This window comes from Prionailurus bengalensis, chromosome B4, assembly GCF_016509475.1.
Source record: "Prionailurus bengalensis isolate Pbe53 chromosome B4, Fcat_Pben_1.1_paternal_pri, whole genome shotgun sequence".
NCBI lineage: Eukaryota > Metazoa > Chordata > Mammalia > Carnivora > Felidae > Prionailurus > Prionailurus bengalensis.
In genome coordinates this window covers 132,710,159-132,773,550 of record NC_057358.1, presented here as the reverse complement: position 1 = coordinate 132,773,550, position 63,392 = coordinate 132,710,159, and the positions used below count along the sequence as shown (strand labels likewise).

Below are 63,392 nucleotides of genomic sequence, written 5' to 3'. Positions count from 1 at the left end.
GCTCAATAAACAGACCCTTAGTCCCCAGAGCCCCATCACGGCTTGGGTTAGACATCAAGGTTTCCTGGAAATAACATGGAGTTGCAGTGGGAAGAACCTACCAAGTCTGGCTCTTCCCACGACCCGTAGTCCTTATGGCCTCTCTCCGTGTGTCCCGGTACCTCCATTGGATCTAGGATCAGATTGGACAAGGATATCTGCAGCGGCTTTGCGGCTCTAATGTCTGGTCATTCTGTGATGACAGGACACAGATCTGGGCAGAGGAAACGCGTGGTAGGTGTGAGGGCCCGTTCTTACAAATATCACCTAGCCAAATGTCCATCGTAGGCTCTGTTTACTGAGGGTTAATTCTGTGCTGGCACAGAATGGAGCGCTAAGGGCTTTACACGTTGCCCAATTTAATATAGCAACCTCATAAGGTAGCTGCTATGATTCTAGAAAACTTCCAGAGGAAAACAAGAGAAATTTTTGTGACTTTGGGTTGGGCAAAGAGTTCTCAGATGTAACGCCAAGAGCATGATCCATAAACGAAAACAGTCAATTAATTGAACTTCATCAAAATTAAGAACTGCTCTTCAAAAGTCATTGCTACAAGAATACGTGAGGGCAAACCACAGTCTGGGAGAAAATCTTTACAAATAGCGTACATCTGATAAGGAATTTGCATCCCAAGTGTATAAAGAATTCTAAAGAGTCAATAATAAGAAAACAATCTGCTCTTTGCAAAACGGGCAAAAGATTTGAACAGATAACGTAGCACCGAGAAAGATATACAGGTGGCAGCTAGGGACATGAAAAGATGCTTAACGTCATCAGTCATTAGGGAAATGCAAATTAAAACCAGGATGGGATACTTCCACGCACGCCTTAACATGGTTAAAAAATTTTCATTTGACAATATCAAGTGCTAATGAGGATTTAGAACAGGTGGAGCTCTTGTACCTTGCTGGTGAAAATACAAAATGGTACGGCCACGTAGGAAAACAGGTGAGCAGTTTGTTATAAAGGTAGCTTATACATTTACCGTATGATCCCGTAATCCCTCTCCTAGGTATTTACCCCAAAGTTATTTTCGTACAAGACCCTGCACAACAACCCAAAGGTCCCTCAACTGGAGAACGTATAGACTGCGGAGTACTGCGTGCCGTGGACTACTACACGGCCATGAAAATGACTCAACAATTGACACATTCAACGACCTGGGTTATACTAAGTGAAAGAGGCCAGGCTCAAAAGGCTACAGGCTGCATGGTTCCCTTTCTGTGCCCTTCTTGCAAAAGCAAAACTATAGGGACAGAAAACAGATCAATGGTCGCTGGGGACTAGAAGTGCAGCTAGGGGGCACATTTTAGGATTTACTAGTAAGGGGGGGAGGGAGAATTGGGGGATGATGGATTTATTTTATAATTTGTGGTGATAGTGATACAATTGACTATATGTCCATAAAAAGGGTGATTTTCATTGTATGTAAATTATACACAAGTTTTGGGGTGCCTGGGTGGCGCAGTCGGTTGAGCGTCTGACTTCAGCCAGGTCACGATCTCGCGGTCCGTGAGTTCGAGCCCCGCGTCGGGCTCTGGGCTGATGGCTCGGAGCCTGGAGCCTGTTTCCGATTCTGTGTCTCCCTCTCTCTCTGCTCCTTCCCCGTTCATGCTCTGTCTCTCTCTGTCCCCAAAATAAATAAATGTTGAAAAAAAATTGTTTAAATTATACACAATTTTTTATTAAAATTTTTAAAAATATTTATTTATTTTTGAGACAGAGAGAGACAGAGCTTGAGCGGGGAGGGGCAGAGAGAGAGGGGGAGAATCGGAAGCAGGCTCCCGGCTTCAAGCTGTCGGCACAGAGCCTGACATGGGGCTCGAACCCACAAACCCGAGTTGAAGTCGGGTGCGTAACTGACCGAGCCACCCAGGTGCCCCTACACAAATTTTTTTTTTTTTTAATGGAGAATAAATCTGTGTGAGTGTGATGGGCCAAATCAGTAAATAACATTCACTCGCTTATTCTTCCAATAAATCTTTATTGGAAGCCCACCTTACACAAGACTTTGTGTTAGACATGGGGCACATCGGGGTGAAGAATTTAGAGACTGTTCCTAATCCTTCCAGCTTAAAGATTTCATCACACCAGTGAATTTAAATCTCAGAAGGGGTGGTGCTTAGGAACCGGAGCGTCAGACTCAGATATTCTTGGACGGAAGTCCTGGCTCCCTCCAACAGTCACTGAGTCACCTTGGCCAAACAGCTTCACCTCTCTGGGCCCGTTTCCTCGTATGAAAATGGAAATAAGCAAAATACTTTGGTATAAATAAACCTGAGGATTATTGTCAGGATTCAATGAGTGCACGCACAAAATATACCCAGCATAGTGCTGGATATATATAAAGAATGAGCTTCGGAACCATTTTTTTAATTAAAATTTTTTTTTAGTGTTTATTTATTTTGAGACGGAGAGAGAGAGCAAGCGGGGCAGGGGCAGAGAGGGAAGGAGACACAGAATCTGCAGCAGGCTCCAGGCTCCGAGGTGTCAGCACAGAGCCCGATGCGGGGCTTGAACTCACAGAGCCGTGAGATCACCGCCTGAGCCGAGGTCGGACGCCCAACCGACTGAGCCATCCAGGCGCCCCACAGGCATTTTCTTAGAAGCAGGAAGTTATAAATGACGGGTAGGTTTCCAGGGTCACTCATGAATCTCTAACTCAATACCTATCATTGCGCGTTACGGAAACATCCTCCCTTTCCTCTTCCACTGCTTGTGTTTGTGATCCCTGTGAACGGCAAGGCCAAAGGAGGAAGTCAGGCTGTTCTCCGCGTGTCAAGATTTTGCAAATCCAGAGCTTCCTGATCTCGCCCTGCCCTGGAATTTGAGCTCCCGGTCCAGCCGGAGCTGCAACTCGCCTTGGCTCCTTCTCTCCTGCCCCCTTGAGGCCGCTTTGGTGTGGAAGGTGTCAGGTCTGTTTTCTGCGGGAGTGTGGAGCTGCCTGGGCAGAGGGGCGACGCCGTTCGTTGGCTTGGAGCGGATGAACCACAGCAGAATTGTGGCCTTAAAAATCTGCTTCAGGTATCTTTCTGGAGAGCTGCTTGGCGGAGTGTTTCAGCTGACGTGGCAATCCCATTCTTTTCTCAAGGGCGGGATGAAGGAAGTACCCACAGACCTAGTTAGCTCCGAGCCTACGTACTAAATTCATCTAGTCATTTGTTCAACACATATGTGACACCACTGTGTGCCAAGTCGCTGAAAACCCTTGGGATCCAACAGCATGTGGTCTCTCACCTGAAGGATCTCGTTGTCCAGGGGAAAACATAACCTAGGGTGGCAGATGAACTACGGCCACAAATTCTGTGATCCTCTTCCCATGGCAAGCAGGTGCCTATGTCTCCTCCCCTTCAATACGGGCAGGCCTGTGATGGTTCATCAATTGATCCGTAGAATGACATTTTGCCATTTTCCTAGCCCAGGCCTTAAGAAAACATAAGTGTTCACTTTTCCCATCTCCTGGAACACAGCCCTACGCTGTCATGTAAGAGTCTATGTTGGTGGGGATGCAAGCTGGTGCAGCCATTCTGGAAAACAGTATGGACGTTCCTCAAAAAATTAAAAATACAACTACCCTACGACCCAGCAATTGCACGACTAGGCATTTATCCACGGGATACAGGGATGCTGTTTCGAAGGGACACATGCACCCCCATTTTTTTTTAATTTTTAAAATTTATTTCTTTTTGAGACAGAGAGAGACAGAGCATGAACGGGGGAGGGTCAGAGAGAGGGAGACACAGAATCTGAAGCAGGCTCCAGGCTCCGAGCTGTCAGCCCAGAGCCCGACGCGGGGCTCGAACCCACAGACCGGGAGATCGTGACCCGAGCCGAAGTCAGACGCTCAACCGACTGAGCCACCCAGGCGCCCCTGCACCCCCATGTTTATAGCAGCACTATCAACAATAGCCAAAGTCTGGAAAGACCCCAAATGTCCCTCGGTGGATGAATGGAAAAAGAAGGTGTGGTATATATATACAATGGAGTATCACTCGGCAATCAAAAAGAATGAAATCTTGCTGTTTGCAACTACGTGGATGGAACGGGAGGGTATGATGCGAAGTGAAATGAGTCAGAGAAAGACAAACATCCTATGACTTCACTCCTATGAGGACTTTAAGAGACAAAACAGATGCACATAAGGGAAGGGAAACAAAAATAATATAAAAACAGGGAGGGGGACAACACAGAAGAGACTCCTAAATGTGGACAACAAACTGAGGGTTCCGGGAGGGGTCGTGGGAGGGGGGAGGGGCTCCATGGGGAAGGGGCACCAAGGAATCGACTCCTGAAATCACCGTTGCACTAGATGCTAACTAATTTGGATGCAAATTCAAAAAATAAAAAATAAAATAAGTTAATAAAAAAAAAAAAGATCTATGTTGGGACCACCAAGACCTCATATACCTACTCGGGGCAAGAGCCCCAGCTGAGCCCAGCCTTCTAGCCATCGCCACCACTGTCCCAAACCCTCCAGACTGACCCATGGCCTCAGCGCTACCAAGGGACCTCCGTCAGTGCCACCTGGGAAAAAGGAATCAATGCCCAAGTTCCTGAAGCAAAACATCACAACGTATAATAAAATGGCTGTCGTTTGGGGCCGCTAAGTTTTGGAGTGATTTGCTGTACCGCCACAGATGATGCCCATAACAAGTCAGGAAACACTTCTCCACCATACACAGAGCCGTGGTGGCCAAAATAACAAGACGGGAAAATGTAACCGACCCATCCAGGCTCAAAAATAAACAACCCCGTGCGGTAGGAGTAGGAAATGGGGAAAGGGTCGAAGCCGCGGGCTCTTGGACTCTGGATCCACACAGCCACTGAAGGTTTGGCTTTTGTAGAGTGATAGAGTCCGAGATGCTCCACAAGAGACAGAACCTGAGCCACCCCTGTCGCTGGGACAGGACGCAAAAGCTATAACTGCAAAGATCCCTCCCTGGGACTCTGATTTAGAGACAGTGGTGGATCCAGGGAGGGAGGATAAAGATTTATGGGGCGCCCGGGTGGCTTAGTCGGTTACGCGTCCGACTTCGGCTCAGGTCATGATCTCACGATTCGTGAGTTCGAGCCCTGCATCGGGCTTCATGCTGACAGCTCAGAGCCTGGAGCCTGCTTTGGATTCTGTGTCTCCCTCTGTCTCTGCCCCTCCCCTGCTTGCACTCTGTCTCTCTCTCTCTCTCTCAAAAATAAATAAACATTAAAAAATTAAAAAAAAAAAAAAAAAGAAAAAGATTTAGCTTGCCCCCAGAATGCCAAAGCAAGCCCTCCACTGGCTTTTCAGCTGAGGCTTCGGGGTCCCCTATACGTCCATCGAAGGAGCCCTAAAATATGAGATCTGCTTCTGGATTGTGCTCCTGGAAGCCTGGTAGAGGCAAGTTTCCTGGGCACAGAGGAAAACGGAAAGCGTAGGAAAAAGAAAACAAAACCCTTCCACTCCCAATAAGGCTGCAAACCAAAAATCCAGAAGCCTGATTGAAACCCTATAGGCAACAATTTCACCACTCACGAGCAGAAAATGAAGTCACTGCAGATGGGATGATTTATGGACAGTGAAAGACTTTATCTTTTTTTATTTTATTTTATTTTCTTAAGTTTATTTATTTTGAGAGTGAGAGAGAGGGTTGGGGTGGGGGGAAGAGAGAAAGGGAGAGAGAGAATCCCAAGCAAGCTCTACAGTGTGGAGCCCAGTCTGGGGCTCGAACTCAACCAACCATGAGATCATGACCTGAGCCCAAACTGAGTCAGACGTTTAACTGACTGAGCCACCCAGGTGCCCCCAGAGACTTGATCTTTAAGTGTTTGGAATCCTCAAAGGAAAAAATCTTTAGAAAGAAAGAAAAAGAAAGAAAGAAAAAGAAAGAAAGAAAAGAAAGAAAGAAAGAAAGAAAGAAAGAAAGAAAGAAAGAAAGAAAGAAAAGAAAAGAAAGAAAAGAAACCAGCAACATGGATGGCCAAAAACCTAAAGTGATAGAAAAAAAAGAACAAAACAGAACAGGAATGAACCAAAAAGACAAAAGAGAAGGAAGGCTTGAACCCAGAGGGATGAACAGGCCCTGAAGTCAGAGCTTCCCTAACATAGCTCTGCTCCTTGGTGCGCTGAAGTTTTATTTATTTTTTTATTAAAAAATTTTGTTTAATGTTTATTTATTATTGAGAGACAGAGAGACACAGAGCGTGAGCAGGGGAGGGACAGAGAGAGAGGGAGACACAGAATCTGAAGCAGGCTCCAGGCTCCGAGCTGTCAGCACAGAGCCCGACGTGGGGCTAGAACCTACAAACGGCAAGATCATGACCCGAGCCGAAGTCGGATGCTCAACCGACTGAGCCACCCAGGCACCCCAAAGCTCAATATTGTAAAGGTCTCAAGTTTTCCCAAGTTGATGTATAGAGTCAATGCAATTCCTGTCCACAAATCAACAGGATTTTCAGTGGAACTTGATAAGCTGATTCTAAAATTCTTTTTATTATTATTACTATTTTTTTTAATTTTTTTTCTTTTTTATTTATTTATTTTTTTTTAAAATTTTTTTTTTCAACGTTTATTTATTTTTGGGACAGAGAGAGACAGAGCATGAACGGGGGAGGGGCAGAGAGAGAGGGAGACACAGAATTGGAAACAGGCTCCAGGCTCCGAGCCATCAGCCCAGAGCCTGACGCGGGGCTCGAACTCACGGACCGCGAGATTGTGACCTGGCTGAAGTCAGACGCTTAACCGACTGCGCCACCCAGGCGCCCCTATTATTACTATTTTTAAGTTTTTATTTAAATTCCAGTTGGTTAACATAGTATAATATTAGCTTCAGGCGTATAGAATTTAGTGTTTCCACGCCTACATACGACACCCGGTGCTCATCAGAAGTGCTCTCCTTACTCCCTATCACCTGTTTCACCCATCACCCACCTCTCCGGTAATCATCAGTTTGTTCTCTATAGTTAAGAGTCTGTTTCTAGGTTTTCCTCTCTCCCCCCACCCTGCTCATGTCTGTTTTGTTCCTTAAATTCTGCATATGAGTGAAATCATATGGCCTTTGTCTTCTGTGACTGCCTTATTTCGCTTAGGAGCCGATTCTAACATTCTTATGGAGAAACAAAGGGCCAAGAATTGCCAATCCGATTTCGAGGAAGAAGAGGAAGTTCTATCAGACAGAAGATGTAAAGGTTTGTTATAAAGCTGCAGTAAATCGGATGATAGACAAACAGAACAACGGAACAGAATGCAGAGCCCAGAAATCGAATGGCGAACATTTGGAAATGTGATATACAGAAGTGACCGTGCAAACGGAAGAAGAGCCCATTTAGTACACGAGCAGTGCTGGGGAAAGAGATGAGGTTGGGTTCCTACCTCACACCGTTCACACAAATTAATGCCATATGCCGGTTGGAAGTTGAAGTCAGCTGCGCTCCGGATTCATTCACTCACCTGCCTCTCCAAATTAGCAGGAGGCAGAAGGCCAGCTAGGAGACTGGTTCAAGGTGAAACCATGATTACCTGGGGGCAGTGTCAGCCAGAGGGAGTGCTTGCAGCTGTCTTGTGGACCCTGGAGCTTTCTGCCCGCCCCCCCCATTTCCTCTGCTCATCTTCCCCTCTATGTAAATTTCCTTGGGACTAACACACCCCAGGAACTGGCCTTTTTCTTCGCTCAACACACACAACCAGATTGAATAACTGAGATCCCTGTACAGAGGGGAAAGGAGCTCAGGGGCTGAAACAACTAGATAGCTGAGCCGTACAACTCCCTGAACACGCAGGTACCATTTGAAGCAGGGGTATTAGGACAAACAAACCAAGCACTTGAAATAAGCATTTGAAATAAGACGTGGAGACAAGGGAAGAAACTAGCAACATCAAAGAGGAACAAAAAGGAGGGAAAGCGAATCAAGCAGAAGAAATGAAAAATATAAATGTCGAAAGAAAGGTGGAGAAAACGGGAGCGTGGATACAGCTAAAAGACGAGTTCGTGAGGTGGGTGCTCCGAGCGAATACATGCCTTGGTACAGCTCATCGATGGCTGCGGTGCCCAGTTGTTTGGTCAAACACTAATCTAGATGTGGCTGTGGAAGCACTCTGTGGACGTGATCAACGTGTACAATGTGTTTGCTGCGTGAAGGCGATGACCTTCAAGAATTGGGTGGGCCTCACCTGGTCAGTTGAAGGCCTTAAGCAGAGGCTTCCCCAAATGGAGACAGTTTGGACTCCAGACTACCACATCAACTCCTTCCTGAATTTCCAGTCTGTCGTGCCTGCCCTGCAGATTTTGGACCCGAGCCTACAACGTCATCAACTCTCGCCTGAGTTTCAGTCTTGCTGGCCTACCCTACAGATTTCAGACTTGCCAACTCCCACAGTCACATGACCTAATTCCTTAAAATAAATCAAATATCTACACACACACACAGACACACACCCCATAGGTTCTGTTTCTCCGGACCCTGACTGACACAGTGAGAAATGGAATCTCACCACCGCAGAGGTTCCTCCACCCTCCTACTTTATGTTATGGTCACATGTGTCACCCCCGCATGCACGGGAAACCCCAGCTGTGGGAGTTGCAATAAACGGAGGGGGGCTGAAATGGAGAGGTTGAGGAGGGACAGGGCAAAAGTGGAGGCTGGAGAGGCCTGATTGGCCTGTTTTCTCATGATTGCGCTCACATGGGACATGTGGACCTTAGCAGATCACAGATGATGCCATGAACTTCAGGAGGGACCCCATGCCAGGTTGTCCCACCATGAATGTTGCCACTTGCTGAAAAGTGGTCGCCCCACCGTTGAAGTACACTTTCCCTTCGGAATGAGTAAGGAATCTGTACGTAATGCTTCGCATGACTATACTGTTTTCTTTTTCTTCTTCTTTTTTTTTAATGTTTATTTACTTGTGAGAGAGAGACAGAGACAGAGTGCAAGCAGGGGAGGGGCAGAGAGAGAGAGGGAGACACAGCAGTGAAGCAGGTTCAGGCTCCGAGCTGTCAGCACAGAACCTGACATGGGACTCGAACTCACGGACCGCGAGATCACGATCTGAGATGAAGTCGGACGCCTAACGGAGTGAGCCGCCCAGGCGCCCCTATACTGTTCTCTTTCTTCTTCTTTTTTTTTTTTTTAGTTTATTTATTTATTTTAAGGGGGAGAGAGGGAGAGAGCTGGAGGGAGAGAGAGAGGGGGAGAGAGAATCCCAAGCAGGCTCTGCAGGGTCAGCATGGAGCCCGATTGTAGGGCTCAAACCCACAAACCGTGAGATCATGACCCGAGCCGAAATCAGGAGTCGGGAGCTCAACCGACTGAGTCACCCAGACACCCCATGACTCTACTGTTCTCTGTGTTTCACCCAATGCTTTTAACATCTCTTGGAGATGCTTGCCTGACTCAATTAGGGATGACGAGGGGGTGATTTTCTACTTTTATTCTGTATTCAGTAGTGGGACAGTTATCTGGTGGTTTGTTTTTTTTAGCAACATAGCAGTTAGGTCTTAGTTGGTCGGATTAGAAACACAACCCACTTAGAATTCCACCTAAGTGGAAGGGACCTGGGACCATCCAGTAAAGAGATTCTGGTCCAACCCTCTCATTTCCCAAAAGAAGGGACTCAGACCCAGAGATGGGAAGGGATTTGCTCAACGCCTCCCAATCAGAGCTGTGTGCAGAAAAGACTTTTATAATTACTTGCATTTTCAGTTTAAGTCATTTGCCCCAACTTTCCCTAGCTGAGTGGTGCTTAAGGGGGGGTGTGCCCGTCAGAATTACCTGGAGTTTTTTTACCACATGGCTGTGCCTCCCCTGCCCCAGCTTCTGATTCAGCAGGCCCCAGGGCGGTATCTATATTTTGAAGAAGTCCAGATGATTCCTGTTTTGTTTCTTCTCAGCAGTTCTCTTTGATTTTTATTTTTAAAAATTGCGCAAGTAATTAACAATGAGTACATTCTCGTGAAGCACACAGCAGGCTATACGGGACCATCTGGGAAAGCCGCCTTCACACCCACCCCTTAGGCCCAGCGCGCTCCTCAAAAGTAGCCACAGTTTGGGGCGCCTGGGTGGCGCAGTCGGTTAAGCGTCCGACTTCAGCCAGGTCACGATCTCGCGGTCCCGGAGTTCGAGCCCCGCGTCGGGCTCTGAGCTGATGGCTCAGAGCCTGGAGCCTGTTTCCGATTCTGCGTCTCCCTCTCTCTCTGCCCCTCCCCCGTTCATGCTCTGTCTCTCTCTGTCCCCAAAATAAATAAACGTTCAAAAAAAAAATTTTTTTTTTAAATAAAAAAAAAAGAAAGTAGCCACAGTTTAAGCCACCTTCTGGTTGGCTGTCTATGAATTTACTCACTTTGCATGCGTGGACATGTATCTCATTTTTAAATAAGTAGGATTGTAGCATTTGTGTTGTTCCCATGACTTGCTTTTTCCCCTTGACGATGTGTCTTGAAAGTCTTTTCATGTCACTCTATATAGAGCTACCTAATTCTGGCTAACAGACTGCAAACTATTTCACTGTACAGAAATATCATTGAAGGAAACTAGAATATGACACCCCAAAATATGCCTCTTTGACATAAGAATTATTTTGAGCCGAAGGCAATTAAAAAGTAGCAAACGCAGGAAGAGCTCTCTCCCCCTTCTTCCTTTCTAGGGTTTAAACTTTTCCTTTACTGGAGACCGCTCTGGACTGTTATGAGCCCAATGGCAGCACCAGAGGAATCTGAAGATAAACCACATTCCATTAGATCCCCCTCCCCCCCATATATTCCCTCTCCCACCATTTGCCACCCTTGGAAGCCTAACCTTTGCCCTGTCATTCTCTACACACGTGTTTATTCTTTGTTGAAGATGCCAGATAAGCCCAAGTTTTAATCGCCTCTTTGAGCTACCCACCCCTGGGTTTTCCCCACGTATACAGGAGATGTAGAGTGTTAACACAACTCTGTTTGCTTTTCTCTTGTTAATTTGTCACTTATTACAGAGCCCCAGCTGAGAACCTAGAAGGGTAGATGGAAGGAGGCACGATCATTTTCTTTCCCTACAAGCAGAGGTTCCCACGTGTGGTGTGCATCAGCCTCCCAGGGCGAGCTCAGAAAGAACGTAGAGGCTCCGGGTGGTGACCGGTGGGGCCTGGGCATCTGTGTTTCTACCATGTTCCCCACCTGATGCCGCTGCCCACGGCTCTAGATAGAAGGTGTGACAGTTTCAGATAAAGTTTGTTGAAGCAACTATTCAGGTTACGATGGTTGGTCTCCATTCCGGCTGTGAATCACTCAGACCGGGGGATTTGTGTGGCTGTATCTTTCAGGAAGTCGTGCATGAGGCAGCAAAGAAGTTTCTTGCGGCTGATGTTTGTTCAGGTGTCTTTAGCTTAACGTAACCCTAATGCCACCGGAGCGCACTTTGGATCCTTGCAACGGCATGGTTGACGAAGCCAAGACGTGTACTCTCTGGCCCCTTCCAGAAAGCCTTTGCGGACCCCGGGTTGATCGCCCGCACTTTGGTCCCTGCCTCCGGGAGCTTGAATCTGTCGTCAACACTTTCGAGTGTATCTCTTTCCACGGCTCTGGTTCTCCGTGTACTGACGTGCGGATACGCACAGCACCAGGAATGGTTGGGTAAAGAGGCGTAACATTTGGAAACACAGAGAACAGTGCCAGGCACCTAGTGCGTACTCTGTGAGCGTTAGTTGTTTACAATGTCCTTCCCTGAAAAGCAAACCTTACTTTTGACACAGCCTAATACAATCATTTCCTCCCCCTCATGATTTGTGTTTCTGGGGCCTTATTTAAGACTTTCGGCATCCATAGGTCACAGGGATTTTTCTCCCACATTTAAAAATGACCTTTATAGTCTTTTTTTTTAAGGTTTATTCATTTATTTTGAGATAGAGAGAGAAAGCGCATGCGAGTGGCGAAGGGGCAGAGAGAGAGAGGGTGAGGGAGAATCCCAAGAAGACTCTGCCCTGCCAGCACATCGTGACTGATGTGCATTTATTGTTTTTCAGGGGATTCTGTGCCCAAGAACCACACCAGGGTAACCCTAGGTCCTGAGAAGCCTACCCGGCAGAAATCACCCAGCCCAGGAGCCTATAGGGCAGGCCACAGAAACCTTCTCGCCTCTGAGGAGAGCTGCCTCCTTCTAGAAGACGTGCCTCACCTCCTCTTCCACCGTCAACCCTCTCCCACCTCTCCAGGTACCTTGAATGAACACCAGATGGATTCACCCCCAAATCCCCCACCCCCAGGGCAGAACTGGGCACACATCACCAATCTGGAAGAGATTGGTTGGCTGGGCGACTGTTGAAACCTACCAACTCGACCCTCATGTGGAGTTCTTCAATCCTGTGGTTCTCAATCTTGGCTACATTTTAGAATCATCTGGAGAACTTTTCCAAATGCCTCACGCCTGGGTTTCGCTCCCAGAAATTGCAATTTGTTGCGTTATAAAACAAAAATTCAACGGAGTAGCTTTGGAGATCTAATTGGTTTAAAAAGATTTTTTTTTTTTTTTTTTTAGCATTTCTTCATTTTTTGAGAGGTGAAGAGAGACAGTATGAGCGGGGAAAGGACAGAGAGAGAGAGAGAGAGAGGGAGACACAGAGTCCGAAGCAGGCTCCAGGCTCCGAGCCGTCGGCCCAGAGCCCGACGCGGGGCTCGAACTCATGAACCGTGAGATCGTGACCTGAGCCGAAGTCGGTCGCTTGAGCGGCTGAGCCACCCAGGCGCCCCGAGCCTTGCTATTTAAAGGGTGCCCCAAAGAGCAGCAGCGGACCTAGTCTTCATGAATCAGACCCACATTCTAACAAGCCTGGTGATTGGTTTGCATACTAAAGTTTGAGAAGTCCTGGTGTAAGGGATTCTGAAGATTGAGAGAATGGATGTTATAATTTTACAACGAATTATATGTAATGAGCATAACTGATGACAGAAAAGCTCTCTAAAGTCCTGAGACACGAGGGAAGCCACTTTAGATTTCCTTCTTACCATTTGCAACTACGTGGATGGAACGGGAGGGTATTATGCGAAGTGAAATTAGTCAGAGAAGGACTAATTAAATTAAAAAAAAAAAGGATCTACTTCTAAGTCAGCATGACTGTATATAAACTTTGTTCAAACCAGAAGCCTGATTTATGACCTGCCACACATGTATCGTGCAGCTGCTTTGTGAATGAGTGCCTGAAGGAAAACCATCTTGTCCTTTAAAAAAAAAAATGTTTAGGGGCGCCTGGGTGGCGCAGTCGGTTAAGCATCCGACTTCAGCCAGGTCACGATCTCGCGGTCCGTGAGTTCGAGCCCCGCGTCGGGCTCTGGGCTGATGGCTCGGAGCCTGGAGCCTGTTTCCGATTCTGTGTCTCCCTCTCTCTCTGCCCCTCCCCCCTTCATGCTCTGTCTCTCTCTATCCCAAAAATAAATAAAAAACGTTGAAAAAAAACAATAAAAAAATGTTTATTTATTTATTTTCAGAGAGAGAGAGAGAGAGAGCATGAGGGGGTGAGGGGCAGAGAGAGAGGGAAGGAGAGAGAGAGAATCCTGAGCAGGCTCCACACGCAGCGTAGAGCCCAATGTGGGGCTCGATCTCACGACCTCGAAATCACGACCTCGAAATCACGACCTGAGCTGTTATGGAGTCAAACGCTTAACCGACTGAGCCACCCAGGCACCCCATTTGAGATATCTATCAATGCTCCCACTCCCTGCATTCCTTTCTGATAAAACTTGTGATTCCTACCTATCTGCTAACCTATAATCTTTTGAGTTTTTACAAGATGTAAAAAAAAGTACGTAACCCTGTTCATTCTCTGAAACACGTTCTTCCCTCTGAAGACCCTGTTTCCCAGGCAGCTGTCCTAACTGGGGCTTGAATAAAATTCTCTTTCTTACTTTTAGAGATTCTAAATTTGTTTCCTTGTACATCGACTAACAGAATCTGGTGTGTAACAGGCAATCAGTCCTACGTATTCACTGAATGAATGAATGAATGACCCCTTGATTCAGATGTGATTCTTTCTACTTCACACCCGAGGAAACAAAGACTCGGGTGGCTATTAGGTCAGCTGGTCAAACGAGGAAAATGCTGGGGGTTCTGGGGGGAGGGGCTTCTCACCTTCATGTTTCCCCAGGGAAGAGAAATACATTTTGGTTAGAGGGACCCAGGAGGTCCAAACCTGAGGCTCCACTGATAATATTTACATATCCCCCAAACAAACAGGCTCACCGCACATTCATCCGAAGTATTTACGAAACCTGCCTATGTGCTCGGTGCTGTGCAAGACAGAGAGGCACCCTCTTTAAAGCAGCTGACAGTGACCATTTAAAATCTGCAAAGAGGGGGTCACCTGGCTGGCTCAGCTGGGAGAGCGCGTGACGCTTGGTCTCCAGGTTTTGAGTTCAAGCCCCAGGTTGGGCCTAAAGCTTACTAAACAAACAAACAAACAAACAAACACATAAATAAAATCCACCTTGGGGGATAAGGTCGAGGAGGGGAGGGAGACCAGATTGTACCATCAGGTGATTGGAAGAGGCTTCCCAAGAAGTAATGTATAAGGTACCATCGGAAGAGTGGAAGAAAAATTTAATTCCAAAAATTTATTTTGGAATAAGCAAACGCGATCGCTGGCTGTCCTTTTTTTTGCTGACATGCTCAAAGCTTCGGGGGATTATCTAGTTTGATGTAGTTTAAAAGGTTCTTCTTTGCTGTGAAACTGTTTTATGGCTCTGTGGATTGTAGATAAAGTGCAGCTATGAAAATAACCCTTATCTATTCGTATGCAAATAAATCCGGTCCAGTGGAAGGACACCCTCCCCCCCCGCCCGGAGAAAGTCAATTTTACATCTGTTTGTAAATTCATTTCGACATTTCTTTACTCCATATGAATGTGTGGTTCCGCATCTTTTCCTTTGAACCAGCTGTGGCATCTGTCTAGTTCTCTCATTAATTAATGCACTAAATAAAATCTTTGATATATGTTCGTTTTATACCTGCACAAGAGTCGCGATTTTATCATCTCTTAACATTTATGCTTTAACGAGAGTGAGTGGAAGTCAGCCCGTGTTCCGGGCAGGGAGAGCAGCAGCTTCAAAGGCTCTGCTGCAGGGAGGGCGGCAGGTGGAATGGGGGGCGGGGCCTGAATGGGGCCCCTCCCCCCGGAGGACTCAGGGATGCGCCGGGACCCAGCCCGGCCTCATACTATGGGAAGCCAGTGGAGGGTCTTAATCAGTGGAATCACTTGATCTGATTCACAGCGTGAGATCTTACCCCGCCGCCTGCAGGGCGGAGGATGGATTTTTAGGAGCAAGGGGAGGACAAAAAAGGATGCTCCTGGAGGCCGGTGCAGTAATCCAGGCAGGAGGGGACAGTTGCCTGGATTTAACATTGAGGGTTGGGAGGCAAGCAGGCTCTGTAAACAGCAAACAAGCAGGAATAGCACAGGCAGAAGTCTAAAAGGGGACACTGGCATCTGATGTCATTCATAGGATCATATATGCATATATACGTATATATGAATAGATACGTATATACACACACGTATATCTATGTATATACACACATATGTACATATATACACACATATCGTATTCATATATATATATATATACACTCTTGGCCTGGGGACACAGCAGGGAACTCAGTAGAGCCTGTCTTCCTGACACCTCCATGCTAGTGGTGGCAGTGAAGGAGGTGCCACAGAAACCCTGGAAAGAGCTCATTCTGAACAGGGATGTGAAGGCTAGCGGTTGAAGGTGCGACTTCTGCTGTGTGACCTCAGGAAGTTACTGAATTCTTTTTTTTTTAATAGGTCAATTTTTTTTTAATTTTATTTTTTTAATTGACATCCAAAGTGTTAGCGTATAGTGCAACAATGATTTCAGGAGTCGATTCCTTAGTGCCCCTGACCCATTGAGCCCCTCCCCCCTCCCACGACCCCTCCCGTAACCCTCAGTTCGTTCTCCATATTTAGGAGTCTCTTCTGTTTGGCCCCCTTCCCTGTTTTTATATTATTTTTGCTTCCCTTCCCTTATGTGCATCTGTTTTGTCTCTTAAAGTCCTCAGAGGAGTGAAGTCATATGACTTTTGTCTTTCTCTGACTAATTTCACTTAGCATAATACCCTCCAGTTCCATCCACATAGTTGCAAATGGCAAGATTTCATTCTTTTTGGTTGTCGAGTAATACTCCATTGTATCTATGTACCACATCTTCTTTATCCATTCATCCGTCCATGGGCATTTGGGCTCTTTCCATACTTTGGCTATTGTTGATAGTGCTGCTCTAAACATGGGGGTGAACGTGTCCCTTTGAAACAGCACATCTGAGTCCCTTGGATAAATGCCTAGTAGTTCAATTGCTGGGTCGTAGGGTAGTTCTATCTTTAATTTTTTGAGGAACCTCCATACTGTTTTCCAGAGTGGCTGCACCAGCGAATCTTTTTTTAATGTTTGTTTATTTTAGAGAAAGACAGAGCATGAGTGGGGGAGGGGCAGAGAGAGAGGGAGACACAGAATCCGAAGCAGGCTCCAGGCTCCGAGCTGTCCGCACAGAGCCAGACGTGGGGCTCGAACCCATGAAGGAGGAGATCATGACCTGAGCCGAAGTTGGATGCTTAACTGACTGAGCCACCCAGGCACCCCAGGAAGTTACTAAGTTCTTCCGGGATGGTTTCCTTAGCTCTAAAATGGAGCTGATAGAAGAGTGCTTTCCTCAAAGGGTTGACTGACTGAATGAAATAAAAGATTCTTCGGCCCTCAGTGGAGGGCAGCTATTTCCCAAAGGCTAAGAAATGCAACGGGGCACATACAAATCACTGTAATAACATAAATAATACCCATCTGCATTGGTACAGTGCCTCAAATTTTTTTGGACCTTACGTATAGAGCTGAGACGCAAAGTAAGGGTCTGTATTCGTTTCTTGTGGCCGGCTGTAGCAAGTTACCGGAAGCTTGGTGGCCGAAAACAACAGAGATTTACTCTCTCGCCGTTCTGGAAAAGTCTGAAATCAGGATGCTGGCAGGGTGGGCTCCTTTTGGAGGCTCTGAAGGAGAAGCTGTTTTACGCTTCTGGTGGCTGCTGGTAATCCTTGACATTTCTTGGCTAATCTGTGTTTCTCTTCGCATGGCCCTCCCCTCTGTGTTTCTCCTTCCCTTAGTTTTTCTTATCAAGATACCCATCAGGGGCATCCGGGGGGCTCAGGCGGTTAAGTGTCCAACTCTTGGTTTCGGCTCAGGTCATGATCTCACAGTTTCGTGAGCTTGAACCCTGCCTCGGGCTCTGTTCTGGCAGCGCGGAGCCTGCTTGGGATTCTCTCTCTCCCTCGCACCCCCCGCCCCCTTCCCCCTGCCAAATTGTGCTGTCTCTGTCTCTCTCAAAATAAATAAACTTGAAAAAAAAAAGATACTAGTCATTGGGTTTAGGGCGCATCTTAATTCAGGATGATCTAATCTCAAGGTCCTGGATTCAAAGAATCCTTAGCAAAGGACTTTTTCCTAAATGAGGCCACATTGACAGGTGGACATATCTTCTGAGAAACACCTTCAATCCATTACAAGATCCATATGTATTTATTTTCTCCTGTCGTGAACCAATTTCTCCAACCCCTTCTGCTGCATAATCCATGCTTTCATACTGGTTTGGGATGTCACTTTTTTCACGTATCAAGTTTCCGTGTGTACCCAGCCTATGTCTAGGGTTCTACATTCCATTCCATTCCATTCCATTCCATTCCATTCCATTCCATTCATCTGCCTGTTTTTCTGTGCCTGTGTCACTACCGCATTGTTTTTACTGTTGTGCTTTGGTTATACGTCTTAATATTTGGTCAAGTAAATCCCCATCTTGGCTTCGTTTTTTCAAAAAGCCCTAAATTTTCAAGGACCTTGATTTTCTCTTCTTTATGTTTATTTATTTCTGAGAGCACAAAAGACAGAGCATGAGCCGGGGAGACCAGAGAGAGAAGGAGACACAGAATCCGAAGCAGGCTCCTGACTCTGAGCCGTCAGCACAGAGCCGGACGTGGGGCTCGAACCCATGGACCGCGAGATCATGACCTGAGCCAAAGTCGGATGCTTAAACAACGGAGTCACCCAGGCACGCCCAGGACTTTGATTTTCTATATACATCTTAGAATCGGTTTCTGAGTAGCCCCTGCCACAATCCCTTGGGATTTTGGTTGGAATCCCAATGACTGTATGGATTCATTTGGAGACAAACTGACATTTTTCAAGACATTAGGTCCGTCGATCCATGAACTGACTACATCACTCTATTTATCACGGTCTTCTTTTTATATCCTTTGATAGAATATGAAAGTTGTCTCCAAGGAGGTCTTATACATTCTGGTAGGGTCATTAAAGAAGGAAGAACACTCTACAATTTACAAACGGCCCATTTGTATATATCCCCTCTCCCTAGAGGCCTATCGTCTAATTTTTTTTTTAATTTTTTTTCCAATGTTTTTATTTATTTTTGGGACAGAGAGAGACAGAGCATGAACGGGGGAGGGGCAGAGAGAGAGGGAGACACAGAATCGGAAACAGGCTCCAGGCTCCGAGCCATCAGCCCAGAGCCCGACGCGGGGCTCGAACTCACGGACCGCGAGATCGTGACCTGGCTGAAGTCAGACGCTTAACCGACTGCGCCACCCAGGCGCCCCTCGTCTAATTTTTACAAAAAAGGAAACTGAGGCTAAGAAAGGTAAAGGAGCCTCCCCAGAGACACACAGTGGTGATAGAGCTGAGACCAGGTCCCCCAGCCTGAACACCTGGAGGCCATCTTGCTTGTCCTGCTGTTCTGGAACCTGGTGCTAATGGGCACCTCGGTGGCCCCAAAGCCACGGCCTCCTTCTCACCCACTGGCATCCTTGTCCCCAGACACGAGGCACAGGCTGATGGAGGCCGGTGGGAGCCTGCTCCGGGTGGCTGGGTCAGGGCCAGGGATGGGGATGGCTGGGAGGATGGCAGTGACCGCATCCAGGTCTTTGGACTCTGCCCAGCACAGCCTGGCCCACCCTAGAGGTTGGGCCCAGCATGGCCCGGCCTACCCGCCCCACGGCCACCCACAGCCTGTCTAGGCAGCAGACCAGCAGGGACATGGCCACCTGCGGCAGCCCGGGTCGTAGCGGCGGTTCCAAGGCCTTGTCATTCTCTTGGTGGAGGCTGGCCAGGCTGTAGGAGGCCCACTGGGCCATGGTGAGTAGGACCAGGCTGGACTCCCACTTGAAGTGTCACAAGAGCCGCGGGATGTGGTGGCAGGCTCCGTGCATCAGGATGGTGAGCTGCTGGGGGCCCCAGCCCCAGGCCACGGTCAGTGGCTGCCACAAGGCCCGTTGGATAGGCAGTGGCAACTTTATGCACAGCTTCCTGGCCTCACCCCCGGCCTACCTGCCGGCTACTGTAGCACAGGACACAGAGGCCCAGTAGATGGGGCCTCTGAGAGGCAGTGGGAGGCCACGTTTGCTATGGTCACCTGCAGCCCCAGCAGGGGGGCATAGAACTTCACCAGGCCTGCACCACACAGGGGAAAGGGCAGGAAATGCCACGCCCCCACGGCCAGCTGGCTCCCGTTCTCTGGGGCATCATCCTCACAGCTGGTGGTGGAGGAGCGGGGGACGTGGGGCCTCCATGGCCCAGAGCCTCTGTGCCCAGGATCTTGCCTCGGGGACATCGAGTGGTGCTCATCCCACAAGCTCACATTAACTGACCCTCTGGCTCAAATACCCTCTCATCTGGGCCTGGTGGTTTTGCAACAATCAGTGACAGCACAAACGATCGGGGTGTGAGCTCATGTCAAAGAGGGGGCATTATTGCTTCAAGGGGACAAGGGAGGGAGCCTTTGAAAGTAAAACTGTGACGTTCCAGTGTGGGTTCCCTGTGTTCATGCCCTCATCTGACAGATGTGGCCCAGACCTCTGTGCTAGGCCCTGTACTGGGTGCTGAGAACATGGGAACAGGATATGGTCTCTGCCTACAGGAAACTTCCGGTCCGGTGAGAGAGGTGGACGTTGAAACATCATGTGATCCCTGTTTGGCTCCTGCTCGGGTCCTCCTGACCTGCCACTACGGTTAGTCCACACCTAGAGCTTTATCTGGCCATACAGAACATCTGCCCGTTAGGTATTTGAGCAAAGCCTGAGACCTTTCTCTGCTGCTTATCAGAAGTTCCATTTTAAAAAACAGTAGTGATGGAAGGCCATTTGTAAATAACATCATCCATTTCTTTTCAGACTCTGGATTTTATTTATTTGTTTGTTTGTTTGTTTGTTTAGAGCCTGCGTGGGAGGGGGGGTAGATAGAGAAGGAGAGAGAGAGAGAATCCCAAGCAGGTTCCGCACTGCCAGCACAGAGCCCGACGTGGGGCTTGAACCCACGAAATGTGAGATCACGACCTGAGCCGAAATCAAGAGTCAGATGCCCAACCAGCTGAGCCACCCAGACGCGCCTGGGTTTGTTGTTGTTGTTGTTTTAAGTCGGCGCCGCACCCCATGCGGGGCTCAAACTCACAACCCTGAGATCAAGAGTCTCATGCTCTATCCACCGGGCGAGCCGGGTGCCCCACCAGGCTCTGGATTATATCTTTGGATGAAACTAGCAATGTGGGATCAGGTAACCCAACCCCTTTGTTCCGGCCTCTCGTAAAGCGCTCATACGGATCGTACTGGTGTGTTACCTTGAATTCATTGGTCCGCGCTGTGTGTACATAGCCACTGTGAGTTCACTGTGGGAGGACGCTCGGGGCATTACCGACGACATCCCATGCTGGCCCTTCAGCCAAACATTTCTCTGTCTCCCCAGAGAAATCTCTTTCAAGCCTTATTTTAGGCACAGCGGACTCCTTCTACTTACCGGTTTGTTTTCATCATGCGGATATTGTGAAATGTGCTCCTAATCACATTTCTCTTTTTTACGTGGCTGCACGGAGGCCCGGAACCAAATGGAAGGACGACTCTGGCACAAACACAGAGTTCTATGCTGCGTGTTTGGCGTGTGATCCCTTTCTGGCTTCATTTTCTTTCCCTTCCCTCGTTTGCTTACCTTTTTCTTGTTGAGTTGCACACGTTTTGGTGTGTAACCTCAGACACGTTCTTGGAAGGAGAAAGGATACGCTTAGCCCTATAAAAGAATCCCAGACCTACAAATCTTGCCCTTGTAAAAGTCGTATTTACCCAATATTCCGTAATGAGTACCGTGATTCTTGCCCTCGTGTCTTCCTTACTTCATCCCACCTCCAACGACTCATGCCAATCGTTTCCAGATCTTGTCCATCCTAACTATCTCCGGATTTGGCTCCTTCATGCTCACCTTACAGGTCACACTGGTCACGTCACCCAGGCCACCCACCTTGACGGGTACTTTAACCCTTTTAGCACATCCCGCTGCCCTCAGGATGAAGTTTCCTTAGATTCTAGGCTGGGATTTGAACTCTGTCTTCCTAAGCTTGTCTCCTGCCACTGTCCCCTACTCTCTGGACCATATCAAACCACAAGCAGTCCGTGAGCAGATCGTTTATTCTCTGTACCTTTGTACACATTGTTCCCTCTGCCTGGACAGCTGCCTTTTGGCCTGACAAATAAAAATCCTTTGCGGCCCAATTCAAATAACATCACTTTAGCAGAAGCCCACGACCTGGGGGGAGGGGGGGTTCACCAGTCCTCTCTTGTATTCCAATCATATTTTGCACAGGCCTCTGGTGCAGTTATGATGTCGGCAAACTGGTTTCTCCCAGGGCAGGTGCTTCATGTCTGCTGGATTTCTCTGTTGCAGAGCTGGGGACAAGGCTAGGCAGAGCAGGCTTAGCACAGCACACATTTGTTAAATAAATGGATGAACGAATCCCTCATTTGACAGATGGGGAACCTGAGGCCCAAGACAATAACCCAGTGAGCTGTATGCACAAATGGAATGACAGAAGTCTCTTGATGCTCTCTTTCCTCCCTTGATGGTAAGGAGGGAATTCCTTTTAGGGAGAATAGTCTGTCTAGGACCTTTAGTGACATTGTCAAACCTTTTTAAACTCTCTTCGCCATTTTAACTTTTCAAAAATGTTTATTTTTGAGAGAGGCAGAGCATGAGCAGGGGAGGGGCAGAGAGAGGAGTCACAGAATCCAAGGCAGGCTCCAGGGTCTGAGCTGTGAGCACAGAGCCCAAGGCGGGGCTTAAACTCACGAATTGTGAGATCATGACCTGAGCTGAAGTCAGACACTTAACCAACTGAGCCACCCAGGTGCCCCGGGTAAATATTTCTTATTGAATGATTTGGGGGCCCAGAGCTCTTTCCAGTGAGGGGGTTACTGGACACCAAGTCTGATGCTGTGAAAACCGAAGCTGGAGTCAGACTTGAGCCCTGTCCTTCATTGATTGTGTGACTTTTGTCAAATTATTTCCTCTTGGCCTGAAACTTCGTTTGCTCTATAGGAGGGGACAGACAATATGGGTCATAGTCTTTCGTTTGCAATTCTGAAATTAAAAACAGAAGCCACTGGATAGCAAAAACCAAACCGACGAATTTTTAGGCAGCAAAGTCTGCCTTGAACCGATGTGAAGCCGTTTATATTTATCCCACTCCACAAGAAGGTATCTATATCTGCATCTATATTTTTACAGAATTAATGTGTCTCATTAAAGAGTTTGGGGAGGATTACATAAGTATGTGCACCATATTGCACGATTTATTTAAAACACGAAAAATGCTGAGTTTGGAAACACATCTGGCCCCAAAGATTTCCCATAAGGGAAATCTTATTTCCAGTGAGGGAAATCGGCACCGCCCCCACCCCCGACCCCCCAAGGGATGGTGTGAAAATGAAATGAATGGTTTTTTAACCAATGGTGTGAGCGTGCAATGGCCAGGTCCAGAATCAAGTAACAGGACCGGGTGGGATGGAGGTGCAAGGTGACATATGGGTGACAGTGTGTGTGCCCTCCCCCAGCAAAAAGGGTGTATCAGGCCTTTGGGGGGCAGCCTCGGGAGTTAATGCTTAATCCCCAGGAAACAACAGGGAGCCACGGGAAGTAACAAGATAACATGTGATTCTTAAAAAGATTTCGAGAGGCAAGCCTGGAAGCAGGGGGAGCAATAGGAAGCTCGTGGGTCACCGTGGGTGGGGGGAGGCAGGCGGAGATCAGCAAGGACTCCTGAGGCTGGAAGGGCGAGTCAGGGAGGTTGGGCAGCTGGACCCGTGACCGCAGGTCGTGAGGCGGTTTTGTCGCCTCACTGACCATCAGTAGCAAGCGCGGGCCACAGCACCTGGACACCCGGAGTCATGGCCCAGACGGGGCTTGAGGGACGGGTGTCCGAAACCAGAAAGCAGTAAAGGCAAGTTGGGGTCGCGGAAGCAGCTCTGGGTTGGGAGTCAGGCGGCCCGGTTTTCGGTCTTTTCTCTCCAACTCCGAACGGGTGGGAGCGGGGCAACGCGTCCCAAGTCGGTTGCCCGCCAAACGGCCAACACCGCGGATCCGCTGTGTGGGACGGAAAGGGGATGTCACGTGTGAAGGCGCTTGGGCGCTGAAACCCACAGCTGGGTTATTCAATCCTGGAGGGGACGGCATTTCACATGAAAAAAAAAAAAAAAACCCAAAAAACCAGACGCGGCCATTTAGCTTCAGCGTAACGGCGTGTGTCATCCAACTTGGCAGCTACCTGACGCTGAACGGTCCTTGCGCCCAATTCTCTGCCAACGTTTCCCTGGCGCTTCGCTAAGTTTGAACTCAGTCGCTCGCCGTATAGTCTCTAATCCCCGCCCCCGAAACGGACGTCCAGCTCAGAACGAACTCTGGGCGAGGACGAGCGTGCGTGGAAAGGGAGCCCCGTACCCGCCCCACGACCCGGCGTCCGCCGCGGGCGCGCGCTCGCACGCCGGAAGGGGCGGAGCCAGGCGGGGCTTTATAAATGGCTCGCCGGCGGAGCCCCGACCTCTACCGGCAGCATTCGGCGGCGGGATGGTATGTGTTATCATGGCGCTCCCTTCTTTGTTGGCGCGGCGGCACGACTCCATCCGCGGCGCATCGCCGCCATCCCAACTCGGCGGGCGCCGGGGGCCTGCTCGACGAGCATGGGAGACTCGGCGACATCCCCAACCAGGCCTATTTCTGGAAAGACCCGAGGCCTGTGCTTGACCTGGGGCCCGCCAGGCGGCTGGCGAAAGCCCTTGGGCCTGGCTCCGGTTTGGAGGCCCCGAGCCCGAAAATTCTCAAGAGCCAGATAATTTGCCGGATCTCGCCCTTCCCGATTTAGTGTTAATCCGGTTTAGAGTCTGAGCACGTAGGCCAGGAGGCACTTGAGTGGGATCGCCAGGCACTAGTCGTGCTAACCTGGGAGGTGCAGAGCGCGCGGGAGGGGAGCCTGGGGTAGGGGTGCCGAGGCCTCGGGCTGAAATGGGTGGGACGGTTCGTACAACCGTAAGGCCTCTGGAGTTTCCGAGGAACCACAGATGATGAACTTATTGACGGGCGGACAGAGACTCTGTGCTGATTGTCATGTTCTGATTTGGCTCTGTCGGGTTCTGGTGGCCTCTACGTGTTCTCAGTCCGGCCTGGGGAACCTGTAGTGCCAGCTGCTTGTCCCAGAAGTCCCTTTGTGATCAGACTGTTGCTGACTCGACTATAAAGCCACCTGTGAAGTGATTTTAATGACCACCCCCCCCACCTTGTGTGTCTTTGTCCTGTTAAGAGAAGAAAGTATGTTTGCTTGGGTTACAAAATGAGGTTTTGAGGCAAAGATAGAACTCGTTTAGGACGTGTGGCCCTCTAAGCAAGTGAACCCAGCCCCGCACATTAGCATGTTTATTCATGGGGTCGCTGGTGTGGACTCAGCGTTCAACTGAGGCACACTGGGCGTCGGAAGTGAGCTACTTAGATGAGCCTGAGTGCTGACATGGATTGTTTCCTCCTAGTCTCACAGGAAGTTCTCCGCTCCCAGGCACGGGTCCCTGGGCTTCTTGCCTCGGAAACGCAGCAGCCGACACCGGGGGAAGGTGAAGAGCTTCCCCAAGGATGACTCTTCAAAGCCCGTCCACCTCACCGCCTTCTTGGGCTACAAGGCCGGCATGACTCACATCGTGCGGGAGGTCGACAGGCCAGGATCCAGTAAGTACAGGCTGCATCCTCGGAGCTGGTGGCGGGGGGGGTGGTTAGGAGCCCGGGATGGGGACGGACTAGAGTTGGGGCAGACCCTCTCTTGGTGGGATCGGTGTCTCGGGCTGTAGATGGCTGGCATTGCTGTAGGTGGAGGGATGTGTTGAAGTCCGGGAACTTTAACGTGAGTAAGTTTTAAAAGATCCACAGCATAGGAGTATGCCAATTTGGGAGATAGTCCCTGTGAGCCTTAACTCTAAAAGCCTGAATACTGCCCGTGTCCCTGGTTGTGAAGTGCAAAGTAGTAAAATCGCACTGCCTTAGAGTCCTGATACTTTTTTGAGTTAGAAACACAAAACACATGCGGGAAGTTGGCCCCTGGGAGTGCAGGTTGCCGATAAGGACCCCGCTTCTGCAAACTTCCTGGTTTCCTCAAGCACGTTGCCTTCTTTAATTGAAGTGGGCACTTGCAGACGCAGCGTCATAATCCCTCGGCGTCTCTGGCTGTCCCCCTCCGGTCTGACCGCCCTCTCTTCCACAGAGGTGAACAAGAAGGAGGTCGTGGAGGCTGTGACCATTGTGGAGACCCCGCCCATGGTGGTTGTGGGCGTCGTGGGCTACGTGGAAACCCCTCGGGGCCTTCGTACCTTTAAGACCATCTTCGCTGAGCACATCAGTGATGAGTGCAAAAGGCGCTTCTATAAGAACTGGTGAGGGACAGGGACGAGGAGGCTATGCGCTCTGTCGGTCAGGGGCCCTGTGCGGGTTTTCTCTCTAGCAGGGGAGGAACTAGAACTGCTCTGGCGTCCGGTTTAGTTGGTGTCCTGAGCAGAACAGTTCCTGGGGACAGACCTGGAGCAGCACCTCTAGACCTTCCTGTTCAGCTTAGTGGGTGTTGACTGAGAACTCAGTAGTTCTCGGGTTCTTTTTGGTTGCTGGGAAGTATGGAGAGTAGGGCTAGAGACTGAGATAGTGCCTAACTCCCCCAGTCCTCCGCCTGGGAGCGTGGTCGGGTTAATGGCTAAGTCGGAGCAAGAATTAGTGAGTATTTGAATGTTTGTGACTTGTATTAATTTTGTGGACCTCTGCTCAGCTCCGCTCGGCTCTGCCCGATGAGCTCCGTCCGGGCTCCGCTTGCCGGTGGAAAAGGCTCCTTAGAAGCCGGCAATGAGCCCCATCCCTATGTGGTGCCAGTGTGCCTTCCGCTCACCCCTTGGAGGAGTGATGAAGGCCTGCGCCCCGCCCCCTCCCCAACTCTGCTCTGCTCCTGAAGGCATAAGTCCAAGAAGAAGGCCTTCACCAAGTACTGCAAGAAGTGGCAGGATGACGATGGCAAGAAGCAGCTAGAGAAGGACTTCAGCAGCATGAAGAAGTACTGCCAGGTGATCCGCGTCATCGCCCACACTCAGGTGAGCGCTCGGCAGGACGCACAGGAGGGGGACTGCGCCAGTGCTTCCTGTCTAGGGAGACGGAGTCCTACTTGAACCGAGCCCCCTAGTTCTCTTCTGACTCGATTCCTCACCTCAAGTGGACTTTGTAGGGATTTTGGAGGGATGGTAAGACTGGTTCCAGTTCCTTAAACTTGTCTGGATGGATGGGCCAGCGAGCAGCCCGGGGATTGCTTGAAGTGATGCAGCGACACGGTGCGCCACCTGCCCTGGATTCCCAAGGCCAGGCTAAGTCTATTAACCTGAGAAGGCAGCCCGGTTCCTCCAGGCCTGAGGGTTGGCTTTTCTGTCGCCAACAGAGGGCGCTGTGTCTCCAGGCTTTTTATTTGGGAAACCGTGCCCCATTTTAGGAAAAGTGGTGGAAGGGACTAGTGATTCTTTGGCATTGTGAAACGCTTAACTGAAAATAGTAGTAGGTTACTGGCTGTTTGCGCTTCAAATCTGACTTGCCGTGACCCTTTGGCTGTAGAATGACTACGTTCTCTGCAGTTTGCTTGAGTTATTATTCTGGGTATACACCCCTGATTGTTAAATTGTTTAGGTTCGGTATGGTTAAAATGACCATATTGGCTTAGATTTGTAGTGTGTGTCCGTTACCGAAGAAAGTTCCATAGGACAGCACTGGGCCACTCTTAATGAAACGCTTTAGGTTTGAATTCTTTTTTTCCCTAGCTTTGCAGCTTCTCTCTTGACTGAGGTGCTATTTCCACTCTCCCACAATGTGAGTGGCTTGTTGACGGTCAGTAGAGCCAAGATAGATGGCCAGGGTAAACGAGGGCAGTACTGGAAGCAACCAGAAAGCATGATGATCAGGAACATAGGGCTAGTTGGTCCCAGGATCTGGTTAGGTCTGCTTGTGTTGGTGTGGCCCATGTGTATTAAGGATCAGTCCATCCTGATGGTGAACTCCAGCATCAGAATTGAGAAGGGGAATGGTACCCGGTAGGGATTTTAATACAGGAAGGAGCCTTTTCATTTTTGCCAGTAGAGAAACGTGCGGTTCAAGGTTGCCAAACTGTTCTGCCACTGGAGGAGAGTTCAAGCTCAGGTGTCTGAGCCGTATCGATTCCCTCCTAGATGCGCCTGCTCCCTCTACGCCAGAAGAAGGCCCACCTCATGGAGATCCAGGTGAACGGAGGCACGGTGGCCGAGAAGCTGGACTGGGCCCGTGAGAGGCTGGAGCAGCAGGTGCCTGTGAATCAGGTGTTCGGGCAGGACGAGATGATCGATGTCATCGGCGTCACCAAGGGCAAAGGCTACAAAGGTGAGCTTTGCAGTGGCCCAAGTGGTGGTCAGATGCGGTTTCGGGTCCAGATCTTTGGCGATGAGGCTCTGGAAGGAGCGCTGGGCACGTCTCATGAGTCAGGTGGCAGAAACTTTCCTCCCTGCCTTGTCCCTGGGAATAGCCCTGTGGCCAAGTGGCAGGGAGGTAGGAGGACTGGGGGTGATGTGGCCACACATCTGGACCCTGACGTCTGGAGCTCACTGCAGAAGGCGGAGGGGACTCGGAAATTGGGTCAGCCTCCGACAGCGTAGAACGTGGTGCGCGTGTTCCCATTCTAGTGCACGGCCGGTTCTCCAAGGCCTCTTGAGTTGAGAACAGGTTTACGTCTTGGCAGGTGATCCACTGGAGCGAATAAGAGGGGTTAGAGGGTCACGTGTATGTTAAGCCTTCCTGTCCCTCACTCACCTAGTGCATGTGGGTGTTGACTGTCCACAGTCAAGTGTCGAGTGAACTCCAAATTGGGCACTCAGTGGGAAAGGGCCACTGGCAGGCGTTCTAGACACCCCGGTAACAAGCTTGTGTCTGTTCTAGGGGTCACCAGCCGCTGGCACACGAAGAAGCTACCCCGCAAAACCCACCGAGGGCTGCGCAAGGTGGCCTGTATTGGGGCCTGGCATCCTGCCCGAGTGGCCTTTTCTGTGGCTCGGGCTGGGCAGAAAGGCTACCATCACCGCACTGAGATCAACAAGAAGGTGAGGTGCCAAGGGGGTTCGTGTGGAGACTTTAAACCTGGAAGGGAGAGACGAGCCCAGTGTCGGGAGTGCAGTTTCCACTTCCTGTTAGCACTGCTCCGTTGTGCGGGAGCTTCCGGACTGCACTTGGACCGGAGTTGCTCACCTTGCGTGATGGGGCACGGTTTTGGCTCGTGGACGTCAGTGGTTTAGAAGGTGCCATCGAAGGTGGTTCTGGTGCAGCTGACCCTTCGAGTGACCAAAGATGAGAGCCACATCTGGCCTTGGCTTTGCGGTTTTTGGGGGGCCACTGTCTCCCAACACGTGGCGGTATCTTTAGGCCCAGCCAGCCTTTCTTTCTGCTCCTAGCCTGGGGTGCCCCATCACTAGGACGGAGGTGATAGCTGCTTTCCTGGAGTCTGTCTCTCCTTTTAAGTTGCTACGGTCCATCCCTTATGTAGATCTACAAGATCGGCCAGGGCTACCTCATCAAGGATGGCAAGCTGATCAAGAACAATGCTTCCACTGATTATGATTTGTCTGACAAGAGCATCAACCCTCTGGTGAGTAATGAGAACTGTTTTCTCAAAGCCTCAGGTCCCGGCTCCGGCGGGGATTTCCTTCTCATTCTTTGTGAACCTGCGCCAGACCTCACCTGTGGGGTGGGACCCTGGTGCTCTTGTGTCCTGGCTGACTCACCGAGGCTGTGTTTTCAGTCTGTTAACTGGTCTCCTACAGACTGTATCCAGCCGTCTGTTCTTGTAAATGGCACGTCTTCAATGCCCTGGTTGGGGCTGGCTGGTGAGAAGTGGGATCTCAGACCCAGCTGTTCAGTGATGAGGCTCTGGGATGAGCGCTGGGCACAGCGCCCGAGTCCAACTGCGGAAACATTCCTTGCTGCCTTCCTTCTGAGAACAGCCCTGTGGTCGGCAGGTGGCAGGGGAGCACCGGCATCTGAAGGAGTCCTGTGTGTCATCTGATAAGTCTCTAGCCTTACACTTGCTCTGTCCTGATCTGATGGCTTTGCTCTTTCCAGGGTGGCTTTGTCCACTATGGTGAAGTGACCAATGACTTTGTCATGCTGAAAGGCTGTGTGGTGGGAACCAAGAAGCGAGTGCTCACTCTTCGCAAGGTGAGGCTGGCGGCCCTTCCTGGCGGTCAGGGTGTAGGCGGGGCTCGGGCCTGCAGTGGAGGAGTCGATAGGGACACAGGGCCACACTTCCTTGAGGGGAGTTCAAAGAAATGGGGGACAGGGCTTGGTTTTCCCTCGAATATGAGGTTTGAAGTTCTGGGAGGAGGAATTTCAGTCTGGCCTGGCCCAGCTGTTTGCTTCCGTTTTCATGTGCTTCCTACATCGCTCTGGTGTCCAGGGGGAGATCCTTGGGTAAGACCAGCTAGAGTAGAGGTGGTGTGGGAGGGGGTTCCTCTTGGCTCTGGAGGGGCCGTGATTGAGACTGGCGATCCTCTGTCCTCGCAGATGAGGGGCCTGTGAACTGTAACTGACTTTTCCCTCTTGGCCCACAGTCCTTGCTGGTGCAGACCAAGCGGCGGGCCCTGGAGAAGATTGACCTTAAATTCATCGACACCACCTCCAAGTTTGGCCATGGCCGATTCCAGACCGTGGAGGAGAAGAAAGCATTCATGGTGAGCACCCGGACCCTGCTGCCCTCTGGCTGGGGCTGGGATGGTTCCCCGGGGATGTCTCCCGTCAGCCTGCCCAACTGCACTGGCTCCTGGGGGTCCTGAGCTTGTGACAGTGCAGGATCTCTGGTTCCATAGGTGGGGGGATTCGTGCCGAGCTTCTTTCCTCCCCCTCTAACCTGGCCCCCTGCGCCTCTCCACAGGGACCACTTAAGAAAGACCGAATTGCAAAGGAAGAAGGAGCTTAACGTCAGGAGCAGATTGTGCAGCTGGTGGGTTCTCAATAAAACTAGTTTTCCAGTGACCCCCTGCCTCCGGTTTTGCTTCCCAGTCTGGCCGCTCCACTGTGGCCACGGGAGGGTTCTTGTGCTTGGAGAGTTGTTGCCCTTGGCTCCTTAGCAAAATGTCATGTTTTTTGCCCTACCATTTTATCTGGCCCCGTGCCTGGAGCAGGTGGGGCTTGATGGGAGCTAGAAGCGGAGCCCGGGTCTGCCCCTGAATTGTTGAAACTGGCCTGGGGCGGCAGGCTTTGTGCAAATGTGTCCTGTCACCCGGTGAGGCTCCGCTGTAGAGGGTGATTGTGTTTGCACAGCTTGGGTGGTAACACCGCGCGGGGAGGGAGGCAGTGAGGATTTCGTGTTCCCCCGTTGGCTTTGGAGTTCTGATGGGCATGGCAGGGCCAACCCTGGCTTTGAGTATAAGAATAAGTAATTTAGTTAACTAATCCACATGGGATACATGGGATTGGATTCCAGTTGGGGCTTGTTGAGGTTCTTTTCTAACCAGCCGGGTTTTGACACTGGGGGGGGGGTGCCCCGCACTGAAACTGGTAGAACGTGGGAATGTACCCTGAGGAAGGTTCTGGTTAGTTGCTCCCCCAGCTTTGCTTTACAAGGTTGAGGACGTGGGCATGCAGAGGTGAGATTCTGCCCGGCTGGGAAGCCATTGGGACCCTTCATTGGCCTAGAATGGTTCGGCCTCTACCCTGTGTATCTGTCCTCCAGGCTTGGGATCCCCACAGTGGTGGGCAGTGGTGTGGCTGCTCTAATCTCTGATTTCCGACCCCCGTGACTTCAAGCCTGTGAGTTCTGGCACAGCTGGCAGTACAGGGCCAGGTAAATTAGAGGGGGCCCAAGTTGTCCCTCTGGTTCTCAGCATGATGCCCACATGAGTGGATGAGGCCGAGAAGAGCTCTAAGCACAGGGCCCTCCCATCATGTCCTCTGCCTGGCAACTCTGGAACCCGTTGTGAACCCCAGGGGCATGGCCTCGAAACTGCTGGCTGATTGGAGAAGACAGCTGCTGCAGCACCGCCCGCCGTGGGTCCTCAGGATCCTGGTTCTGGAGCTGCACTTCTGGCCAGAACCGCCAGGGGGGGGGGAGTGGGCAGCACCCTGCTGGACCGGCCCCTTGAGGCCCTGCAGGAGGACCCCAGGGCTCGTCCCAAGACAGTGTGTTCTCTCCCTACCAGGGCTTCCTGACCAGGGTGCCCCAGTCCTGGGAGTCAAGCCCACAGCCGGAAGGGGTGACGACCTGGTCCAAGGCCCCAGTCCCCTCGGGCAGAGTCAATCTCCCAACCCAGTCAGGTTCTGCAGAGGATGGTGAGCTGGGCAGGACCACCCACCCCCTCTTTCCCTTGGCCTTGTAGCCTTCGGGCCTCTCTACCACCCTTAGGCCAGCCCTGGGGCCCGGCTGCCCACCCAGCCCAGGTAGGGAAGCTTTTGCTGGTCTGAGATGTCCTGGCTGGGCCTTGTTCCCCTGTCCCCAGGGCTCTGCCCGCTCGGAATGGCCAGGATGACCGGATGTGGGTCTAGAGAACAAAGGCTCAGCATCTAAGGGCAGAAAAGTATCCTGTGTGCTCCTAGCCCAAGGACATGCGCACAAGCATCCAGCACCTTGCATACATCTCCAGGTGACATGCTGTCACCTTACCCTTCTGTGTCCCCAAACACATGACACGGGCACAGAAAGCCCTTTGCGGGGGCAGGCTTACTCGACGGGCTGAGTGAGCCCTTGGCTGTTGACCCTCATGTCCCCATTCTCTTTGTTCCTGTCCTGGCCCCGGCCAGTGAGTGACCTTGAGCACATCCCAGAGCAGTTCCAAGCCCCCACCTCATCTGCTGGTGACTCACGATCTCAGCGGTTGTTAGCGGGACCAAATGGCAAAGAGTGTCCCAGTGGGTGCGCGGAACAAGCTGGGGCTTTTAATAAGGGTCTCTGGGGCAGGGGGCAGCGGGAAGGGCCGGCCACACGTGTGGGGTCAGCTTCACTCCAATCCAGAGAACCTCCAGGCGCTGGGGGAGCAGTGGGGAACTGAAAGTCCCTGCTCAAGCTGATCTGGTGGGTGCGCAGACCGTAGACACAAGTAAACAAGACGGTTTTAGGAGTGAACAAAACAGGCCACTGGGCTACACGGGTGTGGGGAGGACGCTCTGAGACAGGGCGCGAAGGATCCAGCCTTAGCGAGCTCCACGGACAGAACACCCCCAACAGCACAGCAGGTGCAAAGTCCCTGAGGTGCGCGAGCCTTCCATGCTCAAATCTGAGCTCCGGAGGGAGGCAGGTCTGTGAAGGTGGGACTGGATCCCCGCTGCCTACCTGGCCAGGGCCTGGCATATAGTAGGTGCTCAGTAAACGTTCCCTGTGTCCGGGGACCCGCCCGTGCTTGCGTGTCGGGTGCCCCAGCACTGGTCTCCTGGCACTTGTGTGAGCCTGTGGTGGGTGGGACAGCTGTCTTTGTCTCCCGCAGTCTGCCTGCATGTCACTGAGGGTGCTCCTGAGTGCCTGTCGCTGTGCGCTTCCTGTCACCAGAACCCTCCGACAGGCCTCGCTGGAATCCTGTGGTGACAGAACAAGGAGTCTCATTCCATTCCTCCTAAAAAAAAAAAAAAAAATACCTGCTGGGAATTTCTGAGCAAGTGGGAACAGGGAGGTGGCCGGAGCCACCATTGCCTTAAAAGGCACGACAGAGCGAGTGACTTCGCTGAGCTCACCTGGGGATGGCCTTGGGGGGTGGAGGGGTGAGTCGTTGGCCGCACCTCCTGGGCTCACCCCCAAAGTATTCCGCCTCCTCCCCAGATCCTCACGGACGGCCTTGCCAGCAAGGGCTGCTGCGCTGCCTGGCCCGCTGGCCCTCCCGACCCCAGCCCTGGGGGCCCCAGCCCTGTGCCTCGCCCTCCCCCCATCTGCTCTCAGCGCGCAGCTACTTGTCTGAGGCTCCCGAGTCCCTGCCCGCCCTCTGTGCGGTGTCGCGCCGCATAGGCTGGTGCTCGAGGCTTGCCAACCTCTCCAGCATCACGTCCCCTCCCCGGGGCCAGACTCCCGGACTGCTCCCAGGAAACCAGGTGGCTCTCCCCTGCCCTTTCAGCAGCAGGTTCAGAAGCCCGGGCTGGGGCTGGACTGTCCGGAGGAGAGGGGCCTGACTCAAACTCCGGGGGAGGCCGGAAAGTGACAGCGAGGGAGGCGGCCTCCAGGAACCTTCCAGGGCCTCGTAGCAGATCAGAACTGTTACAATGCAGAATCCTTACCATAGCTCATCCGTCGGCCCCCTCGACCCGCCCACACAGCGCTGCCCAGGGTCCAGGCCCGGCAGCCTCTGGCTCGCGAGGAGCCGCGCTCACGCTGGCTTTGCCTCCAGGGGGCACTGCCTGGTGGGCAGGTGGTAATAGCCTGAATACCTCACCTCCTCTCAGGCACTGTGCTCAGTACTTTTCGCATATAGACTCAGTCTCCAGGAGCACCACTTGACCCAGCTTCTGTTACGACCCCATTTTGCAGAGGAGAAACTGAGGCTCAGAGAGAATGAGCGGCTTGCCCAAGGGCACACGGCGGACAACTGGGAGGGCTGGGATTTGAGGCCTGGCATCTCTTCTCCCTGGCCCTCTGCCACGGGGGCCTGCAAAAGCATCGTGGCTTAGAAGGAGAAGGAGCAGTACAGTACTCATTTGTGGAGCACCTACTGTGTGCTAAGTAAGGCTTGTGCTAGACCCTTTTGGAGTTACTCTGACCCCTACAACCATTAGTCCCATTTGACAGATGGGAAAATGGGGGTCCCAGAGAGACTCAGAGAGTCCTCGGAGGTCACGGCGCTGGACTATGCTCTGGGGGGCATCTCCTCTGCTGTCTCCCTGAGCGGTCACGACAGCCCCGTGGGTCCGGGAGCTGGCGCCCCTGTTACCACGCCTGTTTTCGCAATGAGAAAACGCAAGCTGCCTAGCGGCCCCTCGCGTGGGACTCTCTGGAGTGCTGAGCAGGGATTCGAATCCAGGCTCCAGAAGGTAAGCGCTAACCCCTGCACCGCGCTGCCCTCACCATGTAGGTGCCTGGGGGCTGCTGGTGAGGAAGGGGAGGGACAGCGTTTCCCAGCAGCGCCCACAGCACCAACGTCCCTCTGTCCCCTGCCCCTCACAGACTCACACCACGGGCCGGGACAGATGGGTGCGGGGCGTGGCGGGGGGGGTGATGCTTCCCACAGGGCTGCTGCAGACAGGTGGGGGCCGTGGCCCCATGGCTGGCCTCAGGCTACCAGGCTTCATAGGACTATGGAGAAGTGGCCGTCCCCGCTCGGGGCCTCCTGAGCCCCCACAGCAGGCAGAGGAAAAGGGCTCTGAGAGGAGATGCTAAAGATAGCCCACTTGCCACTTCCCCATCCTCGCTGGCCACCACCTCGTCCCCGATGGCTCCCAGCACGCACCACCCTTCCCGTGGCAGGCCCTTCCTCAGAGCCTGGGGCACAACACAGGGACCCAGGCCATGGTCACCGTCTGAAGACTCCCCAGGCACCGGCGCTGGGCCGGTCAGTGCCCCGTGCCCCTCAAAAACCTCCCCTCGACGGGAGGTCTATCATCACCCCCATTTGAACCATGGACACCCCTCCACACTGACACAACCACACATCTCCACGACGGCGGGGGGCCGTGACCACACTGGCATGACAACACCGAGGCTCACCGGGACACGCGGCGTCACTCATTTATCTGGGAGTCTGTCTCCACCCGCCCGGAAGGATTCACGTCGGGGGAAATCCACAAACGCTATACATCGGGGCCTTTCTTCCAGAGGGCCGGTGGTGAAGCGTTCTCGGACACGCCACGGCCCCCCTGCTGGCCACCTGCTGGCTGAACCCGACTGGCTGAGGTCGTCCCCAGAGGTGGCTGCAGAGGTCAGCGCCCTGGGGCACAGAGCGGGGTGGACGGGGGGCTCCGGTATGACAAGCACAGCGAGCTGGCATTGTGCCTGCCACTTTGCCCTGCCTCCCCGGGACCAGCACCATCTAAGTCACTGTGCATTGACATTTACGCAAGGGCAGGCCCTCCCCCGCTCCAAAGCTTTCCATGGCTCCGCGTTGCCCATGTCTACTTATTCAGACGTCGAAAACATTTATTAAGCGCCCTGTGTCGGGCACCTTGGGGCGGCATCCAAGACTCCTCCCCCTCATTTGGCCCCAGTCTGCCCAGCAGGTCCTCACGGGCTGCTGTGTCTTGACCATGTGGCCATGTGGGGCCACCAGCATCGTCTGGCCCAGGCCTCCCGGCTGTGCCGCGGTGGCCCCACGCGGTACGCGGGAGAGAGCTGGCCGGGGCTGGAGACCGGCTGTTTCTCCCCAGCGCTGTGACAGCCCTGGGAGGGCCACAGAGAAGATCCGGGTGGAGGATGTGCCCCGGCGGGCGGCTGCTGTCACCGAGTCCTCGCTCTCCGTCTGGCCCCCACTCCCCATCAGTAAACACTGAATGGGAGGACGGGCCCGTGGAAAAGGCAGAATCACTTCCATTTCCCAGTCAAACCAGGGCTCAGAGAGGGCAGCGGACCCCGCCAGGCTCCCGCAGCCAGCACGTGGTCCTGCCTCGTCCTTGTCCTCGTCCGGCACCCGAGCCCCACCAGGCCAGAAGTGGCAACTGCCAGCCCAAGGGCCAAAGCAGCCCACAGCTGTGTTTGGGTTGGCTCTCGGCGTGAGCTGGTCTGCATGAGGCTCTGAATTTCGGGAGTTCACAGCTTCGCTTTCGTCTTTCAAATCCTGATCGATAGCAGAAACCTGGAAGCAATCCAAAGGCCCAGGGGCCTGAGAGGCGCTAAGCGGAAGCGCGCCCTTTCAGCTTCGGGGCTGGGCCTCTGAGAGCCAGAGGCCAGTGCAGAGCGAGGAGGGAGACTCCATGGGCTGCAGCAATCAGGGAAGCCTTGCTGCAAGAGGGAGGCTTGAGCCGAGCCGTGAAGGCCGAGTCGTGCCGGCTCACGGCTCACCTGAATGGAATGGATGGTTCGAGAAGGGTGGGAAAGCGCAATTCAAAGGAATGAGCTGGTTAATAGAGACATTTGAGGCACAGCAGGAAGCAGGCTGGGGAGGGACTTGGAGGTGGGTTGGGGGAGGTCTTCCCTGAGACCCTCCTCTGTACCTCACCGCAGGGAGCCCCGGTTCTCCAGACCAGGATGGGGAGGGTGGGGGTGGGGAGTTGGCCCGTGGTCCATTTGCACACTGTGTGCCAGGCACCACGCGTGGCACTCGCCGTGCATCGGCTCATCGACTCCTCGCATCTACAGGACACAGAAGAGGAACTTGGGCTTGACCCCCAGGCCCCCCTGGGCCCCTTTACCTGGAGGAGGGAACGGGAAGGAAGCCTTTCGTAGAAGCAGAGGGTTTCTGTGTAGGCTGTTCCCCTGCGGAGAATCCTTTCCCTATGTTCTGCAGAGGGCAACACCACCTTGCCCTCCGGGCTCCAGTGTCACCTCCTCCTGGAAGCCTCCCCAGACAACCCCTGCCCCCCGCCCCCCTCCCCCCCCCCCCCCCGTATCAGAGTGCTCTAATGTCAGCTCTTCCTGCTGCCTCAGTTTCTCCCTCAGCATTAGTGTTCCTGCTGCTTTGGGCTCCGTGTCCAACTTCCCAGCCTCATGGCCACCTCCTTGCGTCAGGGGCTGCCTCTGTGTCTGTTCTGTTCTTCTCGTGCCCTCTGCGCCCCCAAGTGCCGAGCGTTTGGAGGTGTTCAACACAACAAATATCTCTTGAATACCTAGTTGACCGAAGGCACGAATAAACACATGAATTTAAGAATGAGCAGACGGGTCTTCTCTGGGTCACCCGGACGGTCAGGGTGGCCCGGACGCGGTGGAAGCCGGGGGTCCTGCCTCTGGGACAGCGCCCCACCCTCTCTTGCCCTCTGTCTGGCTTCCCTGCTTCCCTTCTGGAGGCTCATACCTATTCTCCACTCAGCAGCCAGAATGATCCCGTTAAAGCCCAAGTCCAACTGCAGACTTCGGTGCAGAGTCTCCATTTTAGAAGAAGTGTTCTGTGCCGTGGTTGGGGCGCTGGCTGTGCCACGTGACCGTATTTACGAACCCTGCACAGCTCCCATCGAGTGCAGAGCACCAGCCCAAGTCACCAAGGTGCCCGGTCCCTGACCTCACGTCCCTCACTCCCTGCACTCCTCTGGGCCTCTCCGTTCCTCTCTCCTGGCAGGCGTGCTGCTGCCTCAGGGCCTTTGCACTGGCTCTCCCCTCGTCCTGGAATGCTCCTCCTCTAGAAGCCTTCGGAGATGCCCCTTCCACAGCGAGGCCCCTCCTGACCTGACCCCCTAGTGATATCGGCAACCCGCTCCCCGCCTGCTCTCCTGACGCCCCACTGTGCCCACCCCTTCTCTTCTCCAGGGTGCTCTCACTTGCCACCTCGTGTGCAACGGCCTTCCTCATCACGTTGACCGTCTCTCCCCGTTCCCTTGTTTGCGGCCCTGTTCTCCAGGTCCCAGAGGCGCCGGGGAGGGAAGGGATGTGGTCTGGAGCGCGTGAGGGAGAGGGGAGAGCTCCGGGGCGGCCACAACTTCCTCAAGGCAAATTTAGGAAAAGCTGAAGTGAAAAAGGCTTGGGCAGCTGAGGGCTTCCTGCAGCTAGTTCCAGGGGCGTGCATGCGCCTCGGTGCATGTGTGCGTGTGCATACGAGCGTGCATGCGTGTGCCGTGCGTGTGCTGCTGTGTGTGTGTGTGTGTCTGTGCACTGTGTCCGTGAGAGTCCTGAAATAGGGGACTTGCCCCCTCAGGGCCTCGGGGGCTTGAGCGAGGAGGCATCGGGCTCAGCAGTCCCTGGTCCTGGCTCCCCAAGACTCCCTGGCAGGGCCCTGTGGCGCTCAGTGCTCTGTCCTCCCCCTCCCTGGGTGGTGTGACCTGACGGAAGAGCGTGTGGCCTCTGGAGCCCGACTTTCAGGGTCCCCGGTCCCAGCTCTGCCAACTGATGAACCGTGTGACCTCGAGGAAGCAATGTAGTCACACTGTGTCGCAGTTTCGGAATCTGCAAAGTGGGGAGGATCGGACAAAACCCCATCTCCTTATTGTTGCAGGATTTGAAGGGTGAGGGCAGCCGTGGGGACCTCGGAACTGGTCTCAGATCCGGCCCGTGAGACCCAGAACAGCCGTGCGGAGCAGGCCCCCGGGGGGAGGCCACCACCGGCCGAGAAGTGAGGGCCGCAGAGGAAAGTCCAAGGCTGCCCCAGGAGGCACCTGCACCCGGCAGGTGGTCTCAGCGGAGGCCTGGGAGATGAGGCTGCTTTGTCCAGGGGAGGAGGGAGCAGGGCAGGGAGGGAGCCAGACGGCCCGGCGGTGCCTGCCAGGAACTCGGCGAGACCTATGCCCAGTAGGACCAAGGACCCCCGTCCCTGAAGTGCCTGCCTGCACGCGTCCGGGCATGGGGGAGCCACGGCAGGTGTCTGAGCAGGGGCGTGGAAGCTTCAACCCAAGGCTTCTGGTTCCAGGCCGATAGAGGGATACCACCATAGCATAGGCTGGAAAGATGAGACACTTTCTCGCAAAAATACTTAGAAAACAAAACCTGTAAGAACACAGCAGTTAGGGCACACTGCTCTGTGTGAAATGGTAACATCCTAAGGGGCAAAGGGGCCGAGGGGAGCGCGATCTATAAAGCCTTCCTGGAGGAGGAGGCCCTGGAAGTGAGCCTTTGTGGAGGCAGTAAGAAAGTATCCTGCAGCGTCCTGGGTGACTTTGGGCAAACCACTTCCCTCTCTGGTCTCCGCTCCCATCTGCCCTCCCAGCGCTGACCCAGGCCCCTCCCCTGTGGCTCTCTGGGCTCTGACATTCCTCCATCAGAGATGAGGACCCCTGGAATCCGCCGGGGGCGGGGAGGGGGGCGATTCAGGTTCTTGATTTAGACGGAGACCCCCACCTGCCTCGGTTTCCCCTCTGCGCTGGCTGAGGCAGGGAGGATTATAATGCTTGATTGTCAAAGACCTTGCACGCCTCAGGGGCCAGATGCCAGGGATTGTTTTCCATTCCTAGGAGGGTGGGCCCTTCCTGCCAGGAGAAAATTCCAAGCTCCTGCAGCCGCAGCCGGGGAGGGGGTAGATCCTGTCACCGCCGCCACCACCGTCCCCCCCCCCCATGACCACATACCCGCCGCCCAAACTTGTGGCACCAACGACTTTCTTCCTCTTCTCCTTCTCTCTTGGCAAAGGTACCTGCCCAGGGCCCGGAGGAGAGGCCCTCAGCCTCTTCTGTTTGCTCAGAAGCACCTTCTCTCTTCCCTTGTCCCTTCCCACTTTGGCCATTCGCCCAGAGACACGGGCCCAAGGCGGGGGCCGTGCGGAATGACCCCCACCAAGGCCTGGCTCGTTCCGCTCCTGGATGTCTGTTCAGTCCGGGTGGTAGGAAGAACACGGGCTCGTGACCTCTGGGGCAATGGGATTTTTACTCGGGAATTTTCGGCTACAAAGGACCCTTGCTCCCAGCATTCCGTAAATCCATTTCCGTGGTTCTGATCTTCGGTTGCAAGATGCTGCATTTCTTTTAAAAAAATTTTTTTTTCAACATTTATTTATTTTTGGGACAGAGAGAGACACAGCATGAACGGGGGAAGGGCAGAGAGAGAGGGAGACACGGAATCGGAAACAGGCTCCAGGCTCCGAGCCATCAGCCCAGAGCCCGACGCGGGGCTCGAACTCACGGACCGCGAGATCGTGACCTGGCTGAAGTCGGACGCTTAACCGACTGCGCCACCCAGGCGCCCCAAGATGCTGCATTTCTGAAATTATTGGGTTATAAGAGTCTTGGGCCTGAAATGATTTGGCTTTCAGAGCCTTGGGCCTGGAATGGAAAATGTTCCACTACTCGATGGCCCTGGACTTCTCTGGTTGTGAGAACCTGTGGTGCTAGAATGTTCTAGTTCAAAGGTTTTGTGCTTCTGGAAGTCTGGATCCAGGTGTCTGCAGTCCCAACACGGCGCTGTGGGTCGAGGGTGCCCCGGGGGGGGGGGGGGTGCGGGAGGAGGGGCTGGGCAGGGGGGTGGTGACGGGTGGCACAGTGGCGGGCCAGGTGCACCCATGTGGGCGTTGGCGGCAGCTCCGGTGCTGACAGCTGGGCAGGGGCCGCTGCCTGAGCTCATGGCACCTGGCCTTGACCCAGGACTGGGAGGGGATGGGACGGGAGGGGGACCCAGGGGAGGTCAGGCTGACGGCCTTCCACAAGCTCGGCCACCTCCTTCCCTCCCTGGGCCCTCCTCCTCTCACCCACTGACCTCACAGGTGCCGAGAGTGCCGAGCCCACCTAGGGCAGCCCCTCACTGCATGAGGGGAGACTCCGGACGCAGCTAGGGAGGGCGGGGCTTTCCGGGTCCCACCAAGGTCAGGGGCAGCCTAAGATACCCCCCACCTCTTCCTGCCGGTCTCATGTTAACCAGCCCCTCAGACACCCCTCGTCTTCCCTGGATGTATGGTGTCTGGTCACAGACTGACCCCCCCACCCCCACAGCCAGCTTGCACCCCAACAACGGCCGTCAGTCCCAGATCTTTGGGCTGCGAAGAGTCAGGATCTCAGAGCCTGACACCAGGGGGCCTCAGTCTTCCCATCTGGACACTGGAGGAGGTGAGCTATCTGCCCTCGGGGCCCCGACCGCCTGTGTCCACTCTGACGGTCCACTTCCTCACCCCCCACCCCCAGCCCTTCCCCGGGCTCCCCTGTGCCCTCCTGGCTTCTGGGGAGGGGCTCCCCACCCCTCCCCGGCCCCGCTTTGGCACGCTCCCAGCAGGCTCGTGGGAGCTGGAATTCGGAGCCGTCCCTGGCGTGTGCGCACTGCCTCCCGCCTGCCGGGGCGCCTCCCCTGACTAGGGGCCAGGAATTCCTCCCGCTTGCTCCCAACAAGCCCCTGGGGAAGGAGGAGCTGTGGGAAGGGGCAGGGAACATACTGGAAGTCAGGACTGAGTGGGGGGCTGGGAGGCGGTCCCGGCCTACAGACACCCAAGGTGGGACAGGCAGGGGGGCGGAGAGGCGGGATGTGGGTGAGTTGTGACCACGTCCTCCGACCTTGCCTGCAGTCCCATCATGTGTGCCAATGACGGCAGTTGTTAAGTCGTCCTCTGCCCTTATATAGATTTGTTCACTGGTTCAGATGTTTCCTGAGCACCTACTAGGTGCCAGGCATCCTGTGAGGTGCGGGGGACAGAGCCATGAGTAGGGCAGAGACAAATACCAGCCACACGGGGCTTCTATTCCGTGCAAGGACAGCTGATAAACACAGAGGCCATCTGCGTTGGGCTCCTGTGAGCCCCTGGGGGCATGGGCCACCCGGCCTTGCAGGCTCTGGGTGTCTCTCCCGAGCATAGCCCTCTTCCACTGCTCGGGCCTCCCCTCCGGCCCTCATCCAACCGGGTACCCGGGACCATGGCCCTTGGCTGGGCACAGCGTCCCAGGGAGCACAGTCAGAGGGCGGAGCGCCGTGCTGGGTTCCTCCCAGGATTTGTTCTTCACTTGCTGCGTAACCTTGGGCGAGGTGCTGCCCTCTCTGGGCCTCAGTTTCCCTTGCAAAACGCGGCACTGGGACCAGAGGTAATGGGCACCTTCCCCACCCCAACGGCCTCTCGCTCTGGTTTTCAAGGCACACGGGGGCCTGCCATCTGCCAGGGGGCTTTGGCCGCTGATGGGGGTTGCCCCAGGGTGGGTGACGCACTTCTAGCTGCCTACCTGGCCCCGCTTCAGCTTGCCTGGTCCTCCAGCTGTGCAGCCCAGAGCAGTGATGTCACTGCTGGGGAGACGGTGACTTCAGGTGGGGGTTACCCTGCCCCGGGCTCGTCTGGCCTGGTGCCTGATCTGCTTCCCACGGGGAGGCTTCACGGATCACCCTGGCGCTCTGCTCACCCCCCCCCCCCCCCCAGCCAACCTGGACCCTCACCATGGTCTAGACCCTCATTCGGATTGAGCCGGGTCTCTCCAAGCCAATCTGGTCCAGGCGGAGGGCCGGGCAGGGGCCTCCTCGGCAGAGGAAGGGTTTGTGGTTCAAGCCTAACCAGCTGTGTGACCTTGGACACGTTACTCTCTCGTGCTGGGCCTCAACTCCTCTCCTGAAATACGGGTCAGTTTCCAAACAGGGTCCTCCAGGGGCCCCCCAGTGGAGAGCAGGTGGGAGGCCTGACCCAGCGCAAGGTGGCCCTGACTCTGAGGCAGTGAGAGATGATTCCGTCAGTAACACGGGCAATTCAAACATCCCCCCACCCTCCAGCTTTAATGGCACCAACAAGCTGATGTTGCCTTTCGTGACCACCTCAGTCCTGTGCCAGCTGCCTCTTCCATGGCCCCAGAGAGAACACTGGATCCCCCCTAACTGCTCCTCCCTGGCCTCTCCAGCCCTGGAAATGGCGCCACTGTTCACCCAGTTTCTTAAGCTAAAAACCCACGGGTGCCCCTGGCGGCCCACAGCGACACGGACGAATCTCGCGTCGGGAGCAAAAGTCTACCTACGTCTCGCGAAGGAACTTGTGTTGTGACTCCGTATACGCGAGGGTCAAGAAGGGGCGGAACAGGAGGGTGGTTCCCCTTGGAGGTGGGGTGGGTGGGTACCGGCCCGAAGGACAAGAAGGGAGCTTCTGGGTCCAGAAATGATCTGGGTCTCCATCTGGGAGCCATTCTTACGGGTATGTTGAGATCTCAAAAAATCTAATCATCAGTCTTGATTCGTCTACTTTCCGCGGCGGGGGACAAAGATCCCAATGGCCATGCGCATTCCGGTCTACAGGGGCGGCGTGGGGGGCAGCCGGTAAGCAAGAAAAACGGGCAAATATGTTGTAGATCGGAGCGCAGGAAGAGGCAGGAAAGGAAGGAGAAGGATAAGGCCAGGGAGGTGAGCCCCGGAGCAAGCGAGGGAAGGAGCCACGAGGCTCTTGCCCGGGGTCCCAGGGAGGGACGGCACGTCCCAATGCTCTCAGGAGAGAAATCAGGACACACATATGGATATGTACTGTTGTGGGTTAGAAGAGGTCGCTGTGAGCACTCGTGAGAAACAGAAACCAGAAAACGGGGTTTGGAAGCTGTCGTTTTAGGGGTCGGTATTGAACGTTGACACGCTGAGGGGTTGCTCTTTCGGGATAGCGTAGCCCTGGGTTGTTTTGTTTGTTTTTGTTTTTTTGTTTTGCCATCAGAGCCCTTATCTACCCCATCTGCGTCCGCGGGTCTCTCTGGAACACCTCCCAGCTCCCAGAGGGCTGTCCTCGCCCTGCATCCCAGCTCCCAGCGGCCTCGCCCAGACCTCGGCCTGAGTACCCGGATGAGCCAACAGACTTTGACGGCCGGCCCTGCCTTTGTGGGCCAGGAACACACCCTCGCTGCGGGGATTTGTTTGGACGCCGCGTTGCCCCTGGGTGTTCTCCCCGTGCCGCCCACCAGGCCTGCTCTGTTCCGGGCTGTTCCCTGCAGGAGGTGGAGAGCGTGGGCTGGGACTCACGGCCTGGCCTCATCTCAGTTGCTCCTCCCTGGGTGGCCTTGGCAGGCTCCTTCCTTCCTGCGTTGGCCTCCTGGACTGTAAAATGGGCATATTCACACCCGGGCAGGGGTCTGGCCCGGGGGGGGCGCGCTGGGATGTCCAGTGGCTCCCTGGGTATGGGGGTGCGGAAGAGGAGCTCTTACGGTGGGGGTGGTGTCCAGGGATTTGGAGTGTGGCCTGTGTGACTTGGGGCAGGTCGCCTTCCCTCTCTGATCACTGCTCGGCTCCAAGATAACTGGCATGGCGGCGCTTTGGGGCTGGGGACTGGGACGGGGCGCTCTGGCTCGTGGAGCCCCACCTGGCGATAGGAGGGTGTGGGGTGGTGTCGGGGGCAGCGGCAGCTCAAAGTGTCTCGGGCAGACAATGGGCACTGTGTGCAGGGGGGAGCCGGGCGGGGCGGTGTGGGTGGCACAGTGGCACCCCAGCAGGAATGTGCTGGCCTGTCTGGGAATGGGAGCGCATCGCTTCCCTCGTGGCCTGCCCTCCCCCGCCCCCCCCACCGCCGTGGCCTCGCGCCCACCCTGCCGCACGTGGTTCAGAGCCCGGGATGGCCGAGGGAGGCAGTGGCAGATTAGGAATTCCTGGGTCCCTGCATGCCTGAGCAACCTCCCGGGTCTTGGAAGAATGATGGGGGCGGGCGCACGGAGTTTCCCCAAGCCACTGGATTTGCCGGGTGGCCTTGGGCAGGTCCCTGCCTCCGTCGAGGCCTCAGCGTCCCCATATGTGTAAATGGTCTCTGGTGGCCCCGTAGGGACTTCCTTGGGTGACAACATCTCTCGTGGCCCGATCGCCTCCCTCTCCTTCCACGGGGTGGGGACTTGGTCTGGTCTCGCCAACCGCCCGGTCCCTTGGCCCAGAACATAGCCTGGCCTTGGCTATGCTCAGTAAGCGTTTTCCGGATGAAGGCATTTTCATTATTATTTGCATCATTTTCTCCTTGCTGGTCCCAGGTCCTTTCTCCGCCCTTCTCATCCTGTCCATCGGCCGCCCCGCCCGGAGGGTTTTCGGGCTTCCCTCTCAGCGGCACTTGGGGGTTCAGCCAATGGGAGGCACCGGAAGAGGGGAGGGGGGGGACAAGCGAGGAGGGGTATTTCTCCCCTGCTCTCCTCCTTGGTCCAGCCAGGGATGCTGGAGCTCCTGTGTGTGTGGCCTTCCTCCCTGCCTGTCCTCTCACGGGCTTTTCCCTCAGGAGCTCTGGGGACGCTCCCGGCAACTCCACTGTGTCTCTGCCCAGCTCAGCCGTCCAGCTCAGAGCGGCCTTTGTGCAAGGTTGCTTCTTCGAAAGCCCCTCATATCTGCTTCCTGCCAGGGCGCTGCCGCGGGAGCTCATTTTATCCTAGCCACTGGGCCAGCGGAGAGTGGGGGGCGGGGAGGGTGCCGGACCGTCTCCATCTGTCGGCGGGCCTTCTCTGTCGGTGCAGCCAGGAGAGCAGACAGCCCCTCCCCGGGGAACTCCCTGACCGGCCGGTGAGCCCAGGGTCCAGACAGCCTCGTGAACTCCCGAGGTGGCCACTGGATGACTTCATGGGCCTTTCCCACTCCTGAGTCACCACAACTCACTCGCTGACCCCTTGGGCACCTTTGGAGGGAGGAGAGTGGGCGGTGGGGCTGGTGGGCAGGGCAGGGCCGTGTGTTACCTAACAGTGCAGGGGGGCGGTGGGGGAAAGCAGGCTGTGACATTACCTCTGCTGTGCGAATTAGGGGGCCTCTCTGGCCCTCTCTGGGCCTCAGGGACAACATCACCCTCTCCGGGGGGGGGTGGGGTGCATCGAAGCCCCCCATTCCAGCTTGGGCCTGCTAGAACTGGCCAGCTTGGGGCTGTAGATGTAGCTGTCCCAGAGTGAAGAGAGGAAAGTGTCCCTGTCTGTTTCTTCCCTGCCCTGCCCCCAACGCAGGTGTGAATCAGCCCAGGTGAGGAAACTGACTCACCTTCCCACCTGGGCCTGGAGAAAGGGCCACTTTCCCTTCCCCGGGGTTGGAATCAAACTTGAACTTGACTGTTAACTTCCAGAAGAGAGTGACTCTGACGCGTTGGCGGCGGGTGGGGGCGGCTACAATGCAAAGACTTGGGGATGTCAGGTCCTTGGAGGAAGACACCAAGTGCCGGGCTCATGGCATCCACTTGGCAGACATGACCTTAGAGGATCCTCGAGCCACCTGTCGGTAAGTACCCTCAGTTAGGGAGGCCGAGGCCCAGTGTGGGGGGTCACTCACCTACGGTCACGCTGCCCGGGTAAGTGCCTGTGGACGGAGATCTGACCCAAGCCTGGGATTTTCGTTTTTGGAGGAAGCTTCTTGCCCCATCTTACACCCCCCAGCCCTACGCTGTGAGTTCGCCCCCCGCCCCGCCTTAGAGACCAGGGGAGGCTGGGAGGGGCCGAGGCAGGGGGAGCTGGGGGTTCGCACCCCCCACCTGTGTCACGGGGTCCAGGGGCCACCAGGGAAACGGTGGACCCCTCCTCTGTGCCCCCATCACGGGTTAAGTCTTTCCCCCAACATTCTGCTGTTGTTAATCGTTAAGCGGCCTGATGATTCATTAATTACCAAGACCCACGGGGGCTCGCTTGAGTGCACCTGGTGCCGGTGACCAGGGCGCCCTCTCCCCGGCGCCCTGTTCCCCAGCCACCAGCGTGCCCAGAGAGACACATGGGTGAGGGCCACGAGACTCAGACGCAGACGGGGGCAGCACTGTCACCACTGTGGGCAAACCCTGCTCTGTCCTGGGCCCTGGTCACAGCACGGCCCGCGGCTGGCAGGGGATGGGGTGACAGGCAGAGCGAGAGCCGCCAGAGGAAGGATGACAGAGCCCAAGAGGCCGGACAGGGCGAGGAGGGCTGCTGGGGCCTCCTCCTAGCCTCGCTTCCATGGGGTCTGTTTGAATTCCACAGGGCACACCGGGAGCGGCCCGAATCTTTGCGTCCTCGCCGCAAGGCTCCGAGGACCGTCTGAACCAGTGTGGGTTCTACCCTTTCGCCAGCCCGAGCCTCGGTTTCCCTCATCTGCCTGCCTGTCCTGCCTGCCTCCCAGGGTGAACTGAGCTGAAAGATTCTCTAGTGGAAACACTGGGGGCAGCTGGTGGGTGTGGAGGAGACTTGGGGGCAGGGTTCTTGCCGAGAAGCAATAGGACAGGGCACAGGACTCCTAACTCAGGGAGTGACTTTGGCCAAATCCTTTCTTCTCTCTCAGCCTCAGTTTCCCCATCTATAAAACAATACGGCCTCAGCAAATGCCCAGGACCTTGGGGGGACCTCTAATGGGCGAGTGGGTCATTGGTGCCATGAAGATCCCCCTTCCCACTGCCCCCCCTTCCCCCGTCCCCACCACGCCCCAGGGCGTGCACCTCACCACCCCCTCAGGAGGTGCTGGGCTGTGAATGTCAGCAGGCCCTCTCTCCATGGACCTCGCGAAGGCACATTATCTAGAGCTCTAAGGACCCCAGGTCACTTCCAGCCGGGTCTGCCAGGCCGTGTAGGAGAAACTCCAGCCTTGCCCGTGGTGACCATTTTTACCTCATGTCTGAGGGGCCTGGCCTCCCAGACAGCCTGAGATGCCGACCCTGGGGAGGCAGGGGGTCTCTGAATACTTGCGGTCATCTGGGGTTTTAGAATTTTTGAAAATTAAAAGGGAACAACACAGATAATACAGAAATCCATAAACACACTCTCATCATAGGAGGGCATATATTCAGGGCGCCTGGGTGGCTTCGTCGGTTGAGCGTCCGGCTTCGGCTCGGGTCACGATCTCACGGCTTGTGGGTTCGAGCCCCGCGTCGGGCTCTGTGCTGACAGCTCGGAGCCTGGAGCCTGCCTCGGATTCTGTGTCTTCCTCTCTCTCTGCCCCTCCCCCGCTCGCACTCTCTCTATGAAAACAAATAAACATTAAAAAAAAAAAAAAAAAGGAAGACATATATTTGCCTTCCCACCCGGTCAGGGTTAAATAGAGTCTCCCCCCCCTCAATTCATGTCCACCCAGAACCTCAGAAGGTGACCTTGTTTGGAATGAAGTTTTCTGCAGATGTAATTAGAAAAAGGATTTCAAATTAAGATCATAGTGGGACTCAGTGGGTCCTAAATCCATCAAGAGTGTCTTTACAAGAGAAAGGAGAGGAATAGTTGAAAATAGAGACACAGGGACAAAGGGGTCACTTGAGACAGAGGCAGAGACCGGGGGGGACCAGCCACAAGTCACAACACCCGGAGCCACCAGAAGCTGGAAGAGGCAGCAAGGATTATCCCTTGGAGCCTTTGGAGGGAGTGTGGCCTTGGTGACACCTTGATTTCAGACTTCTGGCCTCCAGGACAAAGAGAATAAATATTTGTCTGTTGTTTTAGGCCACTCAGTTTGTGATGATCTGTTTCGGCAGCCGCAGGATACATACCCGGGTCCCAGGGCCCTCCCCTGTCTGTTGTCTGTCCCCCGGGAGCTTCTCTCCGCTCTCCACACATGTCAGAATCTTATACAGGGATTATGCTTTAAAAATTATTTTTAAATGTTTATTTTTGAGAGAGAGAGAGGGAGGGAGGGAGGGAGACCGAGCAGGAGTGGGGGAGGGGCAGAGAGAGAAAATGAGGCACAGAATCGGAAGCAGGCTCCAGGCTCCAAGCTGTCAGCACAGAGCCCGACGCGGGGCTCGAACTCACAAACTGTGAGATCATGACCTGGGCCGAAGTCAGGCACTCAACTGACTGAGCCACCCAGGCGCCCCGAGATTGTGCTTTGAAAACTCAAAGGGGTTCACGCTCCGCAGAACATTCGTGAATGGCTCTCACCCACCCATCCACGCGCGTATCAGGAGAGGGTCCAGATTCTTCCTCGACAGCTGACTTCATCCTTTCTACTAGTCCACGTGTGACTCTGCCGTCCTTCATTCGACGAGCCCTCGCTGATGGACATGAGGGCGTTTCCAGCTTTTCTCCATCAGACACAATGCCACGACGAACGTCTTTGCCCTGTCCCTTTGGCACCTGTTGGATGGTTTTAGAGCATAGAAGTTGCCTTAGGAGAGTTACTGGGTCAAAAGGTAAGCTCGTTTACAGTTTGATTGGTTTCATCAGATCGAGTCAACATGTATTAGAAATGTAGACTATTCGGGCACCTGGGCAGCTCAGTTGGTTGAGCATCCGACTTCAGCTCAGGTCATGATCTCACGGTTCGTGAGTTCGAGCCCCAGCTCGAAGTCGGGCTCACTGCTGTCAGTGCAGAGCCCGCTTTAGAGCCTCTGTTTCCCTTTCTCTCTGCTCCTCCCCACTCACACTTGCTCTCTCTCTCTTAAAAAAAATATGTAGACTCTTGAGAAGGAGAGAAGCATGGAAATAGGCTTTTGGATTTTATAGTGTTGGATATTCCCAAACCCGGAATCAGATGACTGGAAGGCATTGGGAGAGGATCCTGGAAAGGACATCTGTGCTGGGGTCTCACTCAGGGGGAGCCTTGAGTAACCTGTCCCAAGCCGTCTGTGGGTTTCTGTCCCCTGGGGTAGGAGAAAGCAGAGGAGATGGGACCGGGGCCCCCTCTGTGCAGCTATAGCCCCCTACAACCCCCACCACAATGTGGGTCCCGCTGTGTAGTCACGGCCTGTTTATAGCTCCCAGGCTGGGAGCTCCTCGAGGGCATCAGTAGACGGGCCAGCAAGTGGTTGAAGTGTCCAAAGTATGTGTGCACACCTGTGGGGGCTGCGGGGGGGCTTCTGCAGTTGAATACAGCCTGGGTGTGCACTTGGGTGGGTCCTGGGTACAGCCTTCAGTGTTTTGGCAGTCCCGTGCGATGTGCGTGTGTGCGTATCTGTGTGCACGTGAATGCTTGTGTGCGTGTCTGTAGGTAAACGTGGGCATGTCCCTGTGCGAGTGCATGGCTGCATACCTGTGTACCCGCCTCTGTGGGTGCGCATGGTCATTTGCACACACTCATGTATTTGCACGAGTGCCGTGTGCGTGGGTGTGTCCGTGGATGCGTGCGCGCGCACGCCGTGTGCATGGGTGTGTCCGTGCATGCGTGCGGGTGCACACGGTGTGCATGGGTGCGTCCGTGCATGCGTGCGTCCGTGCATGCGTGCGCGCGCACGCCGTGTGCATGGGTGTGTCCGTGCATGGGTGCGTCTGTGCATGCGTGCGCGTGCGTTGCTTCCGGGGGCAGTTTGCTGCCGTGAAAAGCCTCCTTGTAGCAGCTGCTACATGTCACTATTCCTCATTTGAGAACTAAAAATAGCCCATGCCCAGCTCTGTCCCAGCGGGCAGGGGGCCGCCGGGCAGCCCCACAGGGCACCCTGGCCAGGCTCTTGCCCTCCTCCCTTCTTGGGCCACCGTCCTCCTTGCCTGTCCCGGCCGCGGGCTCCCATGAGCTCCTGCAGGCCCTGATCAGCCAGGGCAGGGAGGGGGTGGGGAGGTGCCGAGGCCCTGCCCATGTCCAGGCGGCTGGACTCCAGCAAGGCCTGATAAGGTCAAGCATGGAGTGGGGTCCGCCCCCTCGCTCCAGCCAGGGCCAGCCGGACGGACATGAGTCAGCACAGGGGGCATGGGGCAGCGCAGGCCTGACCACTGGCTGGTGGCAGGGAAGGCCTGGGGGTGGGCTCTCCCCCCTGGGCAGGGCAGGAACTAGCCAGGAGGAATCACCTGCTGGCGTCGGCCGAGCCCTGACCTCATTCTCCATCTTGAGGAACGCCGCCTTCTCTTCCACCCAGAAAGCCCCTCTCCCAGGCCCCCGGTGGGCTCCCTGGCCTGGCCTGGCCATATCCCTTAGCATTCAGAGTGCTGGCGCCCACCCTGCGGAAGGGCGGTTCCTGGATTAGCTGCACTGCCCTAGGGCCTTGCATACACCCCCTCCTTGGGGAAGTCCTTGCTGACCCGCAGGCTGTGCTGGGGCATCTTCTGAGCGCCAGCTCCCTCCCCGGGAGCCCCTCACTCTCAGCAGGGACGAGTATCTTCTCCATCCCTGTATTCCCATCGGGTCCCTCAATATTTCTCCATCACAGCCTGGGAGGTGTCATTCTGTCCTCTTCTACAGCGGACGAAGCCAAGGCCCCACTGGGATGTGACTGGCCCAAAGTCCTCATTTGCTGTGTGACTTTAGGCTAATGGCCTAACCTCTCTGGTTTCCTTATCAGAGGGATCAACGGGGCACTAATCTCCTCCTGGTGATGCTGTGTGCTGCGTAAGGGGACGGACGCCGTGAATTCTTGAGGCCTACTGCGAATCCCACCTTGGGCAGGACTTACCGGGGGATCCCCAGGCACAGGCTCTACTGGGGGCTGTGCAGTCCCCAGCTGGACCAGAGGTTCAGGGGTGGAAATGATTCTAGCTGGAACCCAGGTGGTCTTTGGCCCTGGGGTTGAGCCATTCCCGGAAGTAAGCCAGCAGCTGCTCTGAGCCCAGCTGGATGGATGGGAGTGGGAGGGTGTGGATGGGGGGCCCCGGAACTGCCCCACCAGCTCTTGGGAAGAACATGGAGAAAGTGCCTTTGGCCTGGGGCCTGGGTCGGGTGGTGACAGACCCCGGGCTTGGATCCTCCGCTGAGAAAGGGGCAGATGTGGAGGAGGAGCAAGGACACCCTGAGACCTGGCCCCGGTGCTCTGAGCCAGCTTCCCTACTTCCTAGTTGTGTGACTCAGTTTCCTCATCTGCAAAGCGCGGTTATAACTGCCTCACCTCGCAAAGTTGTTGTGAGGACTGAGTGGCTCGTGCGCCCAGGGGCCTGGCACACAGTAGGCCTCACCTGGGGCATCTCCCCTCCCGCACCCTCTCTAGCTCCCAGGCACCTGCAAATCCCCCCTCGTTCCCAGGCTCAGAGAATGACACAAAGGGGGGGAAGAAGGGACAATTAAAACAAACAAAACCCCTATATACTTGCTAACAGGCTCACAATCGAGATACATCAAAGAGTGTGGAGTGAAACGTCCCCCCCCCCCCCACCTCTTCAGTCCGTTTCTGGAGGATTGTCCCAGAGATGGCCTAGGCAGAAACACTCAAATATCTATTTCCTTTTTTCTCTACACCTTCAGCACACGTCCGCACCTTGGAGAGCGACGCCCATCGACACACACAGGGCTCCCTCACCCTTTCCCACGGCTGAGGTGTGTGGCGTCCCACGGCTTCTTTAAGGAGACCGCGGGCGGAAGTGTAATTTATTTATTTGGAAAAGCAAGGGAAGGGCTTAACGAGAGCGTCCTTCCTCGCATCTGCGGCGGCTTTGCGTCTGGACGCCACCACGTGCCACGTGGGGGGCCTCGCGACTTGCTGCTTCTCTCCCAGCCCCAGGTTCCTTGCCCGGAAGAGGGTCATTGTATCCGGGCCCCAAGACATTTTGCTAACTGGTAGCCCGCGGGCTGCCTGTACCCTGCTCCTGGATGCGTTTTGCTCCCCCCGACTTTTCCAAAATCTGGAGAGTTCACGGTGAAACCCCGGCTTTGGAAAATTCAAGTCTGGCAAGAGGCGGCTCACAGCCCTTTGGACGGCGCAAGGGTACTCCGCTTGGCCACAGGCCCCACCATGCCGCAGTGACCATCTGAATGTGCTCCTGCCTGATCTTATCGGCCTCGTCCTCAGGGGGCTCTTGGGCTGCTGGCGTTAAGACTTGGGCAAGCATAATGGGGGCTTTGTGAACTCCCCAGGGTCAGGGTCCCCAGCACCCTGCCCGGGGCCCAGCTTCACCCTCCGAAGTGTCTGGGACTCGGTGGCCGGAGCCACGGCTAGTGCAGACCTGGGGCCCCGAGCAGGAGGCTCCAGAGAGTCTCCCCTCCCAGAAGGGAAGAGGGAGTGCTGGCACCACGTCTGGGAAGGGCTCCGGGCTCTGAGCCAGGCAGCTGCGTCCCAAGAGGCAGTGGCTAAGTCTTCTTCCCTGGGCTGGAGCCGGAAGCTAGTCCACAGGCACCTGGAGTTTCCATCTCCTGGTCCCCAGGATGCGAATTCCTGCTCACCACCCCCCACGCCTTCCTCTTCCTCACCTACATTTGGCAGCCGCATCCTGTAGGTTGGGCCAGGCCTAAAGGGGAGGCAGGACGTGGGTGGGTTCCCAGGGGAACCTCAGTGGCATCCTTTCTCCAGGGCGGTGGAAATCTCTTCTTGGCCCCCGGGGTGCCTTGAAACGCAGTTTGAAAACCGCTGATGGAGCCCTTTTGACAGATGGCAAACAGAGGCCTGGAGTGAGGAAGGGTGGGAGGGTCAGACCTTGGGTGGGGACCCTTGCGGTCCTCCCCCCCCAGCCCCCCCTCCCCGTCTACAACAGAGCCTGGCATTCATTCATTCATTTATTTACAATAGGCTCCTGGCCCAGTGTGGAGCCCAGCACGAGGCTTGAACTCGCGGCCCTGGGATCAAGGTAGGAACTGAGATCAAGAGTCAGACCCTGAACCGGCTGAGCCACCTTGGCGCCCCCTCCTTTTAGATTGTCCCCGAAAGAAACCCGATATCCCCCCAGCAGTCACTCCTCATTAACCTTTCCCCAGGCCCCAGAGCTACAGGCATACCCTGAGTGGATGTGTCTTCTCCTCTGGACGTTTCGCACAAATGAAACCATACGGAGCACGTGGCCTTGGCGACCGGCTTCGTTCGCGGAGCGTCATGTTGCTCGTGGCGCGCATCGCGACTCACGAATCACGGTGTTCGTCTTTCTTTCGTGTACGTTTTTGGAGCAATGTCTGTTCCAGGGCATGGGCGACGGTGGGGATGAGGAGGTATTAGGAGCCCCGCCCTGGGGCTGCAGGAGCACAGAACTGAGCCCTGAGTTCCACTTCTGTCTGCCTCTGTTTCATTCTGTGACCTTGGAAGAGACACGTCCTGCTCTGGGCCTCAGTTTCCCTATCTAACGTTCATTCTGCTGTGAGAGCCAGAGCCGGTGCTACAGGTGACTTCACTGAAAGCCAAGATGAGGGGCTTGCAGCTTCCACACCCCCCTCCTCCCCCTCCGGGGGCGGCTCACCTCCAGTCACTGGGCTGCAAGGGCTCTCCGTGCACAGGGGCCTCTCCGTGTCCTGGGTCTCGCGCCAGCCCGCGCTCTTAGGCATCAAATGCCGGGAAGCGTGGGTCTGCGGGAAGGCCTTGCTCGGGCTGGTGGTGAGCGGAGAGCAGGTGGTCAGTCCCTGGGCTGCCAGCCCGTGGGAAGCAGCACATTTGTCTCTTGGCTGAGCGCTCCTCTCCGCTGTCCACCTGTTGCTTCCACCTGGGGGCGGGGGTGACGCAGGAAGCTAAAACGGGGGAAGAGGAGGGTCAGGCTGGGGAGGAAGCCGGGCTGAGAGCCCCTCCTCTGGCAAGCAACGGGGCGGATCGGCTCCGGCGCTCACGCATTCATCCATCAGTTGTTCCCCCAGCCCTGGGCCGGCCAGCTGTGCCTTCTGGACGGACGTGCCGACCACAGGACGGTCACTGGCTCAGCAGACTTGCCGAGAGGGTGGACGCGGAAGCCTGGGACCGGGGCTGCCCTGCCCCCCACAGTGCTCTGTTTGAGCAGGAGAAGAAAACCGCAGAATCACATCAATTCCTTAGAGTGTTTGCCAGGGTCCAGGCGCCGCCCCAAGGCGCTCGAACAAGTGGAGTCTCTCAATTCCTTATGCAACACTCGTATGGCAAAATCGTTATAATCTCTGTTTCTGCATGGGGAAACTGAGGCTTGGAGAGGCACAGGGACTGGGTCAAGGGGTCCCAGTGATTTGACTGCAGAGCTGGGGGCAGAGACCCGGTGTCCTGCTCCCAGGTCTGGGTCCCCTCCCCACCGTGGAGCTCCTTCCTCTTTTCCGCACCCCACCCTCTAGCACTCAGACCTGGTGCTCGGCACCCCGCCCCCTCCCCCTTCCCCCCAGTATCTGACCGGTATTCGAGAAGGTGGTCCGGTGTGCTGAAGAGAAACTTGCAGCAGCCGGGGGATCTGGGCTGAAGTCCTCACTGTGACCTGGGCAAGACCCCCACCTTCTCTGGTTCCAGGTTCTTCCATGGGCCTTTGGAAGGAGCTCTGTCTAGGGCGGCTCTGGAGAGCGTGGGGTGGGTCAGGGTGGGCTCCCTGGCGGGGCCTGGGTCGAAGCAGCCTTGGGGAAGGGTGGCTGCAGCCTATGGGTCATTTCCCAGGGGACACTGGAGTCTTGTCCCCCTCCCCACCGCTCCGGCCGGCTTATCATCGTCTGTCTCAGGCGGTTCTTCCGAGCGGCTCCTCAGATTTCAGCCTGGCGTTTGTGATAGTGGGATCGTGGGGGGACCCGGGGGGGGGGAAGGTGGGTGGCCTCGCTGCTCGTAGGGCTCCGGCACCCCGTCTCCCCTGGGTTATCTCCGTCTGGGACGGGCTGGGAAAGTGAGAAGCTGTATTATCTCCTCCACTTCCCTCCGGAGATAGGGCTGCCTCAAAGCGCTCTTGTTCTGGCCCCCTCACACCCGCTGGCCCCCCGGAGAAAGCGGGGAAGCACCGAGGCCACGGCGGGGGCTGCTGAGTGGACTGAGCCCCGGGAGGGGAGCCTCGGGGGTTTTTAAGCCCCTCCTTCACTCACCCCATACTCACTGAGCACCTACTATGTGCCAGAGCAGGGGAGAGAGTTAAAGTGGTTCACGTCCAGCGTGGCCCAGGCACTGGCCAATCAGGTGACTGGCAGCGGGGGAGGAGGGGGGAGGTGCAGGACCGGGGACCCCCTTCTGGGACAGGGGGTGCCCACTAGGTGCTAGTTCCTGAGGAGGTCCGGGGGTTCTCGGGGGGGGGGGGGTTCGGGCAGGTGGGGGGCACGTGGAGGCCTAGGGCAGAGGCTAGATGTGTTGATTTGGGGGTATTTCAGGATTTTCGCCGCCTCTAAGTCCTGGTGACTCCCAGCCTGCAGCGTCAGGGGGAGGAGCCAGGGGCGGGGCTGAGACCCCTGGAGTTCTGTAAAATGGGTCTGGGCGGGGCTGGCTCTGTAAGGACAGTTGCTGTGGACGCGAGGTCCTTCATGCTGGCTGCTGCAGGCCCCACGGCCTGTGCCCATCGGGCTGACCCGATGAAATCGCTGCTATGGGCCCGTCTGTGACAAAAACGACAATTTCCCAGGCTCAGGCTGCAGTGAGTGCCGATGAATGTAGGAATTCACGTTTCCTGAGCCTCCTTCTAGGTGCCGGGGACACAGCCGGGAGCAAGATTGGCTGGGGGCCCACGTCCAGTGGGAAGACGGGCCGCGGCGGGCGCGTGGTGGCTGGTGGCTCCGAGGAAGCGTGACACACAGGACAACAGCTCCCCTCCCCCCCGACCCCCAAGGATGACCGTGTAGCCTGAGCCCTGGAACCTGTGACTGTGTCACCACACAGGGCGAGAGGGACTTTGCAGTTGAGGATCTTGTGGTGGATTATCCAGGTGGGCCCAATGTCATCACAGGGTCTTTATAAAAGAGACACATTGAACTCTACACTTAAAAATGGTTAAAATGACAGGGGTTCCCCGGGTGGCTCAGTCGGTTGAGCGTCCGACTTCGGCTCAGGTCGTGATGTCACAGTTCGTGGTTTCGGGCCCCGCGTCAGGCTCTGTGCTGACCGCTGGGAACCTGGAGCCTGCTTCAGATTCTGGGTCTCCCTCTCTCCCTCTCTCTCTCTCCGCCCCTCCTCTGCTCATGCTCTGTCTCTCAAAAATGAGTACATGTTAAAGAAAAAAAAATTTAAGTTTTAAAAATGTTTCTAAGTTTATTTGTTTTTGAGAGAAAGAGGGAGAGAGAGAGAACAAGCAGGGGAGAGGCAGAGAGAGAGGGAAAAGAGAGAACCCTAAGCAGGCTCCCCAGTGTCAGCACAGAGCCCCATGTGGGGCTCGAACTCACAAACCAGGAGATCGTGACCTGAGCCAAAACCCCGAGAGTCGGGCGCTTAACTGACCGAGGCACCCAGGCGGGTTTAAAATGACAAATGTTACGTTAGATGTATTTTATTACAATTTAGAAAGTTAGTAACGCGATCAACCCCAAACCAGAGACTTGCACACTTTAAATGGCGGAATTGGATGGCATATGAATAGTGTCTCAAGAAAGCTGTTTGAAAAAACCAAGTGGAGAGACATTCTACAAAACACCCAAGCAGCACCCCTCGAGTGTCAAGGTCAGGAAAGCCTAAAGAACGTCCCCTGTGGGAGCAACAGAGGTGTCATGAAGGCCAAATGCCCTGTGGGATCCTAGACGCATTCTGGAACAGGGAAAGGACATCGGCGACAAAGCTGGTGACATCTGAATAAAGTCTGTGCTTTACAGGGTTGTATCCCTGTTCACGTCTTCGTTCTGATAAATGCAGCGCAGTTACGCGGGATGGAGTGTATGGGAGCTCTCCGAATGATATTTATGACTTCTTTAATTTTTTTTAATGTTTATTTATTTTTGAGAGAGAGAGAGAGAGAGACAGAGTATGAGCAGGGGAGGGGCAGAGAGAGAGGGAGACACAGAGCCAGAAGCAGGCTCCAGGCTCTGAGCTGTCAGCACAGAGCCCGACGCGGGATCTGAACCCACGAACCGTGAGATCATGACCCGAGCCGAAGTCGGATGCTCAACCAACTGAGCCACCCAGGCGTCCCCAAATTTGTGTTGTTCTCAGCGGCCATGCTTGTGGTAATTAGTCGCAGCGGCCACAGGAGACTCCTACAGAAGGTAAGGGGGCACCACTGATGGGCCTTAGAAAGGGCACGGCGTGTTTTTGAAGAGCTTTACGGACGTTAACTCAGTTCATCTTCAAACACCCCTCTGCAGAGGGATTATTACCACTCCCATTTTAGATGAGGAAACAAGGCACAGAGAGGTTAAGGAACTTGCCCAAGGCCACACAACTGGAGGTGGCAGGGTGGGATTCTCAGCCAGGCAGGTGCCGGCCCCTTGCCTGTGTAGCCGCTGCCCTCACTGCCCGGCTTCGCCTTGTGTGTGAATTCTGACCCCACCCGGTCGATGTTAGACCCTTTACAGAAAGGATTTGGTTCCCTTCATAACTACCCTAGGGGCTAAGATGTTTTTGTCATTCTCCATTTTACAGGTGGGGAAACTGAGGCCCAGTGAGATGGGGGCCCTTGCCTGAAGTCACAAGGGCCAGGCTGGAGAGGGGTCCCCCACGAACGAGGCTGCTGCCTCCAGCTGGGGCCTGGGCCGCTCTCCTGCCTCAACTCCACATTCCCTGTGCTTCCAGAATGGAAATAGCATCCTCTTGTCAAATGTCCCCACACCCCTGCGTGCCAGAGGCTGAGGGACATCCCGGACCCATTGTTCGGGCCAGGAAGCTACCCCCTTCCTCAATGGCCAAGGGAGGCGGTCTTTGGGGGGAAAGTTCCTTCCCAGAGAGGTGAAGGCCCGGGGAGCAGACCCTGGTTGGGCCCAGGACAGAAGACACACGCTGGTCCTTTAAGGGAGGAACGGGGGTGGGGGCTTCAAGCCCGGGTCTTTTCTTATGAGAAACCCTTTCTGGGGGACGGGGGTGGACCCAGGACCAAGGAGGCTGGTGACAGCAACTGGGGTGGGGCTAAGGGGTTCTTGTTTAAGGTATGGCCTCCTCCCTCTCTGGGCTCGGTTTTCTCTGCTGTATAGTGAGACAGACGGGCAGGGGCTCTCTAAGCCCCCCACGTCCTATGAGCCCGGGACCCCCTGGATGCGTGTTCCCTTGTCCCTTCACGACACAGTGAATGCTTACTGGGGCGTCCGCGCCAGGCCTGCTTCTGCTAAGTCTCACAGTGATGGTGAGCCAAGCCCTCCCCTCCCGTGTGCTTCAGAGGTGAGGAAACTGAGGCACAGAGAGGTTAAGGAATGCCCGAGCTCAGCCAGCCGGTGAGCGTGAAGTTGGGATGTGCCTGGGAGTCAGACTGCTCGGCAGCCCAAGACGCCAGCCACACTCGCTGCCCTGGGTCGGGGTTCACTCTCCCTTTCTCTCCTACCCGCCCCCCAACACCCCCGCTCCAGTAGCAGAGGGTAGGGGGGTGCTGGATCAGCGGCTGGGGCTTGGGGAGCGAGGGTCTTCTTGTGGGAACGGAGGACGCGGACGTTGCCGACGCGCTCGTCTCTCCTTGTCCGGACGAGGGTGCCGAGCCAGCTGCCAACCCTGCCCTGGGTCAGGGGGGCTTCTTGGAAGAGGTGGCATCTCAGTGGACAAAGCGTAAGCATTAAACAGCTAAAGGAAGGGGGAGAGGGCATTCTGGGCGGGGGGAACCTCAAGTTCAAAGAAACGGGAAACCTCCAGCCTGACGTTTCACTTCCAGCTCCCAGGTGCCGTTGGGAAAAACTGCTTGCGGGGGGGCCCGTCGAACCTTCCCTGGCAGGGCTGTTGGCCTGCGGGGGCCTCTTGGGGCCAGTCTTCCCTACTGGACTGTCAGCCACATGCGGTTAAGGACTTGCACTCAGGCGCCCGACCATCCGCTCAAATCCTGCCTCTGTCACTCTCGGCCCTGTCACCTGGCCCCAGTGACTCCACCCTCTCGCAACTTGTCTCGGTGTTCCTCCCGCCACTGGTCGTAGAGTTGAATCCTTCCGGCCCGGCGCGCGTCACAAAAAGGCTCACGGACTGCATGTGTGCGGGAAACATAACCAGGGCGCTGAGCGCAATGTGGGGTGAGGTGGCCAGGTGGGGTCTGGGTAGCGGGGGGGGGGGCCCCGGCATGGCCACATTAAGATTCTCCCAAGTTTTAAGGGGAGGCCACATTTTATTTGATTATTTTATATTGTGTTTTATTTTTTAAATGCTTATTGTTGAGCCAGAGCGAGCGGGGGAGGGGCAGAGAGCGAGGGAGACACAGAAGCCCCAGCAGGCTCCGCGCGCGGTCGGTGCGGAGCCGGGCGTGAGGCTCGAACTCACGACCTGTGAGATCATGACCTGAGCTGAAATAAACAGTTGGACGCTTAGCGGACTGAGCCCCCCAGGCGCCCCGGGGAAGGCCAAATTTTAGAAAACCACTTGGGGTCGAGGAAAACTGGGCAGGAGGGGCTGCCGGATGTCCCCCGTCTCTGCCTTCTCCCCAGCCCAAGATTCCGATACGTAAATAAGCACCTCGATTTGCGGACGGCCAAGTCCAGAGGCAGGGGAGAGTACAGCCTGCCTGCCCTCCCCCTGCTTGCTCCTTCCCTCCGTGCCTTTGGGGTGGAATCGTCTTGAGGGAGGGGGTTTTGTCTGTTTTGCTCACTAGAGTATCTCCAGGGCCTACACCTGCCCCTGGCACACAGCGGGTGCACCTTACCTGTGGAATGAATAAGTGAATGGTTAGAGGGCTCGTAAAGACAGAGGTAGACGAGGTACCCAGGAAGGATGGCGGGTGTCCCCGACCGGCTCAGCGACCGTGGACAGTCCAGGTCGCCTCTTGGGACCTCTCTTTGTTCATCCGGAGAGTGGGTGCAACTCAGGAGCTTTGGAAAGCAACTTGACCGAGTGCGCCACAAACCTGTATGACTCACTGACCCGGTCATTCCATTCCATGCCAGCGCAGGAGATATCCCTAAATATGGAAACAAGAACAGCTTTCGGTACCTCGATCTACCAAAATATATTATTGATGATGTTGGAAAACTGGAAATAGCGGAGACGTCCAACAATAAGGGACTGGCTACATAAACTGTGGAACTGCCTCTTGACCAGATATCAGGCAGCCAATGAAAATGGAGCTCAGCGAAGAGGAAAAAGAAACGAGGTTCCAGAGAGAGAACCAACCAGAGAAGGGCCCGTGCTCTAACGGCAGGTCAAAAAAGGCAGGATACCACCGTTGTGTTTTTCTTTCATTACACACTATGATCTCAGCCATGTTTAAAAAAAGTCCCGAAACAAAAAACTATGGAAGGAAATACATCAAACCCTAACAATGATTGTCTCTGGATGGCGGGGCCGTGGGTGGTGATTTTTCTTCCTTATTTTGACTTTTCTGCATTTTTCAGATTTTCGTAAGCGAACGTGTATTGTTGCTCTTATAGCGAGGACGTTAAGCAGGAGAAAGAATTAGAACGTGGGGGTGAGCGTTGATGCTAAGAGCTGCCCGGGGCTCTTAGGAGGTCAGACTTGCCGCCTGGGCAGCCGGGAAGTTTCTGGGCTTGGGATTGGCAGCCCAGGTGTCAGAGCCACGGCTGCCCGCGTGACCCCGGGGCAAACCTCTCTGCCCCTTGGCACCCCAGTGGTGTTACCTGTCAAATGGGGCCTGGTCCCCTATTTCACGGGGCTGTGGCAAGAACAGGGCAGGAACCAGGCCCTGGAAGGCCTTCGGGAATTCCGACTGAATGCACAGGAATTACCAGTTCATTCCCAGGGGCCCGGGAAGGCCAGTGGCCTTTCAGGCACCTTGGAAAGATGTCAGCATTCTTGTCAGGAAGCCCCTGGGAGTATTTTTGCCCCCCCCCCCCCCCCGTACAGATGTTCCTGACTCACTTTGCAAAGTAGAGCTGGGGTGATTTCCAGAAATGTATCACCAGGCAGAGGAGGAGCACAGCTGGGGGTTGGAGTCCTGGGATCTGGTCCCCGCTCTTCCCTTACAGCCGTGTGACGTTGGACGAGTCTCTCAACCCTCCTGGCCTCGGCTTCCCTGATGCCACGGGCTCTGGACACAGAGATCCCTAAAACTGCTAAACTCTCGCTGTTGAACCCAGGCCATAAGGGCAGGGACCCTGGAGTCTGAGAGGCAGCCCCTGACAGCCTGGGGTCCCCAGAGCCTCCCCTGGGTGACCGGGGTCTCATTTCTTTCCCAGAGCCCCGACCTGCTTCAGACCCCTGGATTTGGGGAAAGAGCTCTTTGCACACAAATGCGAGGCGGCCTGTCTGTCATCCCTGACTGCTGGGTGCTGCGCGGTGTTTGCCGCACAAGCGGGGGGATGATTGGCTGAAGGGACCCAAATAACTCTTCACTCGTTCATCCATCTACTGAGATCCTTCTCGGGGCCCTGCGGGATAGGGGTGAGCAAGACCCATCTGCTGCTTATAACTCAGGGACTTCCAGGAGGAGGTGACAGCTGAGATTTGGTCAGAGGGAGGAGGGAAGAAAGGGTGTTCTGGGCCCGGGGGACGGCTGATGCGCGGGGGAAGCCCTGAGGTTTCTGGGAGGTTGGCGAAGGGGAAGGAGAGGAGGCTACGAGGGTCCGATGCTGCCGGGGCCGGTGGGTGGGTGAGGGGGGAGGCAGGCGGGGAGTCCACAGGGGGTCGGCCACTGACTGCCAGTCCGCGCTGGGAGACTGAGGCCCACCCCCGGGGAGGGGAGATCCAGTTTAGGAAAGGATGTGGTTCCTGACTTCCTGGGTCACGACGGGAAGGGGAAGTGGGGGTTGGGCTGGGTGGGGCTGAGGTCACAAGGCAGGCGGGGCCACCGTCCCAGCAGCGCCCCAGCCGTGGCACCCCAGCCGTGGTCCGGGAGGCTGTTCTGCAAGTACTCATCTCCCAGAGCCGGGAAGGGGGAGAGGGAAGTGGACCCGGCTCCCCGGGCCTTCTCTGACCACAGCCCCCGGCTGTCTTCCTCACTCACATCTTCACTGGCCTTGCTGTTTCTCCAAGTATCCAGCTCATTCCTGCCACAGGGCCTTTGCACCTGCTCTTCCCACCGCCTCGTAATGGCTCTCTTGTTTTAATCAGGTACCTCTTCAAACGTCACCTCCTCAGAGAAGTCTCCCGACACCCCTAACCTGCACTGCCCCCTCCCCACCCACCTTTCCTGCCCCAACACCACTCGATCGTTCGTTATCCCCCTTATCACCGTGTGCCACTCCGTGCCTGTGTGCTCCCTTGTTCATCCTCTGTTTCCCGTCCTGGGAGATAAGCTCCGGGAGGACAGGGGCTTGGTCGATCCGTTCATCACTGAATCCCCAGCTCCAAGCACAGCGCCTGGCACGCATCAGGCCCTCAGCAACACAGCACCCACACACGGCCCTACGGGGAGTAACGTATTTAATGCTGAAAATGCCTCCCGTGGGGAGGGCCTTAGTCTCCTCATTTGGAGCACGAGGATGCGCCCTGAACGGGCAGGAGGGTGGCCCATTTCGAGGGGCTCGATGCCCCTCCGCTCGCCCGTCAGGGGTTTGGGCTGAGTGGAAGGATTCTGGACTCATTCGTTCATTGAGCCACTCATCCATTCATTCCAGAGACAGCTGAAGCGCGACCACGTGCCCTGCCCCTGAGGACAGAGCGGTAAAGAACAAAGTCGCGGCTGGCAGATGACAGTGGAGGAGGGCAGCCAACGGAACATCGAGATACAATGGACCAGGAGGCGGGAGAGCCAGTGGAGGAAAATAGAGCAGGGAGAGAATGGGGAGTTTCGGGGGCACGGTGCTGGCGGGGAGGCCTCACCGAATCGGTGACAGCTGAGCTGAAAACTGAGGGGTGTGAAAGCGCGCTGGGCAGACGTGTAGGGAAAAGGAACCTGAGGCAGAAGGAACAGCATCAGCAGTGGCCCCGAGGAAGTAATCGCTGGCTGAGTTTGGGGACCAGCTAGGTGCAGTGAGCGAGGGGCGGGGGGAGAGCTGAGGTCAGGGGGCAGACGGTGTAGGGCCTGTGGGTCACTGTCGGGGCTTGGGGAAGACGGGAGCCACCAGAGGGCTTTGAGCGGAGGTGTCTCTGCTCCGCAGGCTCGCTCTGGCTGCCATGTGGAGAGGGGACTGCAGGCTTGAGGGCAGAAGGAGGGAGACCAGTCAGGAAGCTACTGCAAG

The 63,392-nt window shown here is 55.1% G+C and overlaps 1 protein-coding gene and 4 non-coding genes across 6 annotated transcripts; all 5 read left to right on the top strand.

Annotated features, from left to right (window-relative positions):
• Positions 1–23,810: 23,810 nt before the first annotated feature.
• On the top strand, positions 23,811–30,415 carry RPL3 (ribosomal protein L3). 2 transcript variants are annotated; one of them, XM_043562639.1, is made up of 10 exons: positions 23,811–23,935; positions 24,886–25,078; positions 25,608–25,776; positions 26,340–26,475; positions 27,592–27,778; positions 28,331–28,491; positions 28,932–29,033; positions 29,507–29,602; positions 29,995–30,114; positions 30,315–30,415. In XM_043562639.1, the coding sequence occupies exons 1-10, from the start codon at positions 23,933–23,935 to the stop codon at positions 30,357–30,359; spliced, it is 1,212 nt and encodes a 403-aa protein (XP_043418574.1). In that variant the 5' UTR covers positions 23,811–23,932; the 3' UTR covers positions 30,360–30,415. The 2 variants fall into 2 exon arrangements, with proteins under 2 accessions (XP_043418574.1, XP_043418575.1); XM_043562640.1 differs by having other exon boundaries at positions 23,868–23,939.
• On the top strand, positions 24,419–24,482 carry LOC122474161. The gene has a single exon (XR_006294841.1). It is a non-coding gene; the product is annotated as a small nucleolar RNA SNORD43 (small nucleolar RNA).
• On the top strand, positions 26,285–26,339 carry LOC122474183. The gene has a single exon (XR_006294863.1). It is a non-coding gene; the product is annotated as a small nucleolar RNA U82P (small nucleolar RNA).
• Positions 27,828–27,921, top strand: LOC122474178. The gene has a single exon (XR_006294859.1). It is a non-coding gene; the product is annotated as a small nucleolar RNA U83B (small nucleolar RNA).
• LOC122474177 lies at positions 29,296–29,389 on the top strand. The gene has a single exon (XR_006294858.1). It is a non-coding gene; the product is annotated as a small nucleolar RNA U83B (small nucleolar RNA).
• Positions 30,416–63,392: the final 32,977 nt, after the last annotated feature.

What these genes read in the sequence shown, in the direction of transcription:
- RPL3 (XM_043562640.1), top strand. Translation starts at nt 23,883, where the DNA reads ATGGCTCGCCGGCGGAGCCCCGACCTCTACCGGCAGCATTCGGCGGCG. An exon ending in AGGCGCTTCTATAAGAACTG is followed by an intron (nt 25,777 to 26,339) that starts GTGAGGGACAGG and finishes CTGCTCCTGAAG; the next exon opens with GCATAAGTCCAAGAAGAAGG. An exon ending in AGGAGAAGAAAGCATTCATG is followed by an intron (nt 30,115 to 30,314) that starts GTGAGCACCCGG and finishes GCCTCTCCACAG; the next exon opens with GGACCACTTAAGAAAGACCG.